This window comes from Hemitrygon akajei, unplaced genomic scaffold, assembly GCF_048418815.1.
Source record: "Hemitrygon akajei unplaced genomic scaffold, sHemAka1.3 Scf000058, whole genome shotgun sequence".
NCBI lineage: Eukaryota > Metazoa > Chordata > Chondrichthyes > Myliobatiformes > Dasyatidae > Hemitrygon > Hemitrygon akajei.
Window position 1 is genome coordinate 1,816,408 of NW_027331944.1, and position 72,089 is coordinate 1,888,496.

Here is a 72,089-nt window from a genome sequence, read left to right on the forward strand (position 1 = left end):
AAGCCTCTGACTATTCACACGATCTATGCCTCTCATCATCTTATACACCTCTATCAGGTCACCTCTCATCCTCCGTCGCTCCAAGGAGAAAAGGCCAAGTTCACTCATCCTATTCTCATAAGGCATGCTCCCCAATCCAGATAAATCCTTGTAAATCTCCTCTACACCCTTTCTATCGCTTCCACACCCTTCCCGTAGTGAGGCGACCAGAACTGCACTCCAAGCACAGTACTCCAAGTGGGGTCTAACCAGGGTCCTATATAGCAGTAACATTACCTCTTGGCACTTGAACTCAATCACAAGGTTGATGAAGGCCAATACACCGTATGCCTTCTGAACCACACAGTCAGGCTGCGCAGAATTTTTGAGTGTCCTATGAACTCAGACCCCAAGATCCCTCTGATCCTCCACACTGCCAAAAGTCTTACAATTCATACTATATTCTGCCATCATATTTACCTTCTAAAGTGAACCACCTCGCACTTATCTGGGTCAGACTCCATCTTCCACTTTTCAGCCCAGTTTCGCTTCCAATCGGGGTCCTGCTATAACCTCGACAGCCCTCCACACTATCCACAATACCCCTAACCTTTGTGTCATCAGTAAATGTACTGACCTATCCCTCCACTTCCTCATCCAGGTCCTTTATAAAACTGACGAAGAGAAGTGGTGCCAGAACAGATCCCTGAGGAACAGCACTAGTCAGCGACGTCCAGGCAGAGTATGACCCATCTACAAACAATTTTGCGTTCTGTGGGCAAAGCCATTTCTGAATCCACAAAGCAAAGTCCGCTTGGATCCCATGCCTCCTTACTTTCTTAATAAGCCTTGCATGGGGTACCTTATCAAGTGCCTTGCTGAAATCCATATACACTACATCAACTGCTCTACCTCCATAAATGTGCTTAGTCTCACCCTCAGAAAATTCAATCAGGCCGGTAAGGCACGAGCTGCCCTTGACAAAGCCAAGCTGACTATTCCTGATCATGTTATGCCTCTCCAAATGTTCATAAATTCATGAAACAGAACATGTGAAGTTGAATTCCTTACTTCCTATTTTCAGTTAGCCCTGCTGAGCCAGTTCCTCCATCACCAGGGTAACAGCCCAGCAGAGCTGCAGAGTGTTGAACATATTTATCGCTCTCTGGTCACCGCCCCTCAGTGACCTCAGGAGCCGGTGTGGAGGCCCGGATGTCTTGAGCATTCACTGTATGGAATATATAACGTTTCTATCGCAGGGAAGAGATAACTAATGAATGTAGGGATTGCATTCATGCAAATCTGTTCAGGATGTCACAAACAGGGTTCAACAGGGATCACTCCCTCCACAATTAGATAGATAGATAGATAGATAGATAGATAGATAGATAGATAGATAGATAGATAGATAGATAGATAGATAGATAGATAGATAGATAGATAGATAGATAGATAGATAGATAGATAGATAGATACTTTATTCATCCCCATGGGGAAATTCAACTTTTTTCCAATGTCCCATACACTTGTTGCAGCAAAACTAATTACATACAATACTTAACTCAGTAAAAATATGATATGCATCTAAATCACTATCTCAAAAAGCATTAATAATAGCTTTTTAAAAAGTTCTTAAGTCCTGGCGGTAGAATTGTAAAGCCTAATGACATTGGGGAGTATTGACCTCTTCATCCTGTCTGAGGAGCATTGCATCGATAGTAACCTGTCGCTGAAACTGCTTCTCTGTCTCTGGATGGTGCTATGTAGAGGATGTTCAGAGTTATCCATAATTGACCGTAGCCTACTCAGCGCCCTTCGCTCAGCTACCGATGTTAAACTCTCCAGTACTTTGCCCACGACAGAGCCCGCCTTCCTTACCAGCTTATTAAGACGTGAGGTGTCCCTCTTCTTAATGCTTCCTCCCCAACACGCCACCACAAAGAAGAGGGCGCTCTCCACAACTGACCTATAGAACATCTTCAGCATCTCACTACAGACATTGAATGACGCCAACCTTCTTAGGAAGTACAGTCGACTCTGTGCCTTCCTGCACAAGGCATCTGTGTTGGCAGTCCAGTCTAGCTTCTCGTCTAACTGTACTCCCAGATACTTGTAGGTCTTAACCTGCTCCACACATTCTCCATTAATGATCACTGGCTCCATATGAGGCCTAGATCTCCTAAAGTCCACCACCATCTCCTTGGTCTTGGTGACATTGAGACGCAGGTAGTTTGAGTTGCACCATATCACAAAGTCCTGTATCAGTTTCCTATACTCCTCCTCCTGTCCATTCCTGACACACCCCTGGTTCCCTTGTTCATTCATCCCTCCCCACTAATCTTCTTCCAGATACTTATCCCTGCATAAGCCTAAGTGCTGCACCTGCCGTACCCCTCCTCCCTCACCTCCATTCAGAGACACAAAGCAGTCCTTCCGGATGAGGCAACGCGTCATTTGCGAATCTATTGCTGGGCTCATCTATTGTGCCCCGTGCTCCCGATGCGGCCTCCTCCACATCGGTGAGACCCGCCATAAACTGGGAGACGGTTTTTGTTTAGCATCTCTGCATCATCTGCCACAAGGGGGACTTTGCAGCGGCCAGACGTTTTAATTCTGATTCCCATTCCGACGTTTCGATCAGACCGCCCTCAGGGTGGAGGAGCAACACCTTAGTGATCGTCTTCACAAAAAAAAACCAAAGGCCGGCAGATGTGTGGAGACGGAAGGGATGGAGGAAATGAGGATCGGACAGAAACATGTGGCTGAGATGGGAGAGCAGCCGCCATCTTGTTGATGGTTAGAGGGGCTGAATGGCCTCCTCCTGCTGTTTTTCACTTGATGTTTCAGTGTTCCTGTCCAGTGAGGCTCCGGAGGAATGTGAATAGAAAAAGAGTGTTTATAAACATAGAAGTGATTTCAATGAAACCTGCACAATTCCTTTTCGGGTGGGAATTGTATATTGTATGTCGGACCGGGATGGCAATCGAACCCTTAACTCTGAGAACCGGGAGATGGAGCCATGGGGACGGGGAAGATACAGAGGGAAACATTAAAAATGTAGCTGGTGTAAATATGGAATAATGTGGGGAATGCGGCAGGTAGGTCGGGCAGCGTGTGAGGGGCGAGGAGCAGAGTCACCGGTTTCTCGCTCCCATTTCAAACGCAGATCTGCAGCATCTCAGGTTTTTGCTTCCGAGGCCCCGCCCCTGCTCTCACAGTCTCCGGATGGGCGGGGTTTTCTTTCCGTTCTATGTTCAAGCTGATCGTCTGTGGGGAGCCGGTGGACGGATCTCGCTGCACTCCGGACAAATTGATGAAGTTCTCATCGGTCAGTATTGAGGCCGGTCACTGGGGTTGAACGCAACCGACAATTTCCCATCGGTGAGTACTGAAGTCGATCCCGGGGGCGGGGAACCTCATGTTGGGCAGAGAGTCCCGTTAACTTTCTCGAACTGGCGGCCTCGTCCCGCTTCCTGGATACAAACTGTCGTGGTCGGTCCGGGTTGTGGGACCTTCACACCGAACCGCCTGAGATGAGCCGATGCTCAGCCCCTGGTGTTCTGGTCCCAGGAGCGGGATGAGGTGGTGATGCCGAGACTGAACCCATCCATTAAGATGTACCTGGTGAACTTTACCTCTGTCACCCGGCCCAGTATCGGATCCAAACTTCACCTGGATCGACGCCTGGGGTCGATAATTGTTTTACATATTTCCAGCACACTGGAAGCGGCCGTTCGGTAAAACAAATCATTCTCAATGATATATATATATCAACCATCTTGTTCCACCTCTGTCCAGCCTGTATCCCACTACCTCAATGATATATATCAACCTTCTAGTTCAATCTCTGTCCTGCCTGTATGCCACCAGCTCAATGATATATATATATATATCAACCTGCTTGTTCAATGTTTGTCCAGACTGCATCCCAATGCCGCAATGATATATTTCAACAATCTCTCTTCTTAACTTTGTCTTCATTGTGAAGTTTAGTATTGAAGCTTTCTATTTATTTATTTATTTATTTATTTATTTGTGTGCCTGTCTGTTTGTTTGTTTGTTTGTTTATTTATTTATTTATTTATTTAGTTAGTTAGTTAGTTAGTTAGTTAGTTATTGTTCGCTAGGAATACCAGAGGTTTAGTTGGACACAACACGTGACAGGGTAAAAGCAACCATTTCAATTTTAGATTCACCGTTACAAAATGGCTGCAGTGTTAATCTTTGTCATAACGGAACTCACAGCATCTGATGTTGAGTTTGTTATTTCCTTTTTCGGTTATTTTCAGTGAGCCATTTCCTCTGTTTCCAGGGTAACGGCCCGTCAGAGCTGCAGCAAGTGTTGCAGTTTTTATCGCTCTGTGGTCACCGCCTCTCAGTGTAGAGACAGTGGCCTCTGGAGCAAATGTAACAGAGTGATAGTGGGAGGAAAGGATGCTGTGAGCATTGGCTGTATGAGATGTGTTACACCAGGGTCAGAATGAACTCAGAACTAACAGAGTGGTTGGGGTGGGGGTGGCATTTACAGTTCAGGGTGGCAATCTGTTACTACTTGTGCATTAAAATGAAGAGGGAGTAAATACTACAGTTGCAGGAACTTTAAAGTAAGGAAGGGAAAATACTGGAGACGCTCAGCAGATCGGCAGCATCTTGGACAGTCTCAGTTCTGGAACTGGGTCTTCCACCATTTGCCCTTTCAGAGACGTAGTCTGATGTACTGAGCTCCCAGCATTTTCTACTTTATAATTTTACATTTTGTTCCTGCTGCACTGCAGGAAACATGGCAGCCCGCTCTGCTGTGCAAGATCTCACACAGCGATGACATAGAGATCAAATGTGCTCGGTTTAGCTGCTGGGGTCAGGCTGAAGTGTATCCGCATCCTCTATACAGACCGGGGAACCAGCCTGAGCACCGGCCCCGGCAGAGGGTCATTAGGTTCCAATTCCACCTTAGTTTGTGAATCGGAAATGGCAGGAACTCCACGGCAAATTGCCGGCACCAAGGCGTCTTTGTATGGGTGATAATATTGTTATTAAAAACTATTATTAATGCTTTTTGAGATGGTGATTTAGATGCATATCATATTTTTTTTACTGAGTTAAGTATTGTATGTAATTAGTTTTGCTACAACAAGTGTATGGGACATTGGAAAAAAAAAGTTGAATTTCCCCATGGGGATGAATAAAGTATCTATCTATCTATCTATTGGGCTGGTGACTCTGATGATATGGAATTGGCAGTATGCGGGCTACAGTCCAGGTTGGTAATTCTGCAGCTGGGATCGGAATTTTCTCAGTCTGCAGTGAAGCTGAAATCCCGGGTGGTTGGGTATTGGTTATGGGGAAATCACAGTCAACACTGTCCAATAGGATATCATATCTGTCAAGTATTTTGGAGATTATTTAAGAATGAACTAGGGCGTTAGGTGAAGTTGGGCAGTGACGTTGTTCATCTGAACTTTGGTAAAGTCTGTAACAAGATCCTGCATGGCAGCTGATCGGGGAGGTTCGGTCACGTGGGATTCACAGGGAGCTGGCGAGGTGGGTTCACACCGGGCTAGAGAACAAGAAGGAGAGGGGGATGAATGTAGATGGTTCTAACGAATGGAGGCCTGTGACGAGTGGGATGTGAGTGTCAGTGTTGAGATCTCTGTAATTTACTATTCATGCCATTGATTTGTATATGAATGTACATGGCTACACAGAAAATGTAGTGTAGTTTTTTTGGGGGGGTTTGATTTACTTTTCAGCTGGTTTGGCACACTATTGTGTTCCTGTGATGTACTGTTCCATGTTCTGTTCTATCTTCAGCATCTAGAGTTGCTCTTTGACTTCCACTGGCAGATAGACAGGTGAGAGTGAGGGGGAATTTCCAAATGTGAATTCAGTTCTGAAACCCCGGTCTATTTCTACCGGTGCAAACACAAAACGGTATTTAATCACAGCCTCTCCCTGTGAGAGATGGAATGGGAACTCATTATCTGCTTTGCTTCCAAAGGAACTTCAGAACCAAACATCTGAGCACAGAACAGAAATACTCGCTCAACATCTCATAAACGCGGACAATTTGATTCCCCGATTCATTTTATCTGGGTCAAGACATGTGTGGTATCCCAGGATGCAACCTCAGAGGGTCACAGCCCGCACCCAGAGCCTCGCACATCTTTTCCACATCTCACACTGACAGATTCACGCTACCAAGATCCAGCCCCCGGAGACGTCTGCTTCATTGCGGAAGGAGGAACATCCAGCCGCATCTGTAAAAGCACCAACGTAGACTGAAGCCCAAACACTGACAGTTCCATATTCCTGGAGCCCCCATCCCAAGATCGTATCTCAAGCACCAGCTCTCCCAGGGCTCTTTGTTGCCAGAATAATCCGAGGAATGATAAGCATTATGCATGTGGAGCATTTGATGGCCCTGGGCCTGTGTTCAGTGGGGTTCACATGGTTGGCGGGTAAGGACAGGGGTGATTATTTACACCGACTGAATGACAAGAAGTTTGGTTGCAGTGAGAATGGAGAGGGTGTCTTGATTAGACGGAGACTCTGGGATCTGAGAGTACCGCCTCAGAATAAAGAAGCTTCACTTTAAAAACTGAGATGAGAGCAATTACTTTAGCCAAGTGTTGGTTGATCTGTGGAATTCGATGCCACAGAGGGTGGTGGAGGCTGTCGTTGGGTATATTCATGTTCTGGATTGCTAAATAGGTTGCGTGCTATAGCAGGGAAGCAAGAATACGGTGTTGGAAAAAAAATCCTCCATGATTGATTTTGGAGCAGACTAGAATGACCGAATCACCTAATTCTACTCCTGTGCATTATGATTTGTATCTTATACCATGACTGAGTAATCAGTTCTTTGTGTCCCATCACAAAGAAGAGAAACTCTTCAGATGCTGCCAAGCAACACACACAACATGCTGGAGGAATTCAGCAGGCCAGGCAGCATCTATGGAAGAGAGTAGAGTCGACATACAGATGCTGCCTGGTGTGATGAGGTCCTGCAGCAATTTTGTGTGTGTTTCTTTGTATCCCATGTCAGCCTTTGGAAAGTGTGAGGGGCAGTTACAGATTTCTTCACTCGCATCATTATATATGAGTTCAAGTTTAAGTTCCAATAAGTTTACTTCTTTGTTCTACTTTGTATGAGTAATATGCTTCATTATCTCTCTGGTTAAAGATAGACCTGACCTGCGAGATGTATTGGAAGAAAAGCCCACGACAGGAAGAAAATCACAACTGAAGACGAGTGAACAGCAACAATGAACCAGCCCGAAGACGGACAGCAGCAAATGGAGATAACCCATCTGACTTGGCGTCTCCATTGATTCAGTCAGGAGAAAGTTTGGTGAGTCTTATTTACCCAAACACTGGTCCTTTAGACATTACATTTCTGTATCAAGGAAGGTAGGAAATAGCTGGAGTGGGACTGAATAAGCCTCGGAATACTAATATGCGTCTGTCAGACCCATTTGCACTCACTGCAGATTTGCTAACTACTCTGAGAAGCCACGCACATTCCCTCATATTGTTTGCTCATTTCAAACTCTTATCAGTTCTGCTGTTTCCTTGCTTGGCTGTGTTAGGTCACAACAATCTCAAAATGCATTGAGAATTTCCTCCCTTTATAAGAGGCCGCAGTTTTCTCCTGCTCTAGTGATTGCAGAAATGTGGAATCACCATGAACTACAGCAACATGTCATTGACTTCTCTGTCTATTGCAAGCTGCAACGATATACTTGCCCTCGAGTATGTTGTCGCACAAGCCTCCGCAAACCCTCTTGAAGCCAAATGTCCCAGCACCACATTTCAGTCTTAACTAGCAAATGCCAACCAATAATTTACATTTGTATACCCTGTCGCCATCAAGTACATTTCTACTAATAAATTGTCAGAACCTACGAATCTGTGATTAAGCATATTTAGGTTTTATAATGAAGTTATGTTCCCATTTGGCCCTGTACCAAAGGCATGGGTTATATCTGTACTTGAGATGTCCCTGCAGCCGGGACTTCTGGAGCTGCCGGGGTGAGTTTAAACTCAGTCGCTGCGGGATGGGAACCAGAGTGTTTGGTCAGATAATAGAAGGGTTGACATAAAGGTAGATGCGAAGTTCACAGAGACTGTGGAAGGGTCGGATGTGGACAGGGCATCATGTAGTCAGTTGGAAATGTCTTTAATTCAATACAATATGTATTGAGAATACGAGTAACTTAGAACATGGATGGTACATGTTATCACCATTACACAGACCGGACTGTTACAAGGGCAGGTTTGGTGTTTGATGCTCCAGGTTTTACTTGTTTCATAATACATATGGAGGGAGGGGGTGAAAAGCGGAGAATTGTCTTTACTAATTAGGAATCATATGACAGTTACATAAACAGAGGACATCAATGTGGGTGGAAGTCAGAAAAGGGAAGGGAGCTATCATTCTGTGAGTATTCTATAGGCCTCCCCCAAAGCCACTGGGATAATGAGAGCAGATAACTTGGCAGATTTGGGAAAGGTGCAAAAACAACAAGGTTATTATCATTATTGATCTCAATTTTCCTGATGTTGATCCCACCTCCTTGTTCCAAAATGTGTCAATGGGGCAGAATGTGTTGTGTGTCCAGGAAGGATTCTTGACATGGTATGTGGATGGGCTAACTGGAGGATTTGCCATACTGTATCTAGTATGAGGCAATGATGCTGGTCAGGTGACAGATGTCACGATGGGTGACCTTTTTGAGATAGAGACCACAACACCCCAACTTTCATCATTGTCATGGATAAGGATAGTAGCAGACGATACGAGGCAGTATTTAACCAGTGGATGGATAGTTACAATGGTATTCGAAGTATCTTGGGGGTGTAAATTGGGAAAACTTTCTCAAAGGGAAATGCCAGATGCAACTGTGAAGTTTGTTTCAGGAACACTTGAATGCGGTTCGGGGTAGATTTGTTCCACACACAGTGAAAGAATGTTTATATAAACGAACCGTGGTTCACAAGGGATGAGAACATTTAAGCAAGAGGGAAAAGGAAGCATTATTTAGGTACAGTAAGCAACATTCAAGCGAGGCTCTAGAGAATTATATGGTATCCTGGAAGGAACTTAAGAAGCGACTTGGAGGTCGAAGGCAACTTGAGAAGTCCTTGGGAAGTAGGACGAAGGAAAACCCAAGGCATTCTACATGTGGGTGAATAAGAGGAGGGTGAATAGATTGAGGGCAGGACTAGGACTACTCAGGAACAAAGGTGGAAACGTGGCTGGAGGATGCGGTGATAGGTGAGGTGCTTAATGAATGCTTTGCTTCAGTTACCAATGAGGTGGACAGTGATTGTGATGATAGAATAGCAGCATGGCAATATTAAGAAAGAGATGTTCAATCTACCAATATACACCACATTACTACAGGAAGTGAGGGGGGAGGTTACGGGGCATTGACAATGATCATTGTATCTTCTCTGGCCACAGGGATAGTAACACATGATTGGAGGCTGTCAAATGTTGTTCCATAATTCAATTGTCATGGTTCCGGTTGGCTGTTCCCCTTTAATGCTCCTTTCTCCCTAATTATGCCCTAATTTCAGTCAATAGATCTCCATTGCTGCTAGTTTACTCAAGTACCATACACCTGGTTTTCATCAGAAACTGTGAAATAAATACGATGGCGACACGATCACAGGTTGCCAGTTTGTTGGTCTATTCCCATGTGATACTTTGTCTCTCGACTGCTTAGAACTGTTAGTTCTAAGTTCAACTCCAGTCTCAAGATATTCCATGAAAACCCCGTCACCGTGTCAAGACTCCATGTCAGAGCTCCGTGTCAAGATTCCTCCGGTTTGCTGTCCAACGTTCACGCCTGCGCCCGCATCCCCAACTCAATCTCCACGCCGGTGTCCTGCACTTGGGTTCTGCTCAGTCGCTCTGTGCCACATCAATAAACCCAATGGGTTTAATCCTGGGGATTATAGACCAGTGAGTGTTACATCGGGGTGGGCAAACCCTTGGAACTCCAGCTGAAAACAATGAAAGACAGTTCCTTATCTTGCTCCGGTGGTTGAACTTGACAGCGGTGAAGGCAAGGCTCAAGGCAAGGCAAGGCTCCAGGCGACGCAGGCTCCAGGAGGAAGGTGAAGGGAAGGGATACAGACAGGGGGTATGGACAAGAATCAGCTTCCTCAACAGAAACTGGGGAAAACCTGGAATAAGGAACATGGACCGGACTGTGAACCGGAAGGCGCTACGATCTTAATGTGTTTCCCCGGAAAGGAGCTCCAAATCCACCAGACAAAGCAAGACTACTCAGACACACCAAGTCAAGACACCAACTCTACCACCCAACAAACCAAAAACTAAAGCTACAAGACCTACACAAAACCATATAGTTACAGTTAACGTATAGTTACAACAGTGCAGCCAATCCCATAATTGTTTAAAAAAAAACCATGGGCACAGTAAAAAATAGTCCAAAGATGTTAAAAGATTCTAAGTTCGAAAGAAACCATGACACAGTTTCCACAAGTCCTCAGGGTCCCGATAGACTCGTCATCCCACGCAGTCGGCAGAAGGGATTACCCCCGCTATGGACTTCCAAGGCGCCTGTGGACTCAACTTCACAGACAATGAAAGCTCTGTCAGACCCAGCCTCGCAGACGCAGTACACAGTGAAAGCGCCCCGACCGCAGCGGACTCCGAGTCCGTCGAACCCGTTGTGTTAAAGTTAGACCTGAGGTGAGAGATGTATTGGAAGAAATGCCCCAAATGGAAGCAAACCACGAGTGAAGACGAGGGAACAGCAGCAAGTTAACCTGCCCGAGGACTGAGAGCACCAACTGGAGAGAACCCATCTGACTCAGAGTTTCCAGTGATTCAGTCAGCAGAAAGTCTCGTGAGTCTCGTTTACTCAAACACTGGTCCTTTAGACATTACATACCTATAACCATATAACCATATAACAATCACAGCACGGAAACAGGCCATTCCGGCCCTCCTAGTCCGTGCCGAACTCTTAATCTCACCTAGTCCCACCTACCCGCACTCAGCCCATAACCCTCCACTCCTTTCCTATCCATATACCTATCCAATTTTACCTTAAATGACACAACTGAACTGGCCTCTACTACTTCTACAGGAAGCTCATTCCACACAGCTATCACCCTCTGAGTAAAGAAATACCCCCTCGTGTTTCCCTTAAACTTTTGTCCCCTAACTGTCAAATCATGTCCTCTCGTTTGAATCTCCCCTACTCTCAATGGAAACAGCCTATTCACGTCAACTCTATCTATCCCTCTCAACATTTTAAATACCTCGATCAAATCCCCCCTCAACCTTCTACGCTCCAATGAATAGAGACCTAACTTGTTCAACCTTTCTCTGTAACTTAAGTGCTGAAACCCAGGTAACATCCTAGTAAATCGTCTCTGCACTCTCTCTAATTTATTGATATCTTTCCTATAATTCGGTGACCAGAACTGTACACAATATTCCAAATTTGGCCTTACCAATGCCTTGTACAATTTTAACATTACATCCCAACTTCTGTACTCAATGCTCTGATTTATAAAGGCCAGCGTTCCAAAAGCCTTCTTCACCACCCTATCTACATGAGACTCCACCTTCAGGGAACTATGCACTGTTATTCCTAGATCTCTCTGTTCCACTGCATTCCTCAATGCCCTACCATTTACCCTGTATGTTCTATTTGGATTATTCCTGCCAAAATGTAGAACCTCACACTTCTCAGCATTAAACTCCATCTGCCAACGTTCAGCCCATTCTTCTAACCGGCATAAATCTCCCTGCAAGCTTTGAAAACCCACCTCATTATCCACAACACCTCCTACCTTAGTATCATCAGCATACTTACTAATCCAATTTACCACCCCATCATCCAGATCATTTATGTATATTACAAACAACATTGGGCCCAAAACAGATCCCTGAGGCACCCCGCTAGTCACCGGCCTCCATCCCGATAAACAATTATCCACCACTACTCTCTGGCATCTCCCATCTAGCCACTGTTGAATCCATTTTATTACTCCAGCATTAATACCTAACGACTGAACCTTCTTAACTAACCTTCCATGTGGAACTTTGTCAAAGGCCTTGCTGAAGTCCATATAGACTACATCCACTGCCTTACCCTCGTCAACATTCCTCGTAACTACTTCAAAAAATTCAATAAGGTTTGTCAAACATGACCTTCCACGCACAAATCCATGCTGGCTACTCCTAATCAGATCCTGTCTATCCAGATAATTATAAATACTATCTCTAAGAATACTTTCCATTAATTTACCCACCACTGATGTCAAACTGACAGGTCTATAATTGCCAGGCTTACTTCTAGAACCCTTTTTAAACAATGGAACCACATGAGCAATACGCCAATCCTCCGGCACAATCCCTGTTTCTAATGACATCTGAAAGATCTCCGTCAGAGCTCCTGCTATCTCTACACAAACTTCCCTCAAGGTCCTGGGGAATATCCGGTCAGGACCCGGAGATTTATCCACTTTTAAATTTCTTAAAAGCGCCAGTACTTCCACCTCTTTAATTGTCATAGGTTCCATAACTTCCTTACTTGTTTCCCACACCTTACACCATTCAATATCCTTCTCCTTAGTGAATACCGAAGAGAAGAAATCGTTCAAAATCTCTCCCATCTCCCTCGGCTCCACACATAGCTGACCACCCTGATTCTCTAAGGGACCAATTTTATCCCTCACTATCCTCTTGCTTTTAATATAACTGTAGAAGCCTTTCGGATTTACTTCCACCTTATTTGCCAAACCAAACTCGTAACTTCTTTTAGCTTTTCTAATCTCTTTCTTAAGTTTCCTTTTACATTCTTTATATTCCTCGAGCAATTCCTTTACTCCATGCTGCCTATATCTATTGTAGACATACCTGCACAAAGGAAGGTAGTAAATAGTTGGGACGAGACTGAAAGTGCCCAGAAGTACCAGTTATGCCTCTGTCAGACCAGTTACAATCACTCCAGGTCAGGTGATGTGCTGTCAGTATCCCAGCTCTTTAAAGTCACTCACATTCCCTCAGTGTTTGCTCATTTCAATATCTTGCATCTTGTGAAAAAAGCTTTTGGTCACTTCTGAGTGGGGAGAGGTAGACAAAGGGGAGAGTTTATACTTAATATCTTTAAAAACAAGTAATTCTTTGAACTTACTTGCTGCAAACTTGCTTGACCTTTTCTACTTGGAGTGACGGAGAATGAGGGGTGACCTGATAGAGGTGTATAAAATGATGAGAGGCATTGATCATGTGGATAGCCAGAGGTTTTATTCCCAGGGCTGAAATGACTGATATGAGGGGGTATAGTTTTAAGGTGCTTGGAGGTAGGTAGAGGGGGGATGTCAGGTGAGTTTTTCCACACAGTGTGGTGGGTGTGGAATGCTTTGCTGGCGACGCTTGTGGAGGCGGGATAAAATAGGGTTTTAGATAGGTAAATGGAGCTAAATAGGTAAATAGACTTTTAGATAGGTAAACGGAGCTCAGGAAAATAGGTCTGTGCTGTTGGGTAATTCTAGACAGTTTCTAGAGTAGGTTACATGGTCGGCAGAACGTTGTGGGCCAAAAGGCCTGTAGTGTGCTGTTGGTTTCTATGTTCCATGTTCAAACTTACTACCTATACCCTATATATTCCCAACCAAATGATTGATATAGATGGCAAGTAACAATAGGTGTAACCATGGGGAACATCACTAGGCACTGGCCTCGAGTCCAATAAACAGCCTCTCACCATCACCCTCTAATTCCTGCCATTCAGCTGTTCCCAGACTCTGGGGCTCTGTAGCAAACACAATGTTCAGGAAGTTTAGTCAATAATTAAAGTGAAAAGGGAATTGTTGCTTCCTGAAAAGTCACGTATCCTGTCTGATTCAATGGACCAACTCCTCCCTTGTTTATGACTTAATTTATCCTGGGTCCTATCCTTCTGGGTCACGCTGCGTCTGATAACCCACATTCCCAACCTCCTTTCTCCCCGCCAATGACCCCACACTCTTTCCCCATTTAACCCCCACCCCCACACGTGGACTGATCCACATCACCCACATCCTCCCTCCCAGCGAGGGGAACCACAACTAATTGATCCCACAGTCTCGGCTCAGACATGAAACTAAAACCAGATCTTCAAGACCAGACAGCCTGGACTGTCCAGCCATCCGGCTCGGACCCAGCCCACTTCCACTGCAGCCGACGCTCGATTTACACAAACCTGTGATCAGCCCCTTCCTCACCGTCGCCTAAACGGGAGAACTACCGGCATCAGCTGGGTTCGGAACTGTGCTGCACTTTGCAGAACGTCCCTATGGCACCACTGGAGGGCGAATGGACAACACAGAGGGTTTGACTGACCTGTCCTTTCAATTTCACACCCCTGAACTCCACATCAACTCCATCCAACCAAATCTGGGCAAACTTCACTGACCAGCAACTATAGTGTATCTCAGCGATCAGCTGTTTGAATGATACACTGACTTAGAGGAAGGGGTATCTGTGGTCCACATTGCCAGTGTTTAGTTTGTCAGGAGACATAGACTGCAGTGATGAGAGGTCTTCTGTTAACTGATATAAATCTGTGTTTAAACTGCTGTCAAATCCATTTTACATCAGTATAACCATTGTTTATGAAATCAGTAAACAAACAGGATACTGCATTGACTGGTCCAATCCAAACCAGATCACCCTGGAAAGTCCTCTCCAGAAACATTTGGGTTTTGTAACCCAGTTCGAGAAAAGGGCCAATGCCCACTCCGTCAACAACATGGGAAAGCCGGGCACATAGCAGGGGACTCTCCTGATTCAGTGATGAAATCCGTTAAGTTTCCTTCATTGTTCTCCTGAAATCATTAAAAATATCAATTGAACATCTTTTGAAAACAACTTCTCACCCACATGTGACGTCACTCTGCGCCCCCTCATGCCTGATGTCAGGTGTGGGTTCCCCACACTGGGATTTGATATCACTCTGCGTCCCCTCATGTCTGACGTCACGTGTGAGTTCCCCCACACTAGGATCTGACGTCACATGTGCACTTCCTTACGTCACACTGGTGCTGAGACGGTTGAATTTTACCGGCTAAGGTAACAGCTACCTGACCCACCCACCCCACCCGACAGTCAACAGAGGCGTTACCCTCTTCACATTGGTGAGAAGTGATGTCAATCACTGCTTACACCCAATAACGGAGATGGACCGGCCGAGAGGGCGTTACCCCTGCTGATACCGACTTCCGCTCCCGTCCTCAAACTCCCATTCAAAACAGAACAAATCTCAAAGTAAATGTCCAGCCTTTTTATTTATTTACATTTCCCTCCACGTGAAGTTGGGTGCGTTCGTGAAGTGACTTCTGTAGCCGGATTATAATGTATTGCTGACAGAGAGGAGGAGACCGCTCGGCCCATTGGCTTGATGCAGGCTGCTCGCAGTGTGACTGATCTGGCAGAATGACGAGGGTGAGGGATTTTACTGAGATGATAAAGATGGTGTGAGAGGGGGGTGAGTCTGAGAGGTTGTTTGGGGGATCAAGGAGCAGGATGGGGAAGGAGCCCATTGACAGTGGGGAAGGGGGTGAAGATGGCGTGAGAGGGGTGTGAGTCTGAGAGGTTGTTTGTCTCTGGGGAAGGAGCCCATTGACAGTGGGGAAGGGGTGAAGATGGTGTGAGAGGGGGGTGAGTCTGAGAGGTTGTTTGTGTCAAGGAGCAGGATGGGGAAGGGGCCCATTGACAGGGGGGAAGGGGGGTATATTATTGAAAGGATGAAGATGGTGTGAGAGGGGTCGGACAGGATACAGAGGCGAGCAGAGGGATTCACCACATTGGGAGGCAAACACCGGCACACTGTTGATCTGCAAGTGTGGCCGATGGTCCGGGCAAAATGGATTGGAGTCGTGTTGGGGGGCAAGAATGAACTGGTCTTGAGTCTTATTGAATGACAGGATGAACTGAACGGGCTGAGTGGCCTGCTCCTCTTTCTGGTGTCTTGGTGTTAAAAGAGAATGAATAACCAGACCCTTCTTGGGTCTGCATGATGTTCCAGTGGGTGTTGTAGGGACCGGTGCTTGGAGCCCAGTTGTTTCCAAACTGTGTCAACAACTTGGCTGAGGGAACAAATTTAACATTTTCAAGACTGCTCTTGAAAAAAATGTGTATTTGTACATTGTTAATGACAGAAAATCTATATTTATGATTATTGACACAACATATTAACAATGTGTATTGTTAATGACATAAAACTTGTATTTCTATATTGATAATGGCGCAGAATTGTATAATCTGTCATCTGAATGTACTTGCCTGTGATGCTGCTACAAGTCAGTGTTTCTCTGTCCCTGTACCTTCCCATATTGTGCACTTGGCAATAAATTCAAGAGTTGTTTCTGCTACAGAAGTGGGTGATCTCACGGTTCCCACATTGGACTCCAGCTGACCTGTTTCTCCAACTCACTCCTTTTACCTCAGTTTCCCTGAAACCTCTTGACAAGAGACACAGAACATTGAACAGTACAGTACCAGAACAGGCCCTTCGGCCCAAAACGTTTTGCTCAGCTAATTAAATTAGGAATCAAATGGCTAACTAATCCCTTCTGCCAACACAATGTCCACACGTCCCTCACACTCATGTGCTGATTTAAATATCTCTTAAAAGTCACCGCTGTGTCTGCCAGAACCAGCACCCCGGGCGACACATCCTAGCAACCCGCCACTCTCTCTGGTAATAACACTTGCCCCTCACATCTCCTTTCAAACTACTCCCCCTCACATTAAATACATGGCCTCTTCTATTAGACATGTCTAACCAGGATAAAAAATATTGTCTGTCTTCTCTATCTCTGCCTCTCATAATGTTATACACCTCCATCGTCTCACCCCAGCCTGCAGGGCTCCAGAGAAAACAAGCCAAGTTTGTCCAACCTCTCATTATAGCTCATGCCCTCTAATCCAGGCAATATCCTGGTAAACCTCTTCTGCACCATCTGTGCGTTAAGTAATGAGGGACTGAGGTGCAGTGGCTAGGGAGGGAGGTAGAAAGTACATTGTATTTATTGTAAGAGTTATCAGGTATAAGAATGAAAATGACTTTAACGATTATTTGGACTTTGTTGAGATTGTACCTGGAATATGGTGTAAAATCCTGCCCCACCCCAATACTAACACGGGTTATATAGACCAAAGAACAAACTGCCGGAGGAACTTAGTGGGTCGGGCAGCATCTGTGGAGGGAAATGGACCGTCAACATTTCGGGCCGAGACCCTCCCTCTGGCCTGAGAGTGGACGGGAAATAGTCCGAGAAAAGAGGTGAGGGGTGGGGATGGGGCAAGAGCTGGGGAGTGAGAGGTGGAATTCCATGGAGGATTAACAAAGAGGTGAGAGAGTATTTGTTGTAGAGAGTGCAACAAAGATTCACCAGACTGATCCCTGGAGTGGTGGGGGTCATCATATGAAGCAAGATCAAATGTGATAGCCCTTTCATTTAGAGAATCGGGGACTGAGAGGTGAACACATTGAAATTCACAACATCATTACCGGCTGGACCAGGGATCCCAGTCTCTGAAAAAAGGAGTGGACGGTCCGGGACTGAGATGAGGGGAAATGTCTCCACTCCGAGGGTGGTGAATTTCTGTAAATCCCTACCACAGAGGGCGGTGAAGACTCGGTGATCATCCTCACATAAAACAGAGGCCGGCAGATGTGTGGAGACCGAAGGGATCGAGGAAATGAGGATCGGGCAGAAACATGTGGCTGAGATGGGAGAGCAGCCGCCATCTTGTTGATCGTTAGAGGGGCTGAACGGCCTCCTCCTGCTGTTTTTCACTTGATGTTCAGTGTTCCTGTCCAGTGAGGCCGGGGAAATGTGAATAGAAACATAGACTGATTTAAATAAAACCTGCACAATTCTGGATTGGGTCTAAAATGTGTGCCGGACCGGGATGGGATTCAAACCCGTAACTGTGACCCGGGGGGTGGAGGGATGTGGACGGGGAAGATGCAGAGGGAAATTTTAAAATATATCCAGTGTAATTATGAGATGATGTTTGAAATGCTATGGGGGGCGGGGGTGGTGTCGGGCAGCGTGTGAGGGGCGAGGAGCGGAGTCACCGAGTCACGTGGGAGACCGTCCACCCGTCATGTGATCCCGTTGTACCGCAGGGCTGCAGCATCGGCAGGTCCGTTTCCGAGGCCCCGCTCACAGCTCCGATAACGCGCTGACGACATCGCGCATGCTCAGTACGGGAAGGGACTTTAGTCTGCAGAAGCAAAATGCTCCCAAGAACGGAGCCTTTGTTGCAGCGCAGATGGAATTAAACACTGCCGGACAAACGTTTATGAAACCTGGACGTTTTTCTTTGTTGTACTGCATTTTTATCCTGTCTTTTAATTAGTAAGTAAAATCAAAAGAATGTTTTTTTTCTCTTGTCTGTCTTCATCCTAAAATATTCATAGATGCATTTTACAAAAGAGGACACATCTACGATGTTGTGCTTTTCTCAGTCCGTGTGAAAATTTCCGGCTCAGAGCAATGGTTGATCCATGTAGCTGCAGAAATAGTAATTAGAGGGAACATTGGAGACCGAACCACGTTACATTCTATGCATATTAATCACGATTGAATATGGTACATTATCGTGCTTCCTGTTATAGAGGAGATGTTAAAAGTCAAGAGAGTGGACAAAACAGTTTCACCGGGAGCCTCTCTGGTATCCAGGAAATAGTAATGAATAACGCAAGAAAAATTAATAATAATTTCGCCTTGTCCGTGGGAGCGTACTGTGAGGCAATGACGCTCAGGTGCTTAACAATATAGAACTAATTCTGAGCAGCGAATAACTAGACGGTCCATTTACTATAAATTCAAGAGCTTTTCGTTTTCGTTTCTCGAAAGATCACTATTAATGCCCCGATAATCACTTTTACTGCCTTTTCAGAACACTGTGTGTAATACCTCCCCCATTATAGGTATGAGCAAGTATGGGATCTGGGCCAAATTGCGCAATTAAGCGTTCAGCATATCACGCATCATCCTGGATAATCCCAGTTCTGATACTGGGTCTTCCACAGTGTCTTTTTCCACAGATGCAATCTGCCGTACCGAGTTTCCAGCACTTTACAAGAGGCCGCAGGAATATGGCATTGGGGCGGGAAAAAAATCAACCATGATTGAATGATGGAGGAGACTCGATGGACTGAATCACTTCATTCTGCTGTGATATCTTATCATGACTGAATGATGAGTCCTTCATATCCCGTATCAGGATTTGTGACGTGTGAGGGACAATTACAGATTTGTTCCATGAGATTCTTTTATTTGTCTTCAGCGTTTAAATTTCAGTGAGATTCGCTTTTGAAAAAATTGAGCAGAACTATTTTTTTTCTCCTTTGTATTGTTAATGTGCTTCATTATCTCTCTAGTTAAAGTTAGACCTGCGGTGAGAGATTTATTGGAAGAAAAGCCCACAGCTGGAAAGAAGCCACGAATGAGAACGAGGGAACAGCGACAAGTGAACCAGCCCGAGGACTGAGAGTACCAACTGAAGAGAACCCTCTGACTCAGAGTTTTCATTGATTCAGTCAAGAGAAAGTTTGGTGAGTCTCATTCACTCGAACACTGGTCCTGTAAACATTACATATCTTTACAAAGGAAGGTATGAAATAAGTGGAATGCCTCGGTCAGAGCAAGTTGCAATCACTCCAGGTCTGGTAATGTGCTTTTAGAAGCCCAGCTCTTTACAGTCAATCACATTCTCTGAGTGTTTGCTCATTTGAAGGTCCTGCATCATCTGAAGTAGCTTTTGGTTAGTTCTGATGTTTCCTTGTTACGTTATAATCATCTTAAAATGCGTTGACAATTTCCTCCCTTTATAAGAAGCCCCAAGTGTGTCGTGTTGTAGTGATTGTAGAAATGTGGAATTACCATGAACTGCAGCAACATGCCGTTGATCCCATTGGCTATTGCAATCTGCAGTGGTATACTTACCCTCGAATATATCGTCGCGTAGGCCTCTGCAGATAACAGACCATTTATAAAGCAAAATATCCCAACATTGCATTTTATTCAGTCCTCACTAGCACATGGCAACCCATAATTTACATTGACATACCTTGGCCTCATCAAGTACTTTTCTGCTAATTACATGGTCAGAACCTGTGAAGGTGACATTAAGCAGGGTAAGTTCGCAGAATGCACAACATTAGTAGTTCTGTTCACAGAGAAGATTATCGTAGCATCTAGGGGATCTAAATGGACAGGGGCTGGTAAAGAGATTGCAAAGCCAATCTGATCAGCAGCGGATTCATGCAGATGTTGGGGATCATGTGGAGGAAACAGCCAGAGGAAGTGGATGAGACACGTGCAGTTGCATAATTCAAAAAACAGTTGGGGTGTGTAGATGGAGTGAAGAGGCCAGAAGGGAGATGGCCCCATCACAGGAAATTGTGACCATCTCAGTGGGCACTGTGGTTGGCATTGTCTCGTTGGGCCGAACGCTCTGAATTTGGATTGTATTGCTCTGTGACTCTGTCAGTAGATGCGCCAGGTATCAGTGGACAGATATGGTGTGGAAGTGGTTACTAACAGGGAATGTTTGGTCCCCATGCCAAATGCTACAGGGGATGGAAATACTGTCATATTTGCAAAGTAGTCGTACTCTCTGACTCACTGTCTGCTTGTTGTGAAATTTAGAGCCTCACCAGCAGGAGGAGCTGTCCTGCAGAGCGACCAAAGTGTAAACAAGACGACGACAATCAACAATCGTCAGTCAGAATCAGAATGGACAAAGGTATGATAGATAGATAGATAGATAGATAGATACTTTATTCATCCCCATGGGGAAATTCAACTGTTTTTTTCCAATGTCCCATACACTTGCTGTAGCAAAACTAATTACATACAATACTTAACTCAGTAAAAAAAAATATGATATGCATCTAAATCACCGTCTCAAAAAGCATTAATAGCTTTTAAAAAGTTCTTAAGTCCTGGAGGTAGAATTGTAAAGCCTAATGGCATTGGGGAGTATTGACCTCTTCATCCTGTCTGAGGAGCATTGCATTGATAGTAACCTGTCACTGAAACTGCTTCTCTGTCTCTGGATGGTGCTATGTAGAGGATGTTCAGAGTTATCCATAATTGACCGTAGCCTACTCAGCGCCCTTCGCTCAGCTACCGATGTTAAACTCTCCAGTCCTTTGCCCACGACAGAGCCCGCCTTCCTTACCAGCTTATTAAGACGTGAGGCGTCCCTCTTCTTAATGCTTCCTCCCCAACACGCCACCACAAAGAAGAGGGCGCTCTCCACAACTGACCTATAGAACATCTTCAGCATCTCACTGCAGACATTGAATGACGCCAACCTTCTTAGGAAGTACATTCGACTCTGTGCCTTCCTGCACAAGGCATCTGTGTTGGCAGTCCAGTCAAGCTTCTCGTCTAACTGTACTCCCAGATACTTGTAGGTCTTAACCTGCTCCACACGTTCTCCATTAATGATCACTGGCTCCATATGAGGCCTAGACCTCCTAAAGTCCACCACCATCTCCTTGGTCTTGGTGATATTGAGACGCAGGTATCACAGGGATCTTTGAATTAAACTTTTGTCGCGTTTGTACACAATAGTTCAGATGAAAAAAAACTGACACAGGTGTTAACAGGGCATAGAAAAGTTTCATCCAGCAGTGTCATTTATCCCACTGGTAAAGCGGCCTTGAGTAATTGATTAACCCAACAGTTCCAGCGCAGGGACCTGACACCAGTAATGGTCGAATCACTCCGCTCATCATACAAAGCTTCAGCTGAGTGAAAGGAGCAGGGGCTCCTGCATCAGGTGGTCATGTGTGAAACACAGACAGGAATGTGACAGCGATCTTGTCGTTTATGTGAATGTTCAGGGTCAGGGTCCGTTTCACCTCCAGACAGACCCTGAGGTGTAAGACATCTTCAACTTTCACTTATAAAATTCAGAAGCAGATGATAGGAGCATTTCCGGGATTTCCGAGATTCTATGATTACACAGCATTTCAGGTTTTGGAAGGAAAGCTACCAACTCCCCCCGGTTTTTCTTGCCTGCTACGCAAAGGAGGAGGGGTGTCACCGAAATCTGTTTTCTGTAGCGGAGCGGAGATCATTGCCGGTGCTGGGAATGGCTGAGGATCAGGAGGCAGCTCATTGTAGATACATTTGTGATCTGCTTCGGAGTTTTAACACCCCAGTGAATGTCTGGGCTGTGGAGAAATGGTGAACCTGAGTTTCTAAATATTTCCCTCTTGAGATGATCTTCTACCTGAATTTAAATTCCCAGGATCTTGGCTGGGAAACCCGGCATAACCAATGACCAAATCTCTCTGTCACCTCTAGACAATGTGATTGTGCTCAAATCTGAGATTCCAGCTGGAATAAAAACGATGCTCCAGCCTGGAAACGGGTCCTTCAGCCCATATAATTTATGCTGATCTAAATGTCCCATTTTCCTGCAGTTTTCCCAAATTTCCCTCGTAAACTTCTTCTCCCCTTTTTCCTGCCCACATGCTCTCAATTTTGTAATTTTATTTGTGTTTGCGGCCTCCTCTGGATGCATGTAATTTATACCCATCAGCCACCACGTGAAAAAATGCCCCTTTGGTCCCTTTTAAATCTCTGCCCTCGAGTCTCAGATTCCCCTACCCGGGGAAAAAGACTGTGACCATCTGCCCTATCTGCACCCCTGATTACTCTGTGTGTGTGTGTGTGTGTGTGTGTGTGTGTGTGTGTGTGTGTGTGTGTGTGTGTGTGTGTGTGTGTGTGTGTGTGTGTGAGTGTGTGAGTGTGTGTGTGTGTGTGTGTGTAAGGTTTCCCTTCAAGCTCCTGAGCTCCAAGGCAAGCTGCCCCAGCCCAACCATATAACACAAAAAACAACACCCTAGTCCAGTACCGTAGTGTTCATTCTTCACTTCACACTTTCCAGCTTCATCACCTCCATCCTATAGATTAGCAACTGCAACTACACACAAAGCTCTATAACCAAGACTTTGCCAATGACATGCATAGTTGTTACATGATGATCAGCAGGTAGGGGAGAAGATGGGAACCAGGGGAGAGGTCAGCATAGATCTCAAGGGAATGGTCAGCCTGCGACCCAAAGGACCGGACGACGTGCGTCTCAAGGGAATGGTCAGTCTGTGACCAAGGGGACTGGAGAAAGAAACTCCAGTCCCCTTGTCCAATCTCCAGCCCCTCGTGTGACAAAGCAACTGGAGAATGTGTGATCCAGCAGACTGGACCATGTGTAATCCCGTTGCTGGTCTTTGTGTGACACAGACTACTGGACAGTTAGTGACCGAGGGAGATTTTAGCTTGTGGAAGATAATCACAGTGATATTTCCCGGTATCACCGGACACCGGTGCATTATGATCCCGTGGTCATCCGTGCGTTCAACTGCTGTGATTAGTATTACTGTGCTTATCGTGCTATTTTACTGGGAGTAAATGTGTCCGGTCACCGGCTTATCGGGATGGTCACCTGACAGGATGTACGGGTCACATTAACCAGCACAGTTCCACTCCAAATCTGGTCACAACACAGAGGAAAAAAAAACACACAACAACTACACTAAACTACACAGCAATCTAGGACTGCATAAAGTGCACAAAACAGTGCAGACATTACAATAAATAATATACGTGACAATAGGGCAGTAAGGTGTCAGGCCAGGCGTTGGGTATTGAGGAGTCTGATAGCTTGGGGGAAGAAACTGTTACATAGTCTGGCCGTGAGAGCCCGAATGCTTCGGTGCATTTTCCCAGATGGCAGGAGGGAGAAGAGATTTTATGAGGGTTGCATGGATCCTTTATAATGCTGCTGGCTATACGGATGCAGCGTGTGGTGTAAATGTCCCTAATGGTGGGAAGAGAGACCCCGATGGTCATCTCAGCTGATCTCACTATACGTTGCAGGGTCTTGCGATCTGAAATGGTGCAATTTCTGAACCAGGCAGTGATGCAGCTGCTCAGGATGCTCTCAATACAACCACCTTAGAATGTGATGAGGATGGGGGGTGGGAGATGGACTTTCCTCAGCCTTCGCAGAAAGTGGAGACGCTGTTGGGCTTTCTTTGCTATGGAGCTGGTGTTGAGGGACCAGGTGAGATTCTCCGCTAGATGAACACCAAGAAATGTGTTGGAGCACTCCGTGCTCAGTGTGATGGTGTGATGGTGTTGGAGATGGAGAATTAATCCAATTTTGTATCTGTAGGCAGGTTCAAGACACGGTTTTTTGTTGAGTTGGGTGAGAGCGGTGGAGACGTGGGATATCTGAGTTCAAGCCTACATTTTCCTTTTTATATTCACAGAGCCAGAGTTTACAATCTCTGACCTCCTGGCGCAGGGGGAGGAATATCGACTGTACCAACTGACAAAGTTCTACAGGGACAGACTCAAACAAGCAATTGAAGAAAAGGTTGAGAGACTGGGTTGGATGTTGACAAAGGAGGGACATTTCAGTAGAGAAGAAAATGAGGTGAGTGCAGTTCGTGTATTGTCACTGATCTGCTGGTATCAGCGGGAATAGTGATCAACATTAATCTCCTGCACGTTTTAGGAGATCGACTTGGGAATGGAGACTTTGATCTCTGACTTGTCTCTCGCAGATCTGGTTTCAGTTGTTAAGGTGGGAAGCACTGGGAACTGCAGGTTTAGCATCTCCTTTTCTTGTATCACCTGCTGTATTTATCAGTGTGAAGGAAGAGCAGTGGCTGCATATCTGGACTTCCAAAAGGCATCCGGTCTGAAACTAATTTCAAATCTTGGCTGAACCGTCGGGTAGCTTCACCTCATCTCATTAATCCAGGATGAGTATTAAACTGTCAATTGGGCCAACCGGCTTCACTGCGGTACCTGAGGGAGGGAAACCAGCTAACCACAGCTTGTCTTGGTTCCGTGAGTTCCCAAACAATGTGTGGCTGACTTGTCATAGTCAAAGCAAAGTACAGTGCAGAAACAGGCCTTTTGGCCCATCTATTCCATGCCAGACTACAGAATCTACTTATTCCCATTGACCTGCACCGGGCAATGGCGCTCTATACGCTCATTACGCAAGCATCTATTCAGAATTCTCCTAACCACTTGCACTACTTGCCCTGCTAGCTAGTTTCACACTCTCACCACCCTCTGAGTAAACCGGTTTCACCTTTGTACCCTTTGAACTTTTCACCTTTCACCCTTTAATGATAACCTCTTGTTGTAGTACCTCTTTACCTCAGTGCAAAATGCCTGCTTGCATTTATCCTATCTATATCCCAATGTAATTGTCTACACTTCTATCAAATCTCCGCTCAATCTTTCATGTTCCAATGAATAAAGTCCTAATCAGTTCACTCTTTTCTTATAACTTAGGTCTTCCAGTCCAGGTAACATCCTTGTAATGTTTTTTTTTTCTGTACTCTTTCAAACATTTCCATCTGTCCTGCAGGTAGGTGTGCAGAACTGCACATAATATTCAAATTAGGCCTCTCCAACATCTTATACAACATCATATCGTACACGATATTTTCAATTACCAAGGATAATGCGCTAAGAAACTTACTTTCAGAGCCTATCAACATTTGCTGCCACTTTCAATGGCTTATGTACCTGTATTCCCAGATCACTTTGTTCTACCGGTCGCTGTGTAAGATCTACCCTGATTGGTCCATCCAAAGTGCAACATCTTGCAACTGTCTGCATTAAATTGCATCGGCCCCTTTTAAACCCATTCTCCGGTTGGTCCAGACCTCACTGGAAGCTCTTGTAATCTACCTCTTTGTCAACTGCTCCTTCCCAATGTTGGAGTCATCAGCAAATTTGCTGATGCTCTTAACCATAATTTCATCCAGATCATTGATATAGATGATAAACAACAACAGGCACAGCACCGATTCCAGTGACACTGCACAAATTACAGGCGCCAAACAGAAATGCAACAGTCTATAGTGACACTCCGGATTCTTTGCAAAAAGTTAGTGTCCAATCCAGTTTACTACTTTATCTTGAATGCTAAGCAACTGAATCTTCTAGACCGACGTCCTGTACGGGACCTTGTAGGTGTACAAGGTACACCTGTTGATCCTGTACCGTGCTGAAGTCCATGTAGACAATATCCACAACCTTGCCTTCATCAACTTTCCTGGTAACTTCCTCGAAAATCTCTGAGATTGATTAGATGTGAAAGATCACGCACAAAGGTGATATCTTATGACCACAAAAATCAATAGTTTGATCTAAAAGGGCAGAAGAAAGCACAAAACATAAAATAAATCTGGTGACTAGCTGATATCTCATGATCCCAAAAAATCAACAGGTGGTCCTGAAAGGGAAGAAGATCAATAGGATTTCCTGAAAGGGAAGGGGCAAACAAAAAAAACTGCTAACTTGCTGAATATCTAACTAATGAGAGACAGGGACACACCATTTCAGGTCACTCTCCTTGGAGCTCACAAACAGTGATTGTCTTGTCCTAGATCTGACCTATTCAGCCATGAGTGGTATTAGAAAATCAAGTGTGTTACACCCGTGAGTGACTCTGTTCTCGTTGGGATTCATTGACGCTGTCTGTAATGAATCACACAGGCATTATCCAAAGGCAAGAGGTGATCTGTAAATATGATGTTGATCTATAAATTCATCATCTGGAGACGTCTGCTTTACTGGTTAAATTTCTTTCACAACTGTAACTCCTCGGACCTGGTAGCAGTGAAACTGAGGGATTATTTTACAGTGCAGTGGGCCATCAGGGAATTATGCTGATTTATTTCATAATTGTTGTCCATTATTCCCTACTGATATCTGTTCTAGGAGATCAATCATTCAAATCCGGGACACAGAACATAGAACATAGAATAGTACAGCACAGTACATGCCCTTCGGCCCACAATGTTGTGCTTACCCTTAAACGCTGCCTCTCTTATTTCTCAGAGCGATGTCCTAAGTCCATCCATATTCAGTTAGCTTAATTCCATCATAGGTGTATGTTGCTTGAAGACTATTCAATGTTTAATTCATAATTCCTCAGTTACTCAGGAAACCCATGCCTGCATTCAGGATGTCATTACCATTTTACGGTATGAGTGCCAGGCAGTAACCATCTCCATTATAAGATAGCCGCACTGACATTTCTTAATCTTCTTTTGTCTTTACACATCATGAGACCATAAGGCATTAGAACACAATTGGCCATTAGGCCCATTGATTCTGCTCCGCCATTACATCATGGGTGATGTACTATCCCCCTCAACCCCATTCTCCTGCCTTCTCCCAGTGAACTTTGCTGACCAGACTAGTCAAGAAGATACCAACCTCTGTTTTAAATATACTCAATGACCTGGTCTCCGCAGCTGCCAGTTCCAATGGATTCTGCAGTTTCACTACTCCTAGGCTAAATAATATCCTCATTTCTGTTCCAAATGGACGTCCCTCTAATCTGAGGCTGTTCCGTCTGGTTCTAGACTCCCCCACTTAGAAACATCATCTCCACGTCCTCTCAATGCCTTTCGATATTCCACAGGTTGCAATCAGATTCCCCCTCATCCTTCCACACTCCAGCCAGTACAGGTGCATCCAGGATCCACTCCCATCAAAATCTGGTTTAATATCACAGGGTCTGTTAGTTTAGATTCCTCTCTGGATTTTTCACGATGCCATCACATATTTTCTCTGAACAGGGGATCAAAATATGCAAGTGTGGTCTGGCCAGTGCTTGTTCTTATATTCTGATCCTCTCGAAATGAATGCTAGCTTTGTATTTGTCTTTCCGAACACCGACTCAACCTGCACGGAATCCTGCACCAGGTCTCCAGAGACTCTTTACAACTCCGATTTCTGAATTTTCTCCCAGATTCAAAAATAGTCTACGTCTTCATTATTTCTGCTACAGTATATGGCCACGTACCTCACTATACTACATACCAATTGCCACTGATGTGTCCATTTTTTCATCGGTCCATGTGGGACACCTGGTCAAAGGTCCTCGGGAAGTCCAAGTAAACAACTTGCACTGAATCTCTGTTGTCGACCCAGCATGCTGTTCTCTCAAAAAATTCCAACGGTTCTGTCAGGCAAGATTCCCTTCCATGGATGTTGGCCTTTTTCTTATCATGTGCGTCCGAATACCCCAAAACCTTATCCTCAATTATCGACTGCTGACATCTTCCCAAACGCTGATCAGACTAACTGGTCTATAGTTTAAAATGATCAGTCCTCCGGAACCATTCCAAAATCTAGTGATTCTTGAGCGATCATTACTAATGTCTCCACAATCTCTTCAGCCTCCACCTTCAGAAACAATCGGGTGAGTTGATCTGGACTCATCTATCTTCAGAACTTTCAGCTTACCAAGCGCCTTCTCCGCAATAATTGCAAATACACTCACTTCTGCCACCGGACATTCTCAAATATCTGGCACTTTCTAGTGTTTTTACAGTGAGGACTGACGCAAAATGCCGACCAATATCTTCCGGCATTTCCTTGTCCCCTGACAGGACCTCTCCACTGTCATTTTCCGGTGGTCCAATATCCACTCTCCTCTCATTCAATCTTCATATATCAGACGTACATTTTGGTAAGCTATTTTACATCATTCTCTAGCCTGCCTTCCTATTTCATATTTTCTCTATTTACGGTTTTTGAATTGCCTTCTGTTGGTTTGTAGAAACATCCCAGTCCTCCAGCTTTCTACTATATTTTGTAATATTCTGTGCCCTCTCCTTTGCTTTTGTGCTGCTTTGACTACCTCGTCAGCCACAGTTGATCATCCTCCCTTTAGAATAATTCTTCATCATTGTGATTGTTTGTCCTCCGAGAAACTTCAGCCATTCCTGCTCTGCCATTGTCCCTGTTAGTGTCATTTTCGAATTTATTAGATAGATAGATAGATAGATAGATAGATAGATAGATAGATAGATAGATAGATACTTTATTCATCCCCATGGGGAAATTCAACATTTTTCCAATGTCCCATACACTTATTGTAGCAAAACTAATTACATACAATACTTAACTCAATATAAATATGCATCTAAAATCACCCTCTCAAAAAGCATTAATAAATAGCTTTTAAAAAGTACTTAAATAGTTTACTAAGAAATACATTGAATGGTAACTTAAGCTCAGTCCTGACCCCGGCACTTTAACATATCCTACCCCTGGCGTTTGAATTGTAAAGCCGAATGGCATTGGGGAGTAATGATCTCTTCATCCTGTCTGAGGAGCATTGCATCGATAGCAACCTGTCGCTGAAACTGCTTCTCTGTCTCTGGATGGTGCTATGTAGAGGATGTTCAGGGTTTTCCATAATTGACCGTAGCCTACTCAGCGCCCTTCGCTCTGCTACCGATGTTATACTCTCCAGTTCTGTGCCCACGACAGAGCCCGCCTTCCTTACCAGCTTATTAAGACGTGAGGCGTCCCTCTTCTTAATGCTGCCTCCCCAACACGCCACCACAAATAAGAGGGCGCTCTCCTCTCTCATGCCGCGGTAATTCCTTTATTCTACTGTAGCACTGATACCTCTAACTTTACTTTCTCCCTTTCAACCTGCTAGCTGAGTTCTGCTATTTTATTATCACTGCCTCTTAAGGGTTTATTTAGCTGAAGCTCCCTAATCAAATCTGGTTCAATACACAACACAGAATCCAGATCCGCCTTTCCTATAGTGGGCTCAACCATAGGCTTCTCTCAAAAGCCATCTCATAGGCATTCTATAAATTCCCTCACTTGGGATTCAGCACCGATCTGATTTTCCAAAGCTACCTGGATATTGAAACTCCGCATGTCAATTTTAGCATTGACCTTTTTCCATGCCTCTCCTCTCCCCAGTTGTAATTTGTAGCCCACATCCTGGCTACTGTTAACATGCCTGTATATAATTTCCATCAGGGTCATTTTACCTACGCAGTTTCTTAACATCCACATCGTCTAATCCGACATCACCTCTTTCTCAGGACTTTTCATTTTTAATGACAGCAGTTTCAACCCAACAGTTTCACCTACCTGCGTATCCTTTCGATTCAATATTTATCCTTGGATTTAAGCACCCAACTATAAACTTTTGTCAGCCACGATTCAGTGATGCCCGCCATCCATTTGTTTTTGCTCTCTCTCTCCCCTCTCTTCCGTTCTTGTTGTCACATCTTGTTGATGTAATGCTGCACATTGACAGATCGAGGAAATTAATCACATTGCATCTACTGCAGGGTGTCAGGAAATCCTTATTCTTTCACATTATTGATTTAGAATTTCCTTCAGTTACTGTTTCTCTGTTAATGACTGAACCCAGAGAGGATGAGGCAACAGCCCAGTGACTGCATCTGTTCTGAAGCTACTGGGGCCATGAACAGATACTTTCCTGCACATTCTCCACGTCTGTCTGTCTGCTCCACAATAAATTCATTGTTTCCTTTTGTAGAAAGTCACTGAGCTGACAGAGAAGGGAAACCGGGCAGAGAGTTCCAGACTCTTCCTCAGTTTGGTGAATGGCAAAGGCTCCCAGGCCCGGAGGGCGATGTGGGAATCCTTTCTGATGTGGAGGACTGAGTTACCGAAGTTGGACAGAATACTGAAGGAAATACAGGAACTCGGTATGTTAAAACCACGCACTGAACACAAAGGCACGTTGAGATAAACATTTTAGTTATTTTAATTATTTTAGCTCTGTTTCCATGGATTTTTTTAAATATTTAAACAGGTCCTGATCCACAGGAATACATGAACATCGGCCAAGGTTTATCTGAATTACCCACTCAGCTGATCGGTGAGTGATCAAATGCACAGTTCAAACCACATCTCAAGTGTTAGCCTGTGACTTGGCAAAGCCTGGGAATCAAAATTCGCCATTAATCATTTGCTGATCTCTGGATTCAAGTAACAATTCAACGAATCTCTCTTTGCAGCCTGAATATTCTACAATATATTTTTCTATTAATCCAGCTGTTGGTTCTGATGAAGCCTTCACTCCAGGTCCTAACGCTCTGGGAATCCCAACACACCCTAGGCAGGCTCCTGATACACTCTATGACCCAGTCCAGGTGACTTTTCTATCTTCAGACCTTTCATCTTCCAAGCCCCTTTTCCTTTGTAATAGCACTGCACGCAATTCTGTTTGCTGATGTTCTTTACCTTTTGGAATTCTGCTAGTGACTTGGACAGAGTTTGTCTGGCATTTCCTTTTCACCCGTTACTGCAACTACAACAGCAGTTTCTAGTGGTCCGATATTGACCCTCTCCCTTTTTTTACTCTTTATATATCTGGGAAAGAAAAAAATATATACTTTGGTATCCTTTCTTATATTATTGACCATTTCCTTGCATTTCCTGCACATTCATGTATAACTAGGAGCATCTATAACATAGTTGCCTCCGACATGACCCTAGTCACTAGACTCTAGACACCAGAATACTACAGCACAGTACAGGCTCTTCCGCCCTGGATGTTGTGCTGACCCATGCATTCCTTTAAAAAGAGTACTAAACCCACACTACCCCCGTGACCCTCTATTGTTCTTTCATCCATGTGCCTGTCCAAGAGGTTCTTAAATACCCTTGATGTTTTAGCCTCCACCACCATCCCTGGCAAGTTGTTCCAGGCACCCACAACCCTTTGTAAAAAATTTACCCCTGATGTCCCCCCTAAACTTCCCTCCCTTAACTTTGTACATATGCCCTCTAGTGTTGCTATTGGTGCCCCGGGAAACAGGTTCTAGCAATCCACCCTATCTATGCCTCTCATAATTTTTTAGACCTCTATCAAGTGCCCTCTCATCCTTCTACGCTCCAAAGAGAAAAGTCCCAGCTCTGCTAACCTTGCTTCACATGACTTGTTCTCCAAACCAGGCAACATCCTGGTAAATCCCCTCTGCACCCTCTCCATAGCTTCCACATCCTTCCTTTAATGAGGTGACCAGAATTGAACACAATACTCTAAGTGTGGTCTCACCAGAGATTTGTAGATTTGTATCTTGGCCTCTCTGCTCTTGAACTCAATCCCCCATTAATGAAGCCTAGCATCCCATAGGAGTTCTTAACTATCCTATCAACCCGTGCAGCGACCTTAAAGGATGTATGGATTTGAACCCCAAGGTCCCTCTGTTCATCCACACTCTTAAGTAACCAACGATTAAACTTGTACTCAACATGCTGGTTTTCCCTTCCAAAATGCATCACCTCACACTTATCCGGATTGAACCCCATCTGCCACTTTTCTGCCCAAATCTGCACCCTGTCTATATCCTCTTGTAACCTTCGACAACCTACAGCTCCATCCACAACTCATCCAATCTTCATGTCATCCACAAATTTACTCACCCATTCTTCCACCTCTGCATCCAGGTCATATATAAAAATCACAAATAGCAGGGGTCCCAGGACAGATCCCTGCGGCACTCCACTAGTCATCGACCTCCAGGCAGAATACTTTCCTTCCACTACTACCCTCTGCTTTCTTCCTGTAAGCCAATTATTTATCCAAACAGCCAAGGTTCCACTTATCCCGTGCCTCATGATTTTCTGGATGAGTCTCTCGTGAGGGACCTTGTCAAATGCCTTGCTAAAATCCATGTAGACCACATCTACTACCGTACCTTCATCAATTGCTTTTTGTTACCTCTTCAAAAAACTCAATTAGCCTCGTGAGGCACGACCTTCCCTTCACAAAGCCATGTTGACTCAGACAGTAAATTCCAGGCACCCGGAACTCTGTTAAAAAACTATCCACAATTGCTGTAAATTTACCCCATCTCACCTTAACCAAATGCCCTCTGGTACCAGACACCAGTCATATGTATAAAAAAACAAACAAAATACAGGCTGTCGACCCAGACTCATATCTCTCAAACTTGTACACCTCAGTCAGATCTCTATTCTAACTCCAGAATAAACAAACCAAGTTTATCAAACTTCTACTTATAGCACATGCCACCGAACCCAGGCAACATCCTGATGAACCTGTTCTGCACCCTCTCCAATCCTTCCAAGAGCTGGAAATCAGAAATCAAAACACCCTGCATATCAACCTGCATTTTAAATATATCCAATGAAGCGTCTTCCTCAGCCGTCTATGACAATAATTTCACAGATTCACCACCCGCCAGCCAAGACATTTCTCCCAGTTTGTGTCCCCGGCAGCCAGGACAATTCCCCACAGTTCTCAAGCATGTTAATATGCTGTATGAGCCTCCCATGTGGGACTTTGTCAAACACTCTACCAATATACAAGTAGACAATATCCATGTGTACCTGCATCCATCACCTTTGTCACCTCCTGGAGGAACTCAATCAAGCTGGCAAGACACAAACCCGAACCAAAGCCTTACTACTGAACCCCAAGCCACCTCATACATCCTCTCTGTCACACTCCCATGGGGCAGAACATATAAAAGGCTGAAGGTATGTACCACCAGTCTCAATGACAGCTTTATTCTGCATTTATAAGACTACTAAATATTCACCTACTATGTTATTATTGGCTCTTAATAATAATAAGACAATTTTATATCTAAAATTATAGCATCGTACATCTCGTAACTAATAAAAACTCAGATAACAACTTAGATAACCACAATATACTCACAGGAGAGCAGACAGAATACCATTCGGGTTTGAACAACAGATAACAGATTATTCTATTTCAAACGCTGTGGAAAGCAGAAAACTTTCAGTGTTATATTGTCAATCAAAAAAAAACCCATCTGATTCTGTTCCTCGTGTGTTTAAGAGAAGTTCCAAATATATATAAAATTCATACAATACTTGTGAAATTTCTACAACTGATGAAACATTCGCGTACAATAATCGTCCTATTAACAACCACAGAGGAACAACGACCATTATCAAAATAAATGGAGGGATTTTCCAGAGCGACTCACTTACCCAACAATGGTTTTGTCTAGCTTTAAGCCCACTCATAATTTACTGAAACAGATAAAAATCAGGTATCTAATCAGAAAAAAAATACGCATTATACCTTGAGACAGCTATACATTGATGATTTGAAATTATTTGCTCTTGCATCAGTAAAGCTGAAACAAACAATTCAAATACTGGAACTAATTTCCAAATATATAAGCATGAACTTTATACTAGGAAAGTACAGAACATGATTAAACATAAAGAAAGTTGCAATAGAGCCGGTAGAATATCAAACAGAGCATCAGGATGCAGTGTAACAGAATATGAAATGGATATTTAGGATATCAATAAGCAAAGAAAATAGATAATAGTTTGATAAAGGAAAACCTTCCAACAAAATGTACTTCAAGGCTGAAGAAAATCTGAATTTACCGCTAGGCTGAACAAACTTTAAATTTACATCAAGGATCAAGAAAATCTGCCAAATAAAGCTGAACAGTGAAAATATAACGAAGGTAGTAAGCACTCACTGTGCCCATATTGACGTATAATTTTGGTAAAATACCCTGGTCTGAAACAGATCTGGAAAATATGCAAAAAAATAAGAACTTAAATAGCAATTTCTGAAAAACACCATGTGCACTGGAGCGCACTTGGATTGATATGAACGAGGACAGTATGAGGATGATGAATAACAGATCTAAAAAAATGAGACAACAGCCAGAAAAAAAATTTCAGGATCAGGGTTAATATCATGGACACACGTCGTGAAAATTGTTTTTCTGCGCCAGCAGCACGATTACAGTAAAGTGTGTGCAGTGAGTCTGTATTTATGTATACAATTGTGGAAATAGAATTGTATCAGCGTGAATTAATCAGTCTGATGGCCTGGTGGAAGAAGCTGTCACGGAGCCTGTTGGTCCTGGCTTTTACGCTGCGGTACCGTTTCCCGGATGCTAGCAGCTGGAACAGTTTGTGCTTGGTGAGACTTGGGTCCAGAATGATCCTTCCGGCACTTTTTACCCCCTATCTCTGAAATGACCTGAGTAGTAGGAAGTTCACACATACAGATGCACTGGGCTGCCCACACCACTCTCTGCAGAGTCCTGCGATTGAGAGAAGTACAGTTCCCATACCAGGCAGTGATGCAGCCAGTCAGGATGCACAAAATTGTGCCCCTATAGAAAATCGTTAGTATTTAGGAGCCCATCCCAAACGTCCTCAACCATCTCAACCATCTGTTTTTCTGTTTTTCTTTTTTTTTTTTTGTTCAGACTAGAGAATATGCCAGGCAGGATGTCGGAATGCTCCTCTTGCAGGATGTGGGAAGTCAGGGAGACATCCAGTGTCCCTGACAACGATACCTGCAAGAAGTGCATCCAGCTGCAGCTCCTAACAGACCGCATTAGGGAACTGGAGCAGGAGCTGGATGACCTCCGGATCATTCGGGAGACTGAGCAGTTTATAGATAGTAGCTTCCGGGAGGTAGTTACTCCTAAGAAACAGGGCACAGGTAATTGTGTTACCGTCGGGCAAGGGAAGGGGAAAGGGCAGTTAATGCAGGGTTCTTCTGTGGCCATTCCCCTCTAAAATAGGTATACTAATTTGGATACTGTTGGGGGGGAGGATGGCTTACCTGGGACAAGCTGCGGCAGCCAGATCTCTGGCACTGAGTCTGGTTCTGCAGTGCAGAAAGGAGGGAGGAGGAAGAGGAGAGCGGTAGTGATAGGGGACTCCATAGTCAGGTGTTCAGACAGGAGATACTGTGGTTGTGACAGAGACTCCCGGATGGTTTGTTGCCTCCCGGGTGCCATGGTCAGGGATGTCTCTGATCGCCTGCACAGCATTCTGAGGTGGGAGGGTGATCAGCCAGATGTCGTGGTACACATCGGTACCAATGACATAGGTAGAAAGAGTCAGGATGTCCTGAAGAGTGAGTACAGAGAGCTTGGTAGGAAGTTGAAAAACAGGACATAGAGGGTAGTAATCTCCGGATTGCTGCCTGTGCCACGTGCCAGTGAGGGTAAGAGTGCGATGCTCTGGCAGAAGAACACTTGGCTGAGAAACTGGTGTAGGGGGCAGGGTTTCAGATTTCTAGATCATCGGGACCTCTTCAGGGGCAGGTGGGACCTGTACAAGAGAGACGGGTTACACCTGAACTACAAGGGCACCAATATACTTGCAGGGAGGTTTGCTAGTGTTATTGGGGAGGGTTTAAACTAGATGGGAACCAGATTGCCAGAGTAGATAGTGGAACGGGGGTAAAAATAAATAATGTTGGTAGTTCATGCAAAGTCACAAATAGCAAGGTTGTGTGTGCTGGTAATAATCTTCTGAGGTGTGTATATTTCAAAGCGTGGAGTATTGTGGGAAAGGCAGACGAGCTGAGGGCCTGGATTGACAAGTGGAATTATGACATCATAGCCATTACTGAAACTTGGCTACAGGAGGGGCAGGAATGGCAGCTCAGTGTTCCAGGGTTCCAATGTTTCAGACGTGATAGAAACAGAGGGATGAAGGGTGGGTGGTGGCTTTGCTAGTCAGGGAAAATATTACAGCAGTGCTTCGGCAGAACAGATTAGATGGCTTGTCTACTGAGGCCATATGGGTGGAACTGAGAAACAGGAAGGTATGACCACATTAATAGGGTTGTATTATGGACTACCCAATAGTCAGCGAGAATTGGAGGAGCAAATCTGCAAAGAGATAACAGACAACTGCAGGAGACAGAAATTTGTGATTGTAGAGGATTTTAATTTTCCACACATTGATTGGGACTCCCATACTGTTAAACGTCTAGATGGGTTAGAGTATGTAAAATGTGTTCAGGAAAGTTTTCTATATCAATATATAGATGTACCAACTAGGGAGGATGCAATATTAGATCTCCTATTAGGAAAGGAGTTAGGGCAGGTGACGGAAGTGTGTGTAGGGGAACGCTTTCGTTCCAGTGATCATAACGTCATTAGTGTCAACTTGATCATGGATAAAGATAGATCTAGTCCTCGGGTTGACATTCTAAACCTGAAAAGGGCCAAATTTGAAGAAATGAGAAGAGATCTAAAAATCGTAGATTGGGACAGGTTGTTCTCTGGCAAGGACGTGATTGGTAGGTGGGAGACCTTCAAAGGAGAAATACACAGAGTAAAGGAGGGAGCTTAGGTCACAGCCCTGAGGGGCTCCTGTGTTAAGGGTCAGAGGGGCAGAGGTGAGGGAGCCCACTCTAAACCACTTGCTGGTGATCTGACAGGAACTCCAGGACCCAGCTGCACAAGGCAGGGTGAAGGCCGAGGTCTCTGAGCTTCTTGTCAAGCCTGGATGGAATGATGGTATTGAATGCTGAACTGTAGTCTAATAACATCATTCTCACATAAGCATCCCTCTGCTCCAGATGTTTAAGGAGGTGTGCAGAGCAGTGGCTATTGTGTCATCTGTTGATCGGTTGTGTCGGTAGGTGAATTGTAGGGGGTCCAGTGTGGGTGGTAACAAGCTGCAGATGCAGTCCTTGACCAGTCTCTCAAAGCATTTGCTTATTATTGAGGTGAGTGCGACAGGACGCCAGACGTTCAGGCATGTTGCCTTAGTTGTTTTAGGTCCAGGAACAATGGTGGATGATTTGAAGCAGGAGGGAACTCTACATTGGGAGAGGGTGAGATTAAAAATATCCGTAAATACACCTGCCAGTTGTGCCGCGCACATCCTGAGTACCCGCCCTGGGACCCCGTCCGGTCACGCAGGCTTGCGACTGTCCACTCGTTGGAAACCCCTGCGAACTTCAGCCTCAGAGATGACCAATGTGCAGGTCGCTTTGTCGGCTCTCCTCAGGGTCTCAGTGTTGGCGATATCGAACCGAGCGTAAAGAGACTTCGATCCTCTGGGAGACAGGCAGCGATGTTGGCAGCGCCACTGCACTTAGCTCTGAAGTCTGCATTGGGGTGCAGAGCTTGCCATAAGCTGTGTGTGTTGTTGGTGGAGAGCTGTGTCTGAATACGATCTCTGTATTGTCGTTTCGCTGCCTGGATGACTTTGCACAGATCGGAGCTGAATTTCTGGAGCTCCTGCTGATCACCGGCAATATAAGCAGTCGGTCACACGGCAAGTGCTGTTCACACAGAACTGTTGATACAAATTTTGTGGAGGAATTTTGTGGAAATTCTGAAGGAAATCATCCCCCCTCTGTGACAATAACACACAACTGGGGGATGTTGTTATTACACAGCTGTGATAATAACAGCCGGGAACTCCCTTGGCAGCCGGAAAGGTTTACACAGCAGCACCAGGTACTCCAGATCTGGGGAACAAAAGGGTTTGAGGGCATGGACATTCCGGGGTTCCACCAAGCATTAATGATCATGAAACATACCCTAAATCCTGTTCTCTTCCCAAATAGGTTTGTGTGTGTGTGTGTGTGTGTGTGTGTGTGTGTGTGTGTGTGTCTGTGAGGGGGGTGGTGGTACTGGATGACGACATGATCGTTGGTTACGGTAGGGACCAATTCTGGATCTGTGGACTCGGGAGCAGTTGGGACAGAGGGACAGCTGGGATGCAGGCGCTTGGGTAGTTGGATCCTTCTTGCATCCCCTCTTCTTTTCAGCAGTCGCTCTTCTGGGTTCCTCAAAATTCTTGGCTTTTCCGTGGATCAGCGACTGCCACTCATTGACCTCCATATTTACCTGAGAGAGTCTCTGCTTAATTTGGTCCTTGTACCTCCTGCCTCCGAGCACCACGATCTCTCTTGCCCTGAGAGAGTTCTCCGTAGAGTACTGCTTTCGGTAACCTGGAGTTATCCATGCGAGACATGTGGCCTGTCAGACGGTGGATCTGTCTGAGCAGCGAAGTGGCTTCAGGGCCTGGAAGTTGAACATATATAGCTGTGCATGTCTGTGTGATTATATGAAATATTAAACTAAATAAGTAGTGCAGAAATAGAAATAAAAAAGAGATTAGTGAGTCACTATCAATGGGTTCAATGTCCATTCAGAAACTGCATGGTCGAGGAGAAGTTGCTCCTGAATCGTTGAGTGTGCGCCTTACTCCGTTCCTCGTGAACCAGATGGTGATGCAGCCAGTTACAATGCTGTGCAAGTCACATCTGTAGAAATATTCAAGTGATGTTGGAAACTCCTGATGAAATATAGCCACTGTTCTGCCTTCTTTGTAGCTGCATCGATATATTGGGTGCAGGTTAGATACTCGGAGATACTGACAGCCAGGAATTTGGAATTGCTCACTCTTTCCACATCAGATCCCTCTGTGAGGACTGGTGTGTCGTGTTCCCTCATCTCGCCTTTTCTGAAATCCACAATTAGCTCTATTGACATACTTTCATAACGAAAGCAGGATTCAGCACTCCATACACGTATATGCAATTCTGATAAGGGGTACACATCACTGAACGTCAATGAAAGCATAACCCATAAAAATGAAGAAACTATCATAATAGTAGAAAACGTTAACCAATGGAAGAGTCTGACTCCCCACGGAGGACATCCACACGATCTGAGCCGATTAGATGTCGACAAGGAAGCGTCGATCCCCTGTCTCAGAGTTGGAGACTTCTTCCCAGAAACAGAAGGGATCATTGTAGCAATACAGGACAAGGTTGTTGACACATGTAGTTATCAATAATACAGAATAAACGGCTAATAGATCCAAGACGATATATGCTGAAAATTATAAGAGAAACTACAAACAATCCGACTTTACAAGATCCTGCAGTAGTTCAACTGAATCTCATGACTTGCACAAGCACAATAAAATGGCAAACAACATTCACAAAAACATTGCTTAAACTACAACTGATGAAAAACACCATAATTTACTAAACGTACAAGCCTCTTCCACTTTTAGAGTTAGAGTCCTTCATATCATACTGCGTCCGATCATTATTTCAGATAGGATAATACATGATCTGCGTTCGGATGTAATTTTACAGGATAAACAAGCAAAAGCAACTTTTTAAATATATATAGCTATTCCAAACACACATAACTTACAAAAATGAATTAGTAAAAAACAATACCAGAAATATGTTGAATTGAAAGGGCAAAATGAAAGACTATGGAACACGAACAGGGTATTATTTATCCCAATCGTAATATCAATAACTGGTATCATCCTAAAGGCTTTACAGAATAGTATTAATAAATTAGGCCCACACGGCGATACTTGTGTAAATCTTGGAAAAACCATAACACTATACACCACGAGAATAGTCTGAAATCTATCAATTGAGACATGAGTGTGCTTGGCTATGCCTGTACCTCAAGTTTTACCAGTTTAGGCTAAGAGGATGATGATGATGATGATGATGATGATAATAATAATAATAATGACTTATTTATAAAGCACCTTACATCCAGACGATGCCGTTCAAACCGCATCACAACGAGATAAACTGCAAACTAGAAAATAAAAGACAGAATGTGTCAGTCCTAATATACACCTCAGACTTCTGCACAGTACTGTAGTTTAAGGTGTTGAATTCTACAGTTTAGGAACATAGTCCCAAAAAAACTCAACGCTGACCTCCCAATGATCCTTTGGCCTTCTACCTTATCGTCTGCCGGCACTGCATTTTCTCGGCAACTGAATCACTGTTTTCCTGAACTATTCTGTTCCATTTTTCCTTGTACAACCTCATTGTACCGATGTGATGTAATGATCTATTTGGATAGCATGCAGAAAAGTTTTCCATTTTACAGTGGTGCATGTCACAATAATAAACCAATTTACCGATTCATTGTCAATAATACAGCGCCCCTTGGTTGCTTAAGATTGTTATAACCGGGGGGGGGGGGGGTGACAGTGCGGATGAGCTGCCACGACCTATTAAATGCTCCCAGTGGCGAGTAGCCTCTGTCCAGCTCTTGGCCTTCACGTGCGGTTTAGCCACTAATCCCGGTGGAAGCGTTTCTTCTGACAGGAGAAGGGGCAGAGGTGTGTTACTGGTGCCTTACAACCAGTCGCTTTGGGCAGATGGGGCTTGTTGGCTGTGATTGGCAGTTCACCCAGGAACAAGAAAACTTTGATCTCAAAACTCCACTGCCTTATAACTGTAACCCCTCATGGGGAAGATTTTGGGAGTAAACCCAATGGGAAAAGCCTGGAGCTGGAGTCCCTGAGTCAGTGTTAAATGGAGTTCAACGCACACTGGCATCTCCTGCGACACCTCCGGTGCCAAGCTGTGTCAGTCTCTGCCGTTCCTTTGTGTACATCAGATGCATGGAGAGAGGGAGCTTGCTACATCGGCAGAAGCTTCCTCTCCATATCGGAGTGTCCCGGCTTGCAGGGGCAGGACATCCATGGTCGACTCTGACAGACGGAGGCCTCATTAGACAGCGCCCCACACCCCCACAGCAAGACTGATGAGTAGCAGTTGCCAAGACCTCACCACCCTCTCTCACAGACACGATGTACATCACTGAGACAGACCCTTGTGACTTTTTCCATTAACACAGATTCCATCTTTCCACCAATCCTCCATCACTGCGATTGAAAACTATCCATTTTCATTCCTGTCATTCCGATGGGTTATCGATCCACAACTTCACTGTGATTCTCCCCCAGACGCTGCCCGACTTGAGTATTTCCCGGGTATTCTGCTCCTGTTTTGATGCAAGAGCAGTGGACACCTGTGACTCCCCAGTGTGCAGATTGGCCAAAATACACAGTGTCCTACTCTCCATAGTTCCACACCAGATCAACATTAACATCCTCTGTTAATGAGGCAAACAATGCTTTAAATATAGTGAAATGTTGTTGTAACGGGAGTGCAGTCAGGACTACAATAGGATATTCAAGATTCAAAAACTTTATTGTCATTCCAACCGTACATCAGCTCTGCAGGGCAGAATGAGACAGCGTTTCCCAGGAACAGTGCAATCATAACATAACAAACGCAACACTAAATAATAAACACAACAATAAATAATAAAACACAACAGGCACATGTCGCTTTAAATCAAGTTGTAAGTGCCCAGTGCAAGTTAAAAGTGTCCAAAGCAGAGTCAGGTAGAGCAGCTATTTAGCAGTCTGACTGCCTGTGGGAGGAAGCTGTTTAGTAGCCTTGTGGTTTTAGTTTTGATGCTCCTGTAACGTTTGCCTGATGGCAGAAGAACAAACAGTTCATGGAGAGGGTTTGAGGGTTCTTTAATGATGTACCGTGTCTTCTGGAGGTATCGATTCTGAACGAGGTCTTGGACAGAAGTTAGGGATACCCCAATAACCTTCTCTGCTCCCCTAACCACCCCCTGCAAGGCTTTGTTGTCGGCAGCACTGCAGCTGGAGTACCAGGTTGTGATGCAAAAGGTCAGCACACTCTCAACCACTCCTCTGTAGAATGTAGTTAAGATGTTAGTGGGGAGTGATGCTTGTTTAAGCTTCCTCAGAAAGTGCAATCAGGGGAATGTTCACCTTCACAAATAACTAGAACCAGAACATGAGGATTGGATATTTTCAGGGATATCCATTGCTGTCAATTCCTTGTCTGTGAATAGAATTTTACTTTCTGTCCTAATAGCCATGGAAGCATTGAATTTATTCATGTAATCTCAAACACTGAATGCTGAAATACCGTTATAAAGTTCTTTGTCAGATGAGCCGTTTAACGTTTTGAATATGTTCTCTGTTCCCATGGAAGAGGTTCAACAGAAACACAAGGAGAATCTGCGGGCACAAACTGAAACACTGAAAGTGAACACGATCCTAATGACGGAGAAGGTGAAGGTTTTCCAGCTGGCTGGTCGATATGCTGAGCTCACGGTCATTTCTACTGTTCGAGATCTGACACTGGTGGAACATGAGCTGCTGGCAAGAGGCAGAGACCATGAGGATTATAGAGAGAAACAACTCCGCAGACAGCTGGAAAAAATCCGTACTGATCAGTTATTCCAGAGCAGCTTTTCCCGGAGGAAATCCAAATCTGGGAGTTCAGCAGCAGTGGCCGGAGTCCCGGGGATCGGGAAAACAACGATGGTACAAAAGATTGTTTATGACTGGGCCACGGGGAAAATATACCAACAATTCCAATTTGTCTTCAGTTTCAAATTCCGAGATTTAAACAGTATTAACTGTCGAATAAACCTGAAGGAACTGATTCTGGATCAGTATCCTTACTTTAGGAATATCCTGAGAGAAGTCTGGAAGAACCCAGAGGGATTACTGTTGATATTCGATGGTTTGGATGAATTCAAACACAAAATGGATTTTGCGGACAATCGGAGAGATACAGAACCCATGCACCAGTGCCCAGATCCCGAGTGGAGGTGTGAAGTGTCGGACATTGTGTACAGTTTAATCCAGAGCAAGCTGCTCCCAGGGTGTTCAGTGCTGGTGACCACCCGTCCCACTGCGTTACATTTATTGGAAATGGCGGATATCAGTGTCCGGGCTGAAATCCTGGGATTTGCTGATGAGGAACGGAAAGAATATTTCATCAGACATTTTGAAGATCGGACGTTGGCGGAAGCTGTTTTCAATTATGTGAAGGAGAACGAGATCCTGTACACCATGAGCTACAACCCCTCCTACTGCTGGATCCTCGCTCTGGCACTGGGCCCCTTCTTCACACAAAGAGTCAGGGACCCACAGCGAGTTCCCAAGACCATCACCCAACTGTACTCCTACTATATTTACAACATCCTGAAAAACCACGGCCGTGAGATTGAGAGACCCCGTGATGTGTTACTCAGGGTTGGTCAGATGGCCTTCAGAGGAGTGTTGGAGAAGAAGGTTGTGTTTACAGATGGAGATTTGATCAACTACAATCTGCAGCCTTCCCAGTTCCTGTCCGGGTTCCTGATGGAGCTTTTGGAGAGAGAGGATTCTGACCAGAACGTGGTGTACACATTCCCACACCTCACCATCCAAGAGTTTGTAGCTGCAGTCGCACAATTCCTGAATCCACATCCCGGGGATATCCTGAAATTCCTCACTGATGCCCACAACACGACAGATGGGCGATTTGAGGTATTTCTCCGTTTTGTTGCTGGTCTCTCCTCCCCAATGACAGCTCGGGGCCTGGTGGAGTTTCTGGGTCCATTTCCGCGTGAAACAACCTGCCGGGTGATTGACTGGGTGAAGGAGGAGGTTAAACGTCAGAGTGGAAACACGGAGGGTGAAGCTGGTAAAAGGAGCTTCCTGAACACATTGCACTACCTGTTTGAGTCTCAGAATCGTGGACTGGCTCAGGACGTACTGGGATCTGTGGAAACACTTTCATTCCATGGAATGACACTGACCCCGATTGACTGCGCGGTCCTGTCTCATGTCATCGGACTCTGTGATACAATAAAACATCTCGACCTGCAGGACTGCCACATTCAGTGTGAAGGAATCCAGCGGCTGGGACCCGGGCTGCACAAGTGCCAGCAGTTGAGGTAAATTGATTTATCTCTCAATTGGAACTGTGAAACTGTTCTATTGCGTCATTTCAATGTAAAGGGATTTGGGTTAAACTGTGATAAATCAGATTGTGAAGAATTGTGACAAATGCCCAGGGGATCGGTCAGTAATTCCCCAAGGACGGGAGGGTTCTGTGTTTCCTTGTGAAGGTATGTTGAAAACTTCATCAGATCAGTGAATAACGGCCATTGGTTTAATGGTAGTAAATCACAGGAATGGCCGTGTTTCCTGCTGCCTGTGACACGTCCATTGACAATGTTCCTTCTCACTGTAACTGACACCCAGACCGACACTGACTGCAGCAGGTGGGTCAGAGATTCACACCCCCTTCCCGGTGAGGGAAAAGAGACCGTCAGCAGACCGTCCCAGTGAGAAGGAAAGAAATACCATTGTGAGATTGTCCTCCCCTGCCCTTGATAGTGTGTGACTTTGCTCACTACCAGATACACAGAGAGCGAGGCCGCACCTCCTCTGGGTCTCTGTTCAGACCGAACACACACGTACAAAAATTTTCTGCATCCTCTCGTCTTGTAGGATTATCGTTTACCCTTGGAGTTCTCCTGTGGGACTTTTTATCCCAATCCCCCTTCCTCATCCTCCAGTGGAATGTCTTTTCCCCACTAACTTCCTGCGGGATCTTTCTTCCCCATGCCCCTTCTTCCCGTGGGATCTATCTTCCCCATTCCCCTTCCTCCTGTGGGATCTCTCTTCCCCATTCCCCTTCCTCCTCTGGGTTCTCTCTTCCCCATTCCCTTCCCTCCAGTGGTATCCCTTCCCATCCCCCTTCCTGCTGTCAGACCTCTTTTCCCCATCCCCCATCCGATTATGGGATCTCTCTTCACAAACCCCCTTCATCCTGTGGGATCTCACTTCCCCATCCCCCTACCTCCTGTCGGATCTCTCTACGCCATCCCCCTTCCTCCTGTGGGATCTCACGTCCACATCCGCCTTCGGCTTGTGGGATCTCACTTCCCCATCCCTCTCCCTCCTGTTGGATATCTCCTCCCCATTCCCCTTCCTCCAGTCGGATCTCTCTACCCCATCCCCCTTCTTCCTGTGGGAACTGACCTCCCCATATTCCTTCATAGAATCGTAAAATCATAGAACACTACAGCATAGAAAACAAGCCATTCGGCCCTTCTGCTCTGTGCCAAAACTTTATTCCGCTAGTCCAATTGACCTGCACCCAGTCCATAACCCTCCAGACCTCTCCCATCCATGCATCTATCAGATTTATTCTTAAAACTTAAGAGTGTGTCCGCATTTTCCACATCAGATGGCAGCTCTATCCACACTCTCACAACTCTCTGAGTGAGGACGTTCCCCCTAAACCTTTCCCCTTTCACCCTGAAGCAAAGTCCTTTTGTAATTTATCTCTCCTAATCCGTGTGGATAGAGCCCATTCGCATCTACCCTGTCTATACCCCTCATAATCGTGTAAACTTCTATCAAATCTCCCCTCATTCTTCTGCGCTCCAAGGAATAAAGTCATAACCTGTTCAATCTTTCCTTGTAACTCAACTCCTGAAGAGCCGGCAACATCCTCGCAGATCTTTTCTGCACACTTTCAGTCTTACTGATATCCGTCCTATAGTTCAGTGACCAGAACTGCACACAATACTCCAAATTTGGCCTCACCAATGTCTTATACAACCTCACCATAACATTCCAACTCCCATACTCAACTTTGATTTATGAATGCCAGGATGCCAAAAGCCTTCTTTACAACCCTGTCTCCCTGTGACGCCACTTTCAGGGAATTATGTATCTGAACTCCCAGATCCCTTTCTTCCTGCGCATTCCTCAGTGCCCTACCATTTACTGTGTATGCCGTACCTTGATTTGTCCTTACAAAATGGAACACCTCACACTTCTCTGCATTAAATTCCATCTGCCATTTTCTGGACCATTTTGCCAGTTGGCCCAGATCCCTCTGCAAGCTTTGAAACCCTTCCTCGCTGTCCACAATGCCTCCAATCTTAGTGTCATCAGCAAACTTGCTGATCCAATTTATCACACTATCATCTAGATCATTGATATAGACAACAAACAACAAGATAGATAGATAGATAGATAGATAGATAGATAGATAGATAGATAGATAGATAGATAGATAGATAGATAGATAGATAGATAAATAGATAGATAGATACTTTATTCATCCCCATGGGGAAATTCAACTTTTTTTCCAATGTCCCATACACTTGTTGTAGCAAAACTAATAACATACAATACTTAACTCAGTAAAAAATATGATATGCATCTAAATCACTATCTCAAAAAGCATTAATAATAGCTTTTAAAAAGTTCTTAAGTCCTGGCGGTTGAATTGTAAAGCCTAATGGCATTGGGGAGTATTGACCTCTTCATCCTGTCTGAGGAGCATTGCATCGATAGTAACCTGTCGCTGAAACTGCTTCTCTGTCTCTGGATGGTGCTATGTAGAGGATGTTCAGAGTTTTCCATAATTGACCGTAGCCTACTCAGCGCCCTTCTCTCAGCTACCGATGGTAACAATGGTCCTAGCACAGATCCCTGAGACACACCACTAGTCACAGGCCTCCAGTCTGAGAAGCAATGATCCACTACCACTCTCTGTCTTCTCACACATAGCCAATTTCGAATCCAATCTACAACCTCTCCATGGATACCTACTGTCTGAACCTTCTGAACTAACCTCCCATGTGGGACCTTGTCAAAAGCCTTACTAAAGTTCATGTAGACAACATCCACAGCCTTACCTTCATGTGTATTCTTGGTAACCTCCTCGAAAAACACTACAGGATTCATTAAACACGATCGGCCATGAACAAAGCCATGCTGACTATCTTTAATCAGCCCTTGGTTGTCCAAATCCTTGTATATCCGATCTCTCAGAACGCCTTCCCATAATTTACCTAATACCGATGTCAGGCTCACTGGCCTGTAATTACCTGGTGTACTTTTGGAGCCTTTTTCAAACAACGGAACAACATGAGCTACCCTCCAATCCTCCGGCACCGCACTTGTGGCGAAGGACATTTTAAATATTTCTGCCAGGACCCCTGCAATTTCTACACTAGTCTCTCTCAAGGTCCGAGAAAATATCATGTCAGGCCTGGGGGATTTATTTACCTTTATTTGCTGTAAGGCAGTAAGCACCTCCTCCTCTTTAAACTCTATATGTTCCATAAAATATAGAATAGTACAGCACATTAAAGGCCCTTCGGCCCACAATGTTGTGCCGACCCTCAATCCCTGCCTGCCATATAGCCCCCCACCTTAAATTCCTCCATATGCCTGTCTAGTAGTCTCTTAAACTTCACTAGTGTATCTGCCTCCACCACTGACTCAGGCAGTGCATTCCACGCACCAACCACTCTCTGAGTGAAAAACCTTCCTCTAATATCCCCCTTGAACTTCCCTCCTCTTACCTTAAAGCCATGTCCTCTTGTAATGAGCAGTGGTGCCCTGGGGAAGAGGCACTGGCTGTCCACTCTGTCTATTCCTCTTAATATCTTGTACACCTCTATCATGTCTCCTCTCATCCTCCTTCTTTCCAAAGAGTAAAGCCCTAGCTCCCTTCATCTCTGATCATAATCCATACTCTCTAAACCAGGCAGAATCCTGGTAAATCTCCTCTGTACCCTTTCCAATGCTTCCACATCCTTCCTATAGTGAGGTGACCAGAACTGGACGCAGTACTCCAAGTGTGGCCTAACTAGAGTTTTATAGAGCTGCTTCATTGCATCGCGTCTCTTAAACTCTATACCTTGACTTTTGAAAGCTGACACCCCATAAACTTTCTTAACTACCCTATCTACCTGTGAGGCAACTTTCAGGGATCTGTGGACATGTATCCCCTGATCCCTCTGCTCCACAGTACCAACTAAATTGCCATTTACTTTGTACTCTGCCTTGGAGTTTGTCCTTCCAAAGTGTACCACCTCACACTTCTCCGGGTTGAACTCCATCTGCCACTTCTCAGCCCACTTCTGCATCCTATCAATGTCTATCTGCAATCTTCGACAATCCTCTACACTGTCTACAACACCACCAACCTTTGTGTCGTCTGCAAACTTGCCAACCCACCCTTCTACCCCCACATCCATGTCGTTCATAAAAATCACAAAAAGAAGAGGTCCCAGAACAGATCCTTGCGGGACACCACTAGTCAGAACCCTCCAATCCGAATGTACTCCCTCCACCATGACCATCTGCCTTCTGCAGGCAAAACAATTCTGAATCCACCTGGCCAAACTTCCCTGGATCCTATGCCTTCTGACTTTCTGAATAAGCCTACCGTGTGGAACCTTGTCAAATCCCTTACTAAAATCCTTGTAGATCACATCCACAGCACTACCCTCATCTATAGGCCAGGTCACCTCCTCAAAGAACTCTATCAGGCTTGTTAGGCACGATCTGCCCTTCACAAAGCAATGCTGACTGTCCCTGATCAGACCATGATTCTCTAAATGCCCATAGATCCTATCTCTAAGAATCTTTCCAACAGCTTTCCCACCACAGATGTAAGGCTCACTGGCCTGTAATTACCTGGACTAGCCCTACTACCTTTTTTGAACAAGGGGACAGCATTCGCCTCCCTCCAATCCTCCCGTACCATTCCCGTGGATAACGAGAACATAAAGATCCTAGCCAGAGGTTCAGCAAACTCTTCCCTTGCCTCCTGGAGCAGCCTGGGGAATATTCCGGCAGGCCTCAGGGACTTATCCGTCCTAATGTATTTTATCAACTCCAACACCTCCTCTTCCTTAATATCAACATGCTCCGGAACATCAACTTCACTCATATTGTCCTCACCGTCATCAAGTTCCCTCTCATTGGTGAATACCGAAGAGAAGTATTCATTGAGGACCTCGCTCACTTCCACAGCCTCCAGGCACATCTTCTCACTTTTATCTCTAATCGGACCTACCATCATTCCTGTCATCCTATTGTTCCTCACATAACTGAAGAATGCCTTGGGGTATTCCTTTACCCTACTCGCCAAGGCCTTCTCATGCCCCCTTCTTGCTCTTCTCAGCCCCTTCTTAAGCTCCTTTCTTGCTACCCTATATTCCTCAATAGACCCATCTGATCCTTGCTTCCTAAACCTCGTGTATGCTGCCTTCTTCCACCTGACTAGATTTTCCACTTCACTTGTCACCCATGGTTCCTTCACCCTACCATTCTTTATCTTCCTCAGCGGGACAAATTAATCCCTAACATGCTACAGAAGATCCTTAAACATCGACCACATGTCCATAGTACATTTCCCTGCAAAAACATCATCCCAATTCAGACCCGCAAGTTCTAGTCTTATAGCCTCATAATTTGCCCTTCCCCAATTAAAAATTTTCCTGTTCTCTCTGATTCTATCCTTTTCCATGATAATGCTAAAGGCCAGGAAGCGGTGTTCACTGACCCCCAGATGCTCACCCACTGACAAATCTGTGACCTGAACCGGTTCGTTACCTAATACTAGATCTGGTATGGCGTTCCCCCTAGTCGGCCTGTCAACATACTGAGACAGGAATCCATCCAGGACACACTTAACAAACTCTGCCCCATCTAAACCATTGGAACTAATCAAGTGCCAATCAATATTAGGGAAGTTAAAGTCACCCATGATAACAACCCTGTTATTTTTGCACATTTCCAAAATCTGCCTCCCAATCTGCTCCTCGGTATCTCTGCTGCTACCAGGGGGCCTATAGAACAATAGAATACCCCCGGTAGAGTAACTGCTCCCTTCCTGTTCCTGACTTCCACCCATACTGACTCAAAAGAGAATCCTGCTACATTACCCACCCTTTCTGCAGCTGTAATAGTATCCCTGTCCAGTAATGCCACCCGTCCTCCCCTTTTCCCCCTTCTCTATCCCTTTTAAAGCACTGAATCCAGGAATATTGAGAATCCATTCCTGTCCTGGTGCCAGCCAGGTCTCCGTAATGGCAACTACATCATAATTCCATGTATGTATCCAAGCTCTCAGTTCATCACCTTTGTTCCTGATGCTTCTTGCATTGAAGTACACACACTTTAGCCCTTCTACCTTACTGCCTTTATACCCTTTATTCTGCTGTTCTTTCCTCAAAGCCTCTCTATGTGTCAGATCTGGCTTTACTCCATGCACTTCTTTCACTGCTCTATCGCTCTGGGTCCCATCCCCCTCGCAAATTAGTTTAAGCCCTCCCGAACCATGCTAGCAAACCTACCAGCAAGGATATTGCTCCCCCTTGAGTTCAGGTGTAACCCATCCAATCTGTACAGGTCCCACCTTCCCCAGAAGAGATCCCAATGATCCAAAAATCTAAAACTCTGCCCCCTGCAGCAACTCCTCAGCACACATTCAACTGCTATCTCCTCCAATTCTTACCATCACTATCACGTAGCACTGGCAGCAATCCTGAGAACGCCACCCTTGAGGTCCTGTTCTTCAGCCTTCTGCCTAGTTCCCGAAACTCACACTTCAGGACCTCATCCCTCTTCCTGTCTATGTCGTTGGTCCCAACATGTATCACGACTTCTGGTTGCTTTCCCTCTCGTACCAGAATGTCATGAACCCTGTCAGACACATCCCGGACCCTGGCAACCGGGAGGCAACAAACCATGCAGGTTTCCTTCTCACGTCCACAAAATCTCCTGTCTGCTCCCCTGACTATAGAGTCTCCAATGACGACAGCTCTCCTCTCCGTCCCACCTTTCTGCATCGCAGGGTCAGACTCAGTGACAGAGGCCCTGCCACCGTGGCTCACACCTGGTCGGTCGTCCTCACCAACTGCATCCAGGACGGTAAACTTATTATTCAGGGGAATGGCTACAGGGGTGCTCTGCACCTCCTGTCTACTCTCCTTCGCTTTCCCCCCTCGGACTGTCACCCAGCGACCTGCTTCCGGCAGCCTAGGTGTGACTACCTCCCTGTAGTTCTCATCTATGACTGCCTTATTCTCCCTTATGAGTCGAAGGTCATCCAGCTGCTGCTCCAGATTCCTCGCACGGTCTTCCAGATCGCCCAGCCGCAAGCACTTCTGGCAGATGTGACTCTGCGGGAGAGGGGAATTCCCCCAAGACTGCCACATCTCACAGGAAAGGCACATCACCATCTCAGGAGGCATTGTAAAGACCTGTCAAAGCCTCAAATCTCCACTCACTCACTGACCGCTTTCCACAGGCCGCTCAGCTTGAGCTACCCCTCTATTTATTTGTTTGAGGTTTTCAAACTGCTTGGTCAATCAGCTGCTTTCTGCTGAGTCTGAGCTATTCAAATCTTGGTTGTCTTGATTTGCACAGTCCATCTGCCAAAACTGCCAGAATCTCTCGAGTCAAAGCCTCAAATTTCCACTCCTTCACTGGCCCACTCACTCACTGGCCGCGTTCCATGACACTACTGTTTGTTTCCTTTAATTCCATATTCGCTATGACAGTTTCCTGAGTAGACACTGACGCAAAAAAAACTGTTTAAGATCTTCCCCATCTCATGATGCTCGACACATAGACCACATAGACGACCACTCTGATCTTCTAGGTGACCAGTTTTGTCCTTTACTATCCGTTTACTCTTAATATACTTGTAGAAACCCTTCGGGTTTACCTTCACATTATCTGCCAACACAACCTCATGTCTTCTTTTTGCCTTCCTGATTTCCTTCTTTAGTATTCCCTTACATTCTCTATACTCTTCAAGTATCTCATTTGTTCCTCGTTACCTGTACCTGTTAAACACCTACTTAACCAGATCACCAATATCCCTTGAAAAACAAGGTTCCCTATCCCTGTTAACTTTGCCTGTAATCCTGGCAGGAACATGCAAACTCCGGATGTAAGCGCAGTTCAGTAACTCCACTTACTGAATACATCATTGCCAGAAAACAACTTATCCCAATCCACTCTTCCCAGATCCTCTCTCATTTCCACAAAATTGGCCCTTCTCCAGTTCAGAACCTTAACTGGTGGACCAGTCCTATCCTTATCCATAATTTTCTTGAAACTAATGACATTATGGTCACTGGACCCAAAATGTTCGCTTACACATACTTCTGTCACCTGACCTGTCTGATTCCCTAATAGATCAGGTACTGCACGCTCTCTCGTTGGTACCTCAATATATTGATTTAGAAAACTTTCCTGAACACATTTGACAAACTCCACGCCATCAAACCCTTTCACAGAATGGGAGTCCAGGTCAATATGTGGGAATTTAAAATCCCCTACGATTACAACTTTATGCTTCTTACATTGGTGTGCTAACTCTCTACAGATTTGCTCCTCCAATTCTCTCTGACTATTGGGCCGTATATAATAATACCCTATTCGTGTGGTCACTCCTTTCCCGTTCCTCAGCTCCACCCATACGGCCTCTGTAGACGAGCCCTCCGGGCCGTCCCGTCTACGCACAGCTTTGAGATTCTCACTGACTAGTAATGCCACTCCTGCCCCTTTCATCCCTCCCCCTCTGTCACGTCTGAAACAACGTAACCTCGGAACATGAAGCTGCCAGTCCTGTCCCTCCTGCAAACCAAGTCTTACTAATAGCAATAATGTCGAAATCATCATGTGCCAATCCACGCCATAAACACATCTGCCTTACCTATAATACTCCTTGCATTGAAATAGATGCACCTGAGAACATTTCTATCACGTACAAACCATTGATATCTGTCTATACAGGCAGTCCTCGCATGATCATTATCCTCCTCCACATCACTATCTGCTCTAACACTCTGCCCCCTCCCCCTGCAACCTAGTTTAAAACCCCCGGAGCAGAACTTGCTAACCTACCGGCAAGGATGTTAGTCCCCCTCTAGTTCAGGTGCAAACTGCCCAATTCGAACTGGTCCCACCTCCCCTGGAAGAAAGCCCAATTGTCCAGAGACATGAACCCCTCCCTCATGCACCATCCCCTCAGCCACGTATTTAGCTGCATTATTTCTAGACTCACTAGCACGTGGCACGGGCAGCAACCCTCCTGTGGGATCTCACTTTCCCATCCCCCATTCATCCTCTAGGCTCTCTGTTCCCACTCCCCCTTCCTGCTGTTGGATCTCTCATCACCATCCCCCTTCCTCCTGTGGGATCTCTCTTCCGCATCCTCCTTTCTACTTCGGGATCTCTCGTCCATCCGATTTCCTCTGTGGGCTCTCACATCCCCACCCCCATTCCACCTGTGAGATTCCCCTGCCCCATCCCCCTTCCTCCTGTGGGGCCTCTGTTCCCATCACCCCATTTCCAGTGGGATCTGCCTTTTTCATACACATTCATCCTGAGGTACCTCTCTTCCGCAACCCGCTTCCTGCTGTTGGGCCTCTGTTCCCAATTCCCCTTCCTCTACTGGGAACTCTCTTTCCGATCCCCCTTCCTTCTGAGGGATCTCTCTTCCCTACCCCCTTCCTCCTGTAAGTCCTCTGCTCCTATGCCCCCTCTTCCTGTCCGATCTCACTTCCCCATGTTCCTTTCTCCAGTGGGATCTCCCTTCCCCATTCCCCTTCCTCCTCTGGGATCTCTCTTCTACATCCACTTCCTCCTGTGGGATCTCTCTTCCCATTCCCCCACCCTCCTATGGGATCTAACTTCCCGTTCCACATTCCTCCTGTGGAATCTCACTTCCTCATCAAATTCCTACTGTGAGATATCTCTTCCCCATCCCCCTTCCTCCTGTGGGTTCTCTCTTTCCCAAACCCGTTCTTCCCATGGGATCTCTCCTCCCCATCTGACTTCCTCTTGTGGGATAGCTCTACCCCATCCCCCTTCCTCCTCAGGAATCTCTTTTCCCCATCACCCCTCTTGCTGTGGGTCTTCTTTTCCCAACCCCCTCTTCCCGTGGGATCTCTCTTTCCCGTCCCCCAGTACTTATGAGGTACCTCTCCTACTCATCCCCATTTCTCCTGCACGATCTCTCTTCTCGATCCCACATCCTCCTGTGCGATCTCTTCCCTATCCCCCATTCATCCTGTGCCATCTCTCTTCATCCACATTCCCCCTGTTGGGCCTCTGTTCCCATAACCACACATCCTATGGGATCTGTCTTTTCCATCCACTTTAATTCTGAGGTATCTCTCCTCCCCATCACCTTCTACCTGTGGGATCTCACTTCCCCATCCCCCTTCCTCCTGTGGGATCTCTCTTCCCCATTCCCCCTTCCTCCTGTGGGATCTCTCTTCCCCATTCCCGTTCCTCCTGAGGGATAACTCTTCCCCATCACTTCCTCCTGTGGGATCTCTCTTCCCCATTCCCCCTTCCTCCTGTGGGATCACTCTTCCCCATCCTTGTTCCTCCTGAGGGATAACTCTTCCCCATAACTTCCACCTGTGGAATCTCTCTTCCCCATCCCTTTCCTCCTGTGGGATTCCGCTTCTCCATCCCCCTTCCTCCTGTCGGATCACCCTTCCACATCCCCTTCCTCCTGTGGGACCTCTATTCCCCATCCCTTCTTCCTGTGGGTACCCTCTTCTCGATCACCCTTCTTCCTGTGGGATCTCTCTTCCCCATTCCCCTTCCTCCTGTGGGATCTCTCTTCCCCATCCACCTTCATCCTATGGGATCTCCCTCCCCATCCCCCTTCCTCTTGTGGGATCTCTCTCCCCCATTCCCCTTCGTCCTATGGGATCTCTCTTCCCCATCCCTTTCATCCAGTGGGATACCTTTTCCCCATCCCCCTTCCGCCAGTGGGATCTCTCTCCCCCATCCCCCTTCCTCCTGTGGGATCTCTCTCCACCATCCACCCTTCCTCTTCTGGGATCTCCCTTACCCATCCCCTTCCTCCTGAGGGACCTCTATTCCCCATCCCTTCCTCCTGTGGGATCTCTCTCCCCCATCACCATTCCTTTGTGGATCTCTCTCCTCCATCCCCCTTCCTCTTGTGGGATCTCTCTTCCACATCCCCCTTTCTCCTGTGGGATCCCTCTCCCCCATCCCCCTGCCGCCTGTGGGATCTCTCTCCCCCATCCCCTTTCCTCCTGTGGGATCTCTCTTCCACATCCCCCTTCCTCCTGTGGGATCCCTCTCCCCCATCCCCCTTCCTGCTGTGGGATCTCTCTCCCCCATCGCCTTTCCTCCTGTGGGATCTCTCTCCCCCATCCCCTTTCCTCCTGTGGGTTCTCTCTTCCACATCCCCCTTCCTCTTGTGGAATCTCTCTCACCCATCCCCCTTCCTCCTGTGGGATCTCTCTTCCACATCCCCATTCCTCCTGCGGGATCCCTCTCCCCCATCGCCTTTCCTCCTGTGGGATCTCTCTCCCCCATCCCCTTTCCTCCTGTGGGTTCTCTCTTCCACATCCCCCTTTCTCTTGTGGAATCTCTCTCCCCCATCCCCCTTCCTCCTGTGGGATCTCTCTTCCACATCCCCTTTCCTCCTGTGGGTTCTCTCTTCCACATCCCCCTTCCTCTTGTGGAATCTCTCTCCCCCATCCCCCTTCCTCCTGTGGGATCTCTCTTCCACATCCCCCTTCCTCCTGTGGGATCTCCCTTCCACATCCCCATTCCTCCTGCGGGATCCCTCTCCCCCATCCCCCTTCATCCTGTGGGATCTCTCTCCCCCATCCCCCTTCCTCCTGTGGGATCTCTCTCCCCCATCCCCTTTCCTCCTCTGGGATCTCTCTCCCCCATCCCCCTTCCTCCTGTGGGATCTCTCTTCCACATCCCCCTTCCTCCTGTGGGATCTCTCTCCCCCATCCCCTTTCCTCCTGTGGGATCTCTCTTCCACATCCCCCTTCCTCTTGTGGGATCTCTCTTCCCCATCCCCCTTCCTCTTGTGGGATCTCTCTTCCACATCCGCTTCCTTCTGTATCTTTCCATCCTTTACCTTAGGTGATGTCTCTTCCTCTATCTCCCATCGACATTTCCCGATTCTCAAATCTTCCTCACTGTTTGACTTTCTCCCCTTCACCCCCGCCCTTTCCGACTGTCTCACGTCAGGAACACTTTTCTAACCATCAGGGAATGAGAGAGAATATGTGGAATTTACAGGCTCACACCGACAGACGAAATTACTGACATTCGGTGAATTCATTGGAGCTGGGCAGTGAGAGACATTGACAGTGATGGGAAGTACGATCAGTGAATTAATAAAGGGTTTAATGTTCCCTGAAATATTCGAGTGAGAGAAATGCCCTCAGACACATGGTTTTAATCACTATGTTGATCAATCTGTCTGTTTGTGTTTAGACTTGGGTGGAATGAACTAGGAGATTCAGGAGTGAAACTGGTGTCTGCGGCTCTGAGGAACCCAGAGTGTAAAACACAGAGACTGGGGTAAGTACCAGACTGTGGGAGATTGTGTTTACCGTCACTGGGTGTCTGACACTGAACATTAATGTGATCAGTAATTGTGTTACTGATAAACACTGGGGATTTGTACTGTCTCCTGTCTCTCTGTGTCCTTCACCCTCACTCTCTCTCATCTCCAGGCTGTGGTGTGTCGGTCTCACAGATTCTGGTGCCGAGGATCTCGCCTCCGCTCTCAGTACAAACCCATCACTGATGGGGCTGAGCCTGACATTAAACTCTCTGACAGACCGATCTGTGCCCGCTCTCCGCCGCCTCATACAGACCCTCCAGAGTCTGGAGTGGATCGGGTGAGTGTTTGTGTTAATGTTCAATGTGACAAAATATCAGCGGATCCGCGGGTTTTCTGGTGATATTTGTCTGTGAGTATTGTTGAAACATTAACCCCGGTCCCCTGTTACTGACACTCTTGTGTAATCTGTTTATTTCATCTTTATTCTCCCATCTGTTTCAGGCTGGGGTTGAATCGGTTCAGTGAGACCGGGGAGAAGGAACTGAGATCTCTGCAGGAACTCAGACCCGGACTGACAGTGGATCTGAACATCTGAATGTGTGAACATCCCCGCCCGTGGGATCGGGACATTTGGCCGACTCCCCGCCCTCCCCTTTAACTCCCGCCCTTACCTTTAACGGCCGCGCGCCGGGGCTGATTCCCAACGGTTTTAACGGAACCGGCTTGGGCTTCGCGCTGTGTGCGTCGCTCGGAGCGGTCCCGCAGTGACGTGTTTCCGCCTGCTGTCCGGCGGGGCAACTTCCGCCGGAAGTGCGTGTGCGAGACTCCCCACGTGACACCCCGGGGAATTACCCGGACAGGAAGAGCCCGGGGGTCCGGGGCTCAGTCTGGGACACCGGTGTCCCGGGGTGGTGGGGGGGGGGGATTATCCCGGGAGAGGATCCTTTTGCCCCCTTGGCTGAGGACGGTGCATTTGGCAGCCTGGCCGATATAATGATGTTAAATGGACAAATCCCTCGGCAGTGACACTGGATCTGCAGCGATCCCGGACACGGCCCTGAAGTGTGATTTTATAATCATCGGTTCCCCGATGCAGAGTGACGGTGAGAAAAGGGACTGATTATTCTGACTCCTTGTCGCCGGACAGTTAATTGTGTGTGACTGTGAGCAGATCATTTATTCCCGCACGTTAGCAGCTCACATATTGTTTCATTGAAATTTTTCATAAAAAAATCAATAAACCACTGTATCTTACTGTCTTGTGTCGGACTCGAGTTTTATTTGAGGTTTCTGTTGCCCTCCACACCCTGTGCACTGCAACAATGGTTCGGAGCTCCTCACACTGACACAGTAGCGTCTCAGCTCCAGGCTGAGGGAGGTCGGACAAGCAGAGTCTAGGAGCCCAGGATCTCATCTCCACCAAAGCCCATTCCTGGATAATTGACCCCCGCCTGTCCCCCGCAGTTAAAATCGACGTGAATCCACTGAGATCCCGAGTACGAGAGTGATGGGGGGTGGAAAACCGGCGTCAGACACAGAATGATTCTCCCTTCACACCGTCCCGTCACACACTCCCGGGGTCAGACACAGAGTGAATCTCCCTACACACCGTCCTATCACACACTCCCGGTGTCAGACACAGAATGATTCTCCCTTCACACCGTCCCGTCACACACTCCCGGGGTCCGACACAGAGTGAATCTCCCTCCACACCCTCCCATCACACACTCCCGGGGTCAGACACAGAGTGAATGAATCTCCCTCCACACCGTCCCATCACACACTCCCGGGGTCAGACACAGAGTGAATCTCCCTCCACAACGTCCCATCACACACTCCTGGGGTAAGACAGAGTTAATCTCCCTCCGCAACGTCCAATCACACAATCCCGGGGTCAGACACAGAGTGAATCTCCCTCCACAACGTCCCATCACACACTCCTGGGGTAAGACACAGAGTTAATCTCCCTCCGCAACGTCCAATCACACAATCCCAGGGTCAGACACAGGGTGAATCTCCCTCCACACCGTCCCATCAAACTCTCCCGGGGTCAGACACAGAGTTAATCTCTCTCCACACTGTCCCATCACACACTCTCGGGTTCAGACACAGAGTGAATCTCCCTCCACACCGTCCCATCACACACTCCCGGGTTCGGGCAGAGTGAATCTCCCTCCACACCGTCCCATCACACACTCCCGGGGTCAGACACAGAGTGAATCTCCCTCCTCACCGTCCCGTCACCCACTCCCGGGGTCAGCCACAGAGTGAATCTCCCCCCACACCGTCCCATCACACACTCCCGGGGTCAGACACAGAGTGAATCTCCATCCACACCGTCCCGTCACACACTCCCGGGGTCAGACACAGAGTGAATCTCCCTCTGCACCGTCCCATACCAAACTCCCGGGGTCAGACACAGAGTGCATCTCCCTCCACACCATCCCATCACACACTCCCGGGGTCAGACACAGAGTGAATCTCCGTCCACACCGTCCCACCACACACTCCTGGGGTCAGACACAGAGTGAATCTCCCTCCACACCGTCCCGTCACACACTCCCGGGGTGAGACACAGAGTGGAGCTGTTCTGATTGCGCTGGGAGACATCGACGAAAAACTGCTGTATGTTGGTCGTGATTTACTTGGAAATTGCTTTGAAACGTCTCTTGAACATCTAAGTGAGCGGCTGGTTTAGAGTGGAAGCTTCGTTTTGAGTTTTTCTGCCAGTTTGGACGGGGTCCGTTGACGGCTGCGAACTGCGTAGCTCCCTGCTGTGGCCGCTGACAACTCGCCGGGAAGCCGGGTTGCTCCAAAAACCGGAGACAAACGCTGTTGTTCCCCCACTGACATCGGGACAACATCCTTCCATCTTTATCGTCGTGACTCTCGTTTGGTGCAGGCGCCGAAACATCGTTTGAGACGTCTCGACCTCTCACGGCCTGGAAGTTCTGCAGGTCTAACGGAGCCTTTCCCGGCGTTGGAATTTCTGGCACGGAGCCAGCAAGGTACTGTCGAGTACAAACTTTTCCAGCCAGTTACTCAACTCGCTCCAAGACTTTATAACCAGCACCACCGTATCATTCTCGATTCGGACACAGAAGTAACATGCCGGACCAGTCTACAGGGAGTCGCAGGCCTTCGGGGAGTTATGCAAAGGCGGCTGCCTCTCCAGCCTCGGACAACGCCCTGTTTCGGTCGGTGAAAGTTGAACGCGGGGTGCAATGTATTTTGCGAACTGGAACTACCCTGGAAAATTGCGCGGAGGCTATGGAGGACTTGTTGGGGAGAGATGGTGTTTTGGCCGCTGAGAAAGAGTTCGGGAAGGCGGTGTTTTACCTGAGGAATGATGAGTTGGTGCATCGGGCCCTCAGTAGAGGGATCACGGTGGAGAACATCTTTTTACAGATGGAGCTAGTGACAGCTCCCACGCAGCGCATCGTCCTTGGTCACGTATAGCCTTTCATCCCCAACGAGGACCTGCTTCCCGCACTGGCCCGCTTGGGGCAAGTACGGTCAGAAATAACTGCCATCAGGGACAAATTCAGGAGACGCACCCTCCGTACCGTAATCTCTTTCCGGCGACAGGTATTCATGAAATTGGAAAAGGAGGACGAAGTTGAGGGCCGGTTTACTGTCCGGCACGAGGGCGTAGATTATCAGGTGTATTGGAGCTCTGAGCGCCCACGGTGCCATGCGTGCGGGTAGGTGGGGCACTTTCGGAGGGAATGTCCTAGCACCCGAAAACCCAGGGAGTCCACTTCGGGAACCAATGCCCCAGCTAACTCTGCCCCTGATCCCATTCCTGCTCCTACACCTGTGCCGGCCCCTGCTCCTGCCCCTGACCCTGTCTCTAACCCTGTCCCTGTTCCTACGTCTGTTCCAGTCTCTGCTCCTACCCCTGTGGTTCAGGCGGGTGATCCTGGGGCTACGTGTGGGGAGGTTCAGGCGAGGGGCGGGGTGGAGTGTGTGCGGGGCAAGAAGGCGAGGAAGAAGTCGAAACACATGAAGAAGTCGGCCCCCGAGACCGCAGAGCTCACGCCCATTTGCCCTGAGGTGGAGAGGGACGCTCGGTCCCTTGGGATTTTCCCTCCATCGTCGCAACTGTGGACAAGACTGATGCGACGGTGGAGCGGGAAGGTATGAGGGAGGTACCCGCTGTGCAGTGTGGGTTACAGGGGCAGCCACCTTATACGACACATGAGGAGGAAGATGGGGAATCTGTCTGCAGTGAGGGGTTGGAGGGAGATTCTTTTGATAGCGAGACAATGGACATCCTCACCCCTCCTGAAAAGTCCCCATTGATACCTGTGGAGGAGATCAGAGAGTTCATCCACTCCTCTGTGGGTGCAAAGCATCGGCCTAAACTAGCCTCGCTTCGATGGCCTAGCATGCCGAGGCTGGTGACGTCCCTGCGAGTCATCCTCAGACGGAAGGGGCAGGGGAAAGGGAAGGGGAGGAAGAATGCTGTGTCAGGGAATGACAGACGGCAGCTGAAATCCTTCCTGGATGACCTGGTGAGGGACATCAAGGTGAGAAACAGCCTCGCTCCTTCGGGAGATGGTGGGTCACAGGGTAGTGATGGTAGCAGTCGGGGCCGGAAGGCAAAGTATATTCTTGGTTTTCTTCGGGATCGTGTGGCTGAGGGCGCCACCGCTCTCAGCGGGAAGGGTACCGGTGCTGAGGCCTAGTGTGCTCCCGATATGAAACTTACCATAGCTAGTCTAAATGTAAACGGTAGTAGGGGCTCTCTCCGCAGATATAACAATCTCTCAGTCCTCAGGGATGGGAGATACGCGGTGAGTTTCCTGCAGGAAACCCATACCACCCCAGGGGACGAGTCCGCTTGGCTCCTGGAGTGGCAGGGCGGGGTCTACATGAGTCACCTTAGCTCCAACTCAAGCGGGGTGGCGATCCTGTTGGCCCCAGCCTTCCGGCCAGAAATCGTAGGGGTCCAAGATGTGGTGCCCGGCCGTCTGCTCCACCTGGCTGTGCGCCTCGATGGAGTACCGCTGCATTTTATCAACGTGTATGCTCCGAGGCGCGGGGTGATGCAGACGCGCCTATTCTGTCAGCTGTCCACCTTGCTGAGTTCCATCGATCCTGGGGACTGCGTCATCCTCGGGGGAGGCTTCAACTTCACCCTCGAGGTGGAGGACCGCTCGGGCCTCCAACGCGACCCAGCATCGGCGAAAAGGTTAAAGGAGCTAGTCGGCTCCTTTGACTTTGTGGACAGCTGGCGGAATCTTCACCCTGACTCTAGCGCCTTCTCCAGAAGATCTAGAGAGGGGGGTTCCCGGATAGACCGCCTGTATATCTCTCGGGCTTATGTCTCCCGCGTCTCGGCGTCCTCCATGCGGCCGGTGTCGTGCTCGGATTATCACCTTGTGTGGATGGAATTTACTCCTCTGCACCCTCGGGTGGGATCCGGGTATTGGCACTTTAACAACGGGCTGCAGGAGGACAGCCGATTCCGGGATTCATTCCGAGCGTTCTGGGCCACCTGGAGAGAGAGACGGAGAGAGTTCAGCTCCCTACGGCTGTGGTGGGATGTGGGCAAGGCCCACATCTGGTTTTTATGTCGGGAGTACACTAGGGGGTAGACAAAGAGGCGGGTCTCTGAGATTGAGCGGCTTGAGAGAGCGTTGCTTGACCTAGAGTCCCGTCTTGGTCCGACCGGTGGAGACCAACAGCTGTGGCAGGAATACCAGGAGAAGAAGGACGCACTCAGGCATCTGCAGCTTCAGCAGTCCCGAGGTGCATTTGTGAGGTCGCGGATCCAAATGCTGCAAGATTTGGACCGCGGCTCGCCCTTTTTCTACTCGTTGGAGTAGTGGCGGGGAGTTCAAAAGCAGCTGGTGGAGCTACTGGCTGCTGATGGCTCCTCTGTCACGGATCCTGAGGAAATTATCAAAGAAGTCCGCACTTTCTATCGGTCCTTATTCTCCAAGACATTGGAACCTAGGTCTATGTAACAAGAAAACATTGAGCAAACATGACCAATTGGGAGAACATTGTTTTGGTGGTCAATGGGAATAAAGGTAAGGAGGTATGAACATTGCTACTACACTCAGAACAAGAGCTGACCTGATTAGTCAGAGGAGTCATCATCCCGTTCAGTCAAATTCAACAAGTCCTTCCAGTCAAACGGACAATTCCAAGAATAATCATATGCAGCAAACAGCTAAGATAAGGATCTATACGTAGAATAGTTTAAACAATTTGTTATAGTTAGTGAGGGTACTGACACGACTTGCTGAATGTTGCAATGCATAACTCAAAATAAAATTATTCTGCCCCTTTTTCCCCAGTCCTGATGAAGGGTCTTGACCCAAAGCGTACACTGTTCATTCCATTCCACAAAAGCTGCCTGACTTGCAGAGTTCCTCCAGTATTTTGTGTGTACTGCTCAAGGTTTGCAGCACCTGCTGAATCTTCTGTGATTGTATTTGATTACTGGATACAACTTGGCTGCGTTTTGTAAAAGTATAAAGTTGAAATTCTAAAATGGTTATGTTAGCGAGGTAATACTCAGATGAAGATAGATAGATAGATCGATAGATAGATAGATAGATAGATAGATTGATGGATAGATAGATAGATAGATAGATAGATAGATAGAAAGATAGATAGATAGATAGATAGATAGATAGATAGATAGATAGATAGATAGATAGATAGATAGATAGATAGATAGATAGATAGATAGATAGATAGATAGATACTTTATTCATCCCCATGGGGAAATTCAACATTTTTTCCAATGTCCCATACACTTATTGTACCAAAACTAATTACATACAACACTTAACTCAGTATAATATGATATGCATCTAAAATCACCCTCTCAAAAAGCATTAATAAATAGCTTTTAAAAAGTTCTTAAATAGTTTACTAAAATACATTGAATGGTAAGTTAAGCTCAGTCCTAACCCCGGCACTTTAACATATCCTACCCCTGGCACAATAGCTCTGTCCTGACACACTCCTTGCAGATGAAAGGTAAAGACTGCGCGTGGAGCCTCAACTTCTGTCAAAGGTATCACCACTGATAATAGTTATTTAAAATTATTGTAAATCAAATAATAACTTCTTTAAATATTTTGAGTTGCTAACGGGAACAAATTAAACCATTTGCAAATAATTAAATATATTACGCTGAAGTAAAATAATTAAAATAAAAGCCTGCTTCTTTGCTTATGAATCTGCAGGCAGAGACTCTTCACTGAAATCAACGGAGCCTCCAATTTTATACCAGATCTGAAATAACCTAGGATCCGAGAGGTGATGCCCCAGCACAAGATGATGCTCTTCAGTTAGATACCCCATAAAGTGGCATATGCAGTACCGTTAGTGATTCAGTAACTCTTGGCTTCTACCCTTGATAGTGTAAAATCTTTGAAGAATTCTCAAGTTTAAACGCCCGTAATTCCAATCAGCAAAACTTAACTATTGCACTAAGCTTATAGAGGACTGGACGATACTAATCAATATCCCTGAAGGTTTGGTTTGTCACCCTGAGTCAGCTAGTAGCAGTCGCACCTCTAGATCTTAAGTCCCACTCCAGTGCATCTATGCTGCCTCCCCAGGGTAACAGTCAGACTCTGTTAGATGTCCATCTATTAATCCAAGGTTTACGCTGCTCTCATACGAACATGAAGACTCAAACATCATGGTGTAGCATGATGAGCGCAGTACGATGCCATTGTACTGACTGCTACTTATGAGTCTATCACTGCAAATGGGGCTGTTCAGACATTGCTGAATCGTCACTTCTGGAGCCCTTTTGTGCAAAGCTGACTACATGAAGGCTGGATACTTAGAGATGTGGGCAATTAGAGAAGGCTCCCACACCCAGTCAGAGTCTGTGATCGGCTTGGCTTTTGGGGTTTTGATCAATGGAGTATTTGGGCCTTAGGACATTGGAAAATGGTTATTATGTGGCATTCCGAGGAAAGCGCACTTTCAGTTGCTTAGCACTGAATCCTACAGCACATCAGCACTACAGTGCATCAGCTCTCTCGGCCGAAGAGTGTCATGGACTCGCTTCAATGATGACGCAGGAGCTGTCCCAAGTATCCCACAGACATCATCATCATCATCATCATCAGGTGCCGTGTCCAGTGTGAGCTTTGACTGTCCTGGCCCACACACTCCTGTTTCGGGTCAAGTGGATCAATTCATTGTTATTCATTTCCAGTTCTCTGGCCGCTGTCTCCATCATCATTTGTCTTTGCTTTCCTCTTGCTTTCTTCCCTTCAATCGTTCCCATAGTCATCGTGCATTCTAACTCCTCTTTCCTAATCACATGTCCGATGAATCCCACAGACAACTCTAAAACACAACTACCTATTCATTATCACATTTTGGTCTGGAAGAGCTTGATAAGCACAAATATGAAAATGTATTTCCTGCATTGGAAATTGTGGCTACACTTCAGAAGTACTTCATCATCTAGGAAAGCATTTTCGGACTTCAGGAAAGGATGTGAATAACTATTTTTTTTTCTTGAAACTGGCTTAATTCAACCTGCCTGGCTGAAGCAATATGACGAGACAAATGGGAGAAAAGGTGAGAGTTGTGCACATAAATAAAGCCTTAAGTTAAAAAAAAACACCAACCTATCCAAAGAGGGAAAATGAAACCCCGCTTTATGGGTTAAGTAAAAACGTCTGCAATGGTTAGAAACATACCGACTGGCTGATAAATATCACATCATTTTAGTTTTCTAAGTTTGGGTTGGGAGAATCTGAGATAACAGAACAGCTCAACTGTCATCATATGCATAAATTAATAACTTAAACTAGCTTAATTTAAAGTGGATAATTTATTTGGTTGGATTTAACCAAATATCAAGTGAAAATAGGTTGGAATATGCAATTCCAACACAAAGCCAGACCCGGTCCCTCCCCCACTCTCGGCACCACAATTGTCAGCTCATTGGTTATGGGAAGAGCAGGAAGAGAATATGTGTCGTTATTCCATTTTGTTCAAGCGTCCGATGGTTGAGGGTGAGTAACCATTCTTGACCCCGGCGCTCCGAGCCCTGAGACACTCGTGCCTTCTCCCTGATGGCAGCAGCGAGCAAAGAGCGTGTCCTGGCTGGTGAGCGCATTTGCTGATGGTTGCCACCTCTCCAGGGCAACGTTTCAAATAATGTTCTCAGTGGTTGGGGGTGGGCTTTCCCCGTGATTTACTGAGACAAATCCACTGTCTTTTGCAGGGGGTTCCGGTCAAAGGCATTGGTTTCCCCACACCAGGCCGGAATGCAGACAGTCAGCACCTTCCTGCCGCACCCCTGCGGATATTTGCCAAGGTTTCCGATGACATGCCGAATCTCCACAGACCCCTGAGGAAGAGGAGGCGCCGTTGTGCTCACCTTGTAATTATATTTATATATTTGGTCCAGGGCTGGGCCTCTGAGATGGTTACATCCGGGAACATAAAGTTACTGAACCTCTCCACCTCTCATCCTCCGATCCGTACTGACTCATTCATCTCAGAGTTCCCTCTCTCTCTCTCTCTCTCTCTCTCTCTCCCCCCCCTCTCTCTCTCTCTCTCTCTCTCTCTCTCTCTCTCTCGCTCTCTCTCTCTACCTCTGTCTCTCTCTCTTTCCGCCCCTCTCTCTCCCTCTCTCTCTCCTTCCCCCCTCTCTATCTCTCTCTCCCTCTCCCTCTCTCTCTCTCTCTTTCCGCCCCTCTCTCTCCCTCTCTCTCTCCTTCTCTCTCCCCTCTCCCTCTCTCTGTCTCCCCCCTCTCTCTCTCCCTCTCTCCCTCTCTCTCTTTCTCCCTCTCCCTTTCTCTCTCTCCTTAATGCAAAGACGCGATAATGCAGAGGTGTCTCTCATTTATAGCCCAAATAGAATTCCCTGCATATGCGAAGGGTATTTCTGTATCAGGCAGCTTCACTTCGAAGAATTTCAGCAGCTGGGCATGACAAAAGGAGAAACACAACTGCACCCGGCGATAAATGACACCGGCGGCAATACAGTGACGGCCAGACTTTCACTGGAATGGTCCAAAGAGCATCAGTGCAGAAGTCAGGCAGGACGCTGTCACCACAAGGGGGCAGTGTGGAAGATACAGACTCGAGGTGAGAATGGATGCATTGGTCACGCGCGTCCCTGAGCCGCTCCACGAAGCAGTCTCCTTCAATCTCGAGTGTCTTCTCTGTGTCCTTAACATCGCCCGTCCGATTTAAAAACATTGCACCACTGGCGATATAGGGCGACAATTTCCGTCAGCTCACTGATCTACAAGACGTACATTTTCTGCACTGTTATCGCCGCAGTCTTCTGCCAATTAAGCACAAAAACAGACACGCGAATTCTCTACATGCACCAGCGATCATACGAACTCCACGTGAACAGTAACTACTCGTCGAAGATAAACTCCCAGCAATGCCACCATTGCACCTGGAAGAGAGAGGAATTCCACCAGAGAAGCGAGGTCGACCAGGGGAGGAGTGGGTGCGGTGGGTATCTGGCCAGAGTGAAGCTACGGGAACACGACCACTGTTCCATCGCACCTTCCTGGCCAATGTACATTCACTAGAGAGCAGAGCACAGGACCTAAGGACAAGATTGCTGTTTGGAAGGGACACAAAGGATTTCTGAGTCTTCTCTTTCACTGAGACGGCTCACCTGCCACACTCTGAATGTCGCTCTCCAGCCCAAAGGGTTCTCAGCCCACCAGGCAGACCGATAGGCTGCATCAGATAAGAACAGAGCAGCGGCGACTCCTTCATGATAAACCATGGATTCGGAGCGCAACTGCGTGTCTCTTCCATGTCCACTGAATATGCGTTCCGATGCTCTAATTGAGGATCCCCAATCGCTATTGCACTTCCCTTTCACCATCCCCTTCTGGGCCACAAAGCCCGTCTCGGTACGTTCCTTCTCGTAATTTTCATTCCCGGCAACCTACCAAATGCATCTGAAGCGGTACTCCTATTATTGAGGGTATGGCCACAAGGGGGCACTGTTCTGACGGTCTATCTGTTTGCCTCTCGTACAGGTCACCCGTGATACGGTCGCCTTCATCTCGGGTGGCTGCCTTCCTGTAGCTTCTACCTATCACCCCCTCATTGTCCCGTGTGAATCGAAGCTCATGGACCAGGAGCTCCCGTTCTTTAACATGCTCGCTCAGGAGCTGCACCGGATGGACATTGTGCGGATGAATTTATGCGGGACAGAGGCGGTATCTCAGTTTCTCTAAATCTCACACAAATCTCACACATGACACTGACTCGGCATCTACTCTCAGCGCTCTAGCTATGTAATTACAAAAAAAAAATCAACTTACTTGGAACTTCACTCCTCACTTCGAGCATGCGGCTGTGTTTGTCCAAGCGTGTTCTCGCCTAAGCCTGTTTCACAAAAGCCGGACCATTCTAACAATTCATCACTCCAGCAATGGCCGTTCCAACAATGGAGAATCCTTCTACATCTGGCTGACCAATTCAGAGAAGTCCCGTCATTGCTGTCATAACCGCCAGGTGGCGCAACGCGCACACAGTTCTTTAATAAGTAATATATGCATAAAAGATGCAAAGTATTTCGGTAAATAAACAAAAGAGTGAACGAATAAATTAACTAATGAAAAACTAAATGAACTAACAAGTAAAAAGAGGAATTATGAAGTCGCTTTCATGGGTCCATGGTCCGTTCAGAAATCTGATTGCAGAAGATTTCGGTAAATCTCTGAGCGTGGGTCTTCAGGGTCATGTAACTACTTCCGGATGGTGGTAAGGACACGAGAACATATCTTGGATGATAGTAATGAGACAAGAAAATATCCCAAAAGGCAGTAATGAGACAAGAGCATGTCCCGACTGGTAGTAATGAGACGAGAGCATATCCCGGATGGTACTGTTCGGAAGAGAGCATATTCCGGATTGTACTAATAGGAAGGGTGTATATCCCGAATGGTTGTAATGAGACAAGAGCATATACCTGACGGTATTCACCCTTAATTATGGATCTGGTATTCCTGAGGAACCACCTTTTGAAGATTTTCTCGATTATGAAGAGGCTTGCACTGTGATAAATGTGATTGTTGTACACAAGCCTCTGCAATCTGTGTCGATCCTGTGCATTGCAGCCTGCACACTAGACGGTGATGGAAACAGTCAGAATACTCTCCGCCTTGCATGTGCGAACATTTCCCAGTTTTTGGTGACATACCCATACCAAATCTCTTCAAGCTTTGTGGGCCGAAGGGCCTTTATTGTACTGTAGGCTTTCTCTGTTTCTATGTTTCTATCACCTAATGGAATACAGCCGCTGACGTGCCTTTCTTTGTGAATGTATAACTATGTGAGGCCAAGCAGAGATTCTCTCAGAAGGAGCTTAAACCTGCTCACCCTCACCACCGCCGACCCTTCAATGAGGACTGGTGTGTGATCTCCCGACTTCTCCTTCGCGGAGTTCACAGTCACATCCTTGGTCTTGCTGTCCTTGTGTGAAAGATTATTGCGGCGACAACACTCAGCCAGTTTACCTATCCCGGAGGGAAGTAGTTTCGAGGAAATTTCCACGTGATCTGGCGGAGGACGACGCCAGAGTATCGAGGGCCGAATAGCCTTCTGCTTCTCCAGCGTTTTAGGTTCGTTCATTCTCCGCCTTCTCGCTCTGCGCTCCAGTCAGCTCCGGCTTTTCAGATAACGGGATCTCGGGATCTCTCCTGGAGACCAGGAAATGAGGCTCACTCTCCGAATGTAACAGAGACAGGCGCCGCTCTCTCGGGATCGCGTGGATGACGTTCACTTTACTCTCTGTCTCTTTCTCTTCATGTCGGTGGGTGAGAGAAACTCTCTTTGAGATCATTATCGGATTCCACACAGCAGCAGATAGTTGTAGAACAGCACACAGGATTTGATGTAGATTTGTGCAAAGTACAGACTCTCTGATCCAATCAGCGCTGCCGCCTGTGACGTCAGAATCCAGATATCTGACCCGCAAACCAGGAAGTGCGGCTCAGTCTCCGAGTGTAACAGAGATCGGCGCTGCTCTCCCGGGATGTCGGGACTGGCCTTCGCAGCTCTCGTTCTTTGTCTCCACATAACGGCGGGTGAGGGTCACTCTCTCGAACAGTCAGCGGTCAGATAATCAACAGAACGGCGGGTGGTTAGAGGATAGAAGGGCAGGCTATCAGAGACGATCTCACTGATCTAATACTGATCGGAGCTATCTGTACTGATTGAGCGAAGTACAGTTCTCGACTCCATCCGCGTCTGTCGCTTTTCCCTCATACGATTTTCTCTTTTTCAGGTGACTCTCAGTTAACCATTATCGTTGAGCAGAACGAGATAAACGCCACCATCGGGGGAGATGCGCTCTTTTCCGTCCGGCCGTCGGGCAATGTCACCAGTGGAAGCTGGAGTTTTAATGGGGGAACAATCGCCCTGTGGATCGGTCAGAGCGAGTTTCTAGATAATGAGTACAGATCGCGGGCAGAGTTATTCACCTCCAACGGGTCGCTTCTGCTGAAGTCGGTGAACGTGTCGGACAGTGGGGAATACCGTGTGAATATGGTTCCAGCTAGTGGCTCCCAAACCTCAGCCACCGTCACTCTGCGTGTCACTGGTAAGTGAGACAGAGTCATGCGATCTCGGACTATAACTTTCATTTTATTCCTGTGGTGAAAGAATACAATACAACCTTTACGGTGGTCGCAGAACCTGGACTCCAGTGAACTCTGCCAGACCTGCTCTCGGACTGTTCAGTTCTCACTGTTGTGCGTGGCTGTGTATCCCCGTTTCTGTTTGCAGGCTGCTCGCACTTGTCCGTGCCGGATGTCAGTTCCGTCTTCAAGGCCATCAAGTAATCATTTGTGCTGTATTTTACCCTATTTTTGCAAACGGACTGTTTCTTAAGTCAGCTGGAAATGATTAATTCTAAATCATCTACCTCAAAGTTTAACGACGCTATCCTCCCCAGTGCCGCCCACATGTCTAAGACATTATAGAAACATAGAAACATAGAAAACCTACAGCACAATACAGGACCTTCGGCCCACAAGGTTGTACCGAACATGGACCTGCCTTAGAAATTGCCAGGCTTACATATAACCTCCATTTTTCTAAGCTCCACGTACCTATCGAAAAGTCTCTTTAAAGCCCCTATCGTATCCGCCTCCACCACCGTTGCTGGCAGCCCATTCCACGCGCTCACCACTCTCTGAGTAAAAAACTTACCCCTGACATTTCCTCTGTACGTACTCCCCAGCACCTTAAACCTGTGTCCTCTTGTGACAAACATTTCAGCCCTGGGAAAAAGCCTCTGACTATCCACACGATCAATGCCTCTCATCATCTTGTACAGCTCTATCAGGTCACCTCTCATGTTCCGTTGCTCCGAGGAGAAAAGGCCGAGTTCACTGAACCTGTTTTCATTAGGCATGCTCCCTAATCCAGGCAACAACCTTGTAAATCTCCTCTGCAACCTTTCTATGGCTTCCACATCCTTCCTGCAGTGAGGCGACCAGAATATTGACAGCATTCTGTATTTTTATCGCTAATCTGTGCATCTGTAGTAATTTGCTTTAAGCAGAATATATCTCCTTGGAGCCCTCATTTCATTACAGTACGTTACACGTGATACATGATCTGTGGTATTTTTACAGAAGCCGTATCCAGGCCCGACACCACATCGAGTGACACTGACTCGGTAGAACACAATGACACAGTTAGTTTGAAGTGCACGGCAAGAGGGGGACACGCTTCCTATTCGTGGTTAGTGACAAGCAGGACAGATGGCTCTGACGATACGATAACCGTGAGCACCACATCGACTGAACGTTTACCGCCAGAATCACTGCATTAGCCCATGTGTCCAACACTGATAATATTTTAAATGGAGAAATACAACAATAAGAGACTGATGTGCAAAGGGACTTGACTGTCCTTTGTGTAGGATTGCCTAAAGGTTAACTTAGAGGTTGAGTCTGTTGTGAGGAAGGGAAATGCGATGTTAACATTCATTTCAAGAGGGCAGGAATATAAAAGTAAGCATAGAGGATTGAAAATTTATAAAGCACTGGTGAGGCCTCATTTGGAGCATTGTGAGCAGTTTTTGGCCGAGAATGAATGTACTAAAATTAGGGGGTTCACGAAAATGATTCCTTGATGTCTCTGAGCCTGTATTCTCTAGAATCCAGAAAGGTGAAGGGTGACATCATTGAAACTTTTCGAATGGTGAAAGGCCTTCCTATAGTGGGGAAGTCTAGGACCAGAGGACACAGATGGAGTGGATGTGGACAGGATGTTTTCTGTAGTGGGGGAGTCTAGGACCAGAGGACACCGATAGAGTGGATGTGGAGAGGATGTTTCCTATAGTGGGGAAGTCTAGGACCAGAGGACACAGATGGAGTGGATGTGGAGAGGAAGTTTCCTATAGTGGAAGCGTCTAGGACCAGAGGACACAGACAAAGTGGATGTGGAGAGGATGTTTCCTGTAGTGGGGGAGTCTAGGACCAGAGGACACAGATAGAGTGGATGTGGAGAGGATGTTTCCTATAGTGGGGGAGTCTAGGACCAGAGGACACAGACAGAGTGGATGTGGAGAGGGTGTTTCCTATAGTGGGGGAGTCTAGGACCAGAGGACACAGATAGAGTGGATGTGGAGAGG

At 46.5% G+C, this 72,089-nt stretch overlaps 1 protein-coding gene across 1 annotated transcript; it reads left to right on the plus strand.

Annotated features, from left to right (window-relative positions):
* The first annotated feature begins 3,243 nt into the window (after nucleotides 1-3,243).
* On the plus strand, nucleotides 3,244-57,686 carry LOC140721599 (NACHT, LRR and PYD domains-containing protein 3-like). Its single transcript, XM_073036411.1, has 11 exons — nucleotides 3,244-3,360; nucleotides 7,163-7,330; nucleotides 19,410-19,583; nucleotides 20,680-20,776; nucleotides 24,321-24,487; nucleotides 30,407-30,578; nucleotides 30,686-30,751; nucleotides 42,485-44,222; nucleotides 56,389-56,475; nucleotides 56,631-56,798; nucleotides 56,963-57,686. The coding sequence occupies exons 4-11, from the start codon at nucleotides 20,767-20,769 to the stop codon at nucleotides 57,054-57,056; spliced, it is 2,502 nt and encodes an 833-aa protein (XP_072892512.1). The 5' UTR covers nucleotides 3,244-3,360; nucleotides 7,163-7,330; nucleotides 19,410-19,583; nucleotides 20,680-20,766; the 3' UTR covers nucleotides 57,057-57,686.
* Nucleotides 57,687-72,089: the final 14,403 nt, after the last annotated feature.

Bases quoted from the DNA above. Each gene is read 5' to 3' on its own strand.
- LOC140721599 (XM_073036411.1), top strand. The intron at 24,488-30,406 runs GTGAGTGCAGTT...TTCCTTTTGTAG, and splicing joins TCAGTAGAGAAGAAAATGAG to AAAGTCACTGAGCTGACAGA. The intron at 44,223-56,388 runs GTAAATTGATTT...GTTTGTGTTTAG, and splicing joins CACAAGTGCCAGCAGTTGAG to ACTTGGGTGGAATGAACTAG.